We start from the raw sequence: 72089 nt of genomic DNA, 5'->3' as shown, positions 1-72089 counted from the left end.
TAAGATGCTAATTCCTCCTAAAGAGGTATGTGATATATAGATGCGCACATCAATCAGGAGGCTGAGTTTTCTTCTGCCTCATCTCACTCCTGTCAGCTGGATTGATCCACTGGAAAACAGAGACTTTTCCTTTATAATAAAGCAAACCCCTAATTTGAATAAACACCACTGCCAAACTCTCACTTTAAGAGACGCGTTTGGTGGTTTATGGCTTTATCACTCCAATAATACTTCTCCTGGAACAGATACCAGATTCCTTTTCTTGTTAGGAGAGTGGTCAAGCTTTTTTGAACCAATTGTACCTTCTAGAACCACCCAGCCCTCGACTTCCAACACTTCTAAAAATTGTCTGAAGGCCAAGGGTGTCCTGAATTCCAACATAACAGTAGTACAGAAGCTGTCTCCTCTATCATGTTTATTAGTGATAAGATTCTATTCTAAGGCACAAAATGCATCCTGTAATTGCTCTCTTTACTTCATTACCTGCTTCAGCCAGGTAAATGGCATTCAGAGAAGTCTAATTGTGCCAACATGCTCACAAAAAGTTAAGCAGGACCTTCGTATTAAAACCCTGTATTATGAAGTTGGCCTACAGTGCTGGGGCAGGGGCCGGGGGACTTGAGATGACTCTGCCTTATTTTCCATCGAATTACCTTTAGTTCCCCAGATACGGTGCCAGGCGTATAAAGCTGCTCGGTCAATGTTTGCTGAAATGAGAACAACAGTTACTACCAGAAGAATTATTTCTCAGCCTCCATGGATTTGTATTTGCAGCCCCTCAGTCAAGTAGTCTTACAGGAAGGTCTCAATAAGCAATTCTCCACAACTCAGACAAGCAAAAAGTGTGTATGTGAGTGTGTATGTGTTCAGTAGTTGAAGGTTGGGGAGGGGAGGCAGCTATACTCTTGTGGACACAGGTAAATCTATTGTATAATTTCTACAATAGAGTACCATGCAGTAACCACTGCAGTTAGTAATAATAATAATATCTGCTGATTATATGATGGTTTACAGTTCATAAAGTGCTTTTACCTCTGCTGTCCCATTGGGTCTCTGTAACAACGGAAGGGAGATTCTTATTCCCATTTTACTTGCGGGGAGACAGAACTCCAGAGTTAGCTGTGATTAATTTACAAGAACAGAACTGGCTATGTTGACACCTGTCCTGTTACACTTCCTATCACCTATTCTCATCTCCCTGCACTGCACTTCCTTAAGGGCTTGATCAGAGATCATGAGCTGCTCCTATGTTTCAGAAGTTGATATATTCCATTATTATTCATTTGACAAGCTATCCCACGATTATTTAGATGCTAAGCACAGTGACAGTTTCTAGGGGAGGATAAAAAGCCAAGTAAGATAAAGATCACTGCTTTTGAGGGGCTCAAAATCTAACTGGGAAAGTCAAAATTTAAATATTTATGTAAATAAATATTTTTTGTGGAATGTGATAGATTCCTACAAAGTGTTGAATAAACAAGGAAGATGGAGGAACTAACTTCTGAAGGAGGAAGACAGAGAAACTTCAGAGTCAATCTTTGGCAAGACTTTGGAGGCTGAATAGGAGAGTTTTTGTTGTGGTGGTTTTCTTCCAGTTTTATTGAGGTGTAATTGACATACCATATTTTATAAGTTTAAGGTGTATAACATAATGATTTGATATATGTATATGTCACAAAATGATCACCACAAGGAGTTTAGTTAACATCAACACAGTCACATTTTCTTGTAATGAGAACTTTTAAGATCTACTCTTTTAGCAGATTGCAAATATACAATACAGTATTGTTAACTATAGTCACCCTACTGTACATTACATCCCCAGAACTTGTTTGTCTTATAACTGGAAATCTGTAGACTATGAGATTTTTGGGGAGGGGGAAGAAGGAAGAGAGGGCAGCTCAGGAAGGGAAATGAGCCAAAGCATAGAGCCGTGGACTGTGAAAGCCTGCTTGTGAACAGGGGAGACTCTCAGTATAGGATACTTGTGAACAGTGATCATAGATGAAACTGGAAGGTGAAATCAGGCCAGATGACCTCAACTGAGCAGTCTAGCATTTAACCCTGTGTATGATGTATATGTTCAGAATGTAATTGTTTAAAAGGCAACAAGGTTTGTAAATAATAAACTTTAAAATACCTTCTCTGGAGAAAGGCCAAGATTGTCCCAGATCAGGTATGGATAAGATATGGGCCTTAGAGTCAATGGTGGGGATTGTCTGGGTACCATGCCTTTTCCTTGGTGGCTGCATGAAGGAAAGGGACAGCTCCTACAGACCCAGAGGAGGAATTCATGCCTTAAAAGCCAAAACAAAACAAAGAGAAAAAGAAAACCAACTTTGGGTTTATTTTATCATAATCTTGTTTAAATGTTGGTGAAGGCAGATAGGAGAAAAGCTCCAAAGGAGAGATGCATCCCAGGAGCGTGGAGTTTTACTAGTCATCTAGTCATCCTGTCTCCCCCTTCCACCTGATGATTCTCCTTGCACTGATCATGGGGGATGTTTCCCTGAGTGTAGTGTTTCACTTTCTCCGTGTGTGTGTGTGTGTGTGTGTGTGTGTGTGTGTGTGTTTAAAAATGAAGCATTTCTTTACAAAGGATTTTTTGATACTTGGTAAATCTTTGATGAATTTGTCTGAAAATGTATTTTGCAAAAACACAAAACGCAAAGCTACAGAGCCGTAGCAGACCAAGTTTCTGGTGTAGTTCCCCCTTCCATCCAGTGGAGATCTTTGCATTTACTAAAATTCCAGCTTTGTTCCTTGACAGCCCAGCCCAGCATGTCCCTGTTTCCCTGGCCTTGGTCATATGCTCAGGCGCACTGACTTCTTTTCTTCAAACATGCCAAGTCCTTCCTGCCTCGGGCCTTTGCACATGCTGCCCTCCCCTTTCCTCCACCACTTTGCATGGCTGGCTCCTTCCTAACATCCGGGCTCAGCCCAGATGCCATCTACTCATAAAGGACCTACATGATCACCCTGTATAGATAACTGCCCCCCTCTAGCCCACACCAGTCATTACCATATCATCTGCTTTCATCTTCTTCTTACTACTTACCCCTGTCTGGAAAATGTCTTATTTAGGTCTTTGTTTATTTCTTTATTGTCCATATCCCCTATTAGAATGTGAGTATCATCATCACTCCTGGATCCCCATGTCTGTCACAGAGCCTGGCACGTATTAACCCTTAAAATCTCATTAAATAAACAAGTGGATGAAAAAGCAAAGGCAGCTTTAGGTGACTTAAATTCTGCCCTACATTGGCATTAGTATTTAAAATACCCCAATTTCTATTTGGCTTTGCTAAGAATGGAGGGAAACAGCCGTCTTTTATTACACTTGCGTCACATTATTTTGATGTCCTCCATCCAGGATATGTGTAACTTATGAATCAGTTTTACTCTATTATCCTCAACCTCTTACCCTTCTCTCTACCATATCCCATTCTCCACCACGTATCTCCACTTTCCCAGTTTATTCTATTTCTGTGCACAATAGGAAAGTAATTTACACTTATCTTATTATCTGGGCTAGCGCCCTAGCAAAACAGGCACTGTGCTAAGCATTTTAGATGCATTATCTCAATGCAATTTGCTTTAAATACCTTCCAAATATTGTCAGGTCCTACAGATTTGCATTATAACTCCTTTTGAGGTTATATCCAAAAAAGTTATTGCCCAAACCAATGTCAAGCCTTTTCCCTATGTTTTCTTCAAGTAGTTTTACAATTTCCGGTCTTACCTCTAAGTCTGTAATCCACTTTGAGTTGATTTTTGTACACACTGTGAGATAACGGTACAGTTTTATTTTGCTGCATGTGAATCTGCAGTTTCCCCAATATCATTAAAGAGACTATCCTTTCCAAATTGTGTGTTCTTGGTACCTTACCGAAGATCAGTTGACCATAAATGCATGGATTTATTTCGGGGGTCTCTATTCTGTTGCATTGGTCAAGCGTCTGTTTTTATGCCAGTACCATACTGTTGATTCCTGTTGCTTTGCGATATATTTTGAAATCAGGAAGTGTAATGCCTACAGCTCTGTTTTGCTCGAGATTAGTTCGGCTCTTTAGGCTCTTTTGTGCTTCCATACGAATTTTAAGATTGCTTTTTCTATTTCTGTGATAAATTGCGATGGAATTTTGATATTAGTTACATTGAATCTGTAGATAACTTTGGGTAGATCATCTCATCTAAGATCCTGAAAAACCTTCTCCGTGGTTTTCTGTTTATAAAGGATTAGAGATTGAATGGAAGAAGAACCTGCTTCTTATTTATGAATTCAGGGCCTACTGAGCCAGGGAAATCTGAGCTGTCCTTTCCTCATCCAGATTCATACAAGGTGCTGAACTCTGTGAGAAAGTGGAAACCAGAAAAGGAGGCCTCACCTTTCTGGGCTATTAATTACTCATAGAAGGTATTGCTCTCATGAAACGTCAACACAGAGCACTCATATGTTTCTGGTTGTGGCTTCTGCCATGTCAGAGACACATTTGGAGTGGAGAACGGGACAGTAAAAGAAATTCTTGTTGATAGATCCCATGTAGAGGCCAAAGAAAATCCCCTATTCATCTCTGTAAAAAAAAAAAAAATAGGGGAGGGGATGGAAAAGAAACAGGGTATTGGTCTATGAAGTTCCTGCTGAATCCCATTTGAAGAATTCGGTTCAACTTCAAAGAAGACCCCAAGGTCACATCTGAAGCTGATTCCATTGTACAGGTTAACTCACCATGGTTTACAATATCTTCAGTGCAGCTGGCGCCCTTTCTTCTTCTGTAGTACCCCAAAACATTCCTAGACTCGACAGGTCTAGGGAAATAGCATGTGACGGTGCCATTGGACTGTGTACATCAGCCACGTGGTTTTAATGGCTGCAAATAGGACAATTATGTTTTCAGCAAATGGGTACCCCTTTGAAGAAAGGAAATATAGGGCAATTATATTGATACCTTATCTCCTGGGTCTTGCTTGACATACCTGAAAAGGGTGCAATTCAGTTTGACATCTCTCATCACTTCCTGGCCTTTATGGTTGAAGAAGCACAAGTGTGTTTGATTTTTTACAACTGTCAAGGGCTACCATAGCCTCTGACCACCATCCTCTTCCCCCACTGGGGCTTCATAGCAATGACCAGGACGATTTCAGAAGTGCCTCTGCTTCTTAGGTCACCTTTGATCTCTCTTAGACTAATCTGCTCCTCAAATGGGTTCTTCCCTCCAATAAAAGACTGAGAGTGGATGTGTGTATTCTCAATACAGTCCTGATTGGTGTCATGAGAAACATTTTCTGTCATGATTTTAGTGATCAAAAGATGATGACTTAACCCAAATTCTCTTTTTCTCATTTTGTTTTAAACATATATTAACACTTTAAAATAGAATTTAAACAGATGCCCAGTAACAGAATGACAAACATGAAGTGTGAAATCTGAGTTAGGAAAGTGAACCACATATGGTCACCATTTTTTTCTTAACATCCGCCTGCGCTGGACTATTAAGTGGTTTCATCACTTTCAGGCCAAGCAGGACTTGTAAAACTGCGGAGGTGGGTATTCAAAGACAACATTTGCTTGGTGCCTTTCATGATTTCTGTAATTAGTCGTTTAAGCAGTTTGCCCTGTGATCCCAAACAGGGAATACAAGGAGATGAGCTGAGAAAATCATTTCCTTAAGGTACTTGAAAGCTAATTGCAGAAAATGGGGTCTGTCTCTTTGCTGGGTTCTCTGGCTTCCGTTTCATTGGGTGGGGATGGCGCAGGAGAGCAGCATTCTCCAAGAATCTGTAAAAAGTCTATGCCCAGGAGCACTTTTTTTTGACACCAGAGTGCTAAAGGCCTTTGATGGCTGGCAAAATTTAACAGGTAAGTAAATGATCTGAATATGGCAATGACAATTTAGAGGCCAGCAGAAGGAAATGCTCCTGGTTAGAGCAAGTCTCAACTCCATGCGAGAAAGAGACACCAAGAAACCAAGGAAGTGATGGTTCATAGGAACAGGGTACAAGGTCTAGGGGGTCTGTGACTCTGCCTTCATTGAACTGGACAGTGAGACTTTGCTAACAAACGCACTTTGAGTGACTCATTCAGCTTTTACTTCAAAGATAAAAGTAGAAGTTTTCAAAGCATGTCAGAAAGGGGCTTAACTATTTTAATGAATCCAGGACTCCCTTACCAGGTAACACTCTCTCAGACAAGGCTTCATCTCAGCAAGCCTCAGTCGCTCCCTGTGAGAGAAAGCCCTGTTTAATTCTCACCAATAATGTGGCCATTCTCTCGTGGGAGTGTGTTGATGACTTGAAACCTTTTCAAAGTTGGCATGATATAGGAGATACGGGGATATATGCATAGCTGATTCACTTTGTTATGAAACAGAAACTAACACACCACTGTAAAGCAATTATACTCCAATAAAGATGTTAAAAAAAAATCTCTGTGCACACATGCATGCATACTCATTTTGTACATAACAATAAATAACAGTTAAGATTTACTGAGTGCTAACTACCTGCTATGCACAAATGCAACTTCCTTAAGTGTCCTCATTTATTAAATTCTCATGCCTCTGAATAGGGAAGTTTTGCTGATCAGAAACAGGGACAGAGTATTTAAGTAACTAGCTTGAGGTCACAGAGCTAAAAAGGGAAGAACTAGGATTCAAACTCAGGCAGTTGACAGAACTGCTGTTCAAAGGATAAGCATTCTTTCCTTCATGTCCTTCAACATTCCCATTTTCCATCTCTAACCAAACATATGGAACCCATAAATTTCTTTTATGGGCCCTAACATCACCATAGAGTCCTAGATAAATCTTGACCGGGTACTGGATGACAGTGAAGCATATTAAGGATGGAGGGGGGCGGCAGTACCATTGGCCTGATTTTAGTATTCTGCTGAATAAAGCAGGTTGCTTTGAAAGTCATGAAAGATCATTAATGTTTCAATAGCCAGAGAGAGTACAATGCCACGAAGTAAAGAATTCACTATTCTAGTAACTTCAATGGCCTGGAGTTCTGACCATGCCAAGGAGGGGGAAAAGGGAGCAACAGACCTTCAGCAGTGATGTCTGGCACATGAAGTCCTTTGGTGGTAGCTGCTCTTTCATCTCAAATCCTTAAAATCCCCATTGCAGATTGTCTTGACTTTAACACAAAAACATCTACCATCCAGAGTTTTCAATCTAGTCAACTAAAGAAGTAGAATTTCAGGGGAACAGTAGAAATGGCTTGGAGCCACGGGCCATTCCTTTGGTTGACGTACAAGTCCATCTCCCTTATGATTACCTGGCATTCAATGTGTTTCTGACATAAAATCGAAGATTAACACAATTTCAAAAAAAAGCAGAGCAGACAATCCCACTAGAACTGTGTGTTTGCCAGGTCATCTGTCCTTTAGAACTCTGTCCTGTACAAAATACAGAAAAGCGAAACCATTCAGCGGCCCTTCACACAGGAGACGTGAGTTGGCATGAACCATCCCTTCTGTTCCGAGAACCAGCTGAGGCAGGAGCCACTAGGAACCTGAGTGCCCCTCATTCTGGTTGCCTAAGGTGCTTCCTGAGGTGTGGGACATGTCTGTTTGTCTCCGCTGAGGAGGGCGAGCCGTCAGCAGAATGCCAAGTAGCTCTTTCAGCGGTGCTGATTGATTTGCAGAGATGGCACAGATGTGACCTCCTCAGTCAAAGTCAATGTTTCCTTGGCCCTCAAAGTTTCAGAAAAATACAAATGTAAATGAAAAATAATGACAAGGCCCACATATAGCCCCAGAGTCATTGCCTCAGCACTTATTAACGCCTGCTGGGTTTCCAGCACCTTGCTAGACGCTGACAATGACATAAAAATCATCAAAGGCAGAACTCCTGTTCTCCTCAATAATGACAAAGTAGCAAAAATTACATCGTTTTAAACATCACAGAGTTGATCCTTTTCTTTGCCACATATATTCTGCTTTTCAAATTAAAAACCAGCAGAGAAACACAAGCATGACTTACACATAGTCCTCCCTTGGTCTCAAATGCCCTTTTATTCATCTGCCTGGAGGACCTCCATATATAATTCAAAGTCTAGCATGGCTGTCAGCTCAATGGCATGAAGTCTCAATGGCCACGTCCACACTGCAGTCCCCACCACTCTGTGCTCCCTTCGTACCCCATCCACATGGCTGTAACTTGAGAAATTATTGTAGGTATCTGGGTATGTGTCTGAATCCCCCACTTAGTGACCTCCTTTGGCTGAGGTTCTTCTAGACTCTAGCTGTTCTTTAGAATCATCTCCGGGTATGTTAAAAACTACAGAAGTTCCGGTTCCAAACCAGACCCACTGAGGCCTGCACACCTTTATTTTACTCTCCACAGGTGAGAACCACACAAAGAATGATAGAAGAATACAAATCAAAATAGCGCGTCCTTAATATCTGAGGCAAGATCCAATAACCCAGTGAAATGCTTCCACATTCAGAACCCAGTGCTCCAGCTGGAGGCTGCAGTGAGCCTTCCATTTCCTTCCTACTCCTTAAATCGAAATCTTGAGACCAGCACATTCAATTCCCCCTGTGCAAAGATGGGGTGGGAAGGAAAGATGGATGGCCAGATCTGCACAAAAGGCCTTGGCCTAACTTACCCACTCAGCTCTCTGCTCAGGGGAGTTGGAAAAGAAGAGAAGAGAAGCATGCCTGGCCTGGACCAAGGAGACATACTGTGCCTGGGTTTATTTACCATGAGGCAAGGAGAGGAAAAATGAGATCATGGGTCCCTGGCTCTAAGACACAGTAACCCTGTCTAGGAGAAAACCACAGTCCAAAGAACGTCCTAGTCTCAGACGAATCATGTAATATTCCTGTCCCCTTGTTGGAGGATCTGGAAAGTGAACAGAAGTGGACCTGGAATGTAAAGAGCAGCCTCAAATTACTTCCTCTTGTCCCATTGGCTTCTTGTCAAAAGGCAGCCATCCTGAGGGCCAAGACTTCCATGCCCCGCTCAACTGCTGTATTTTCCCTTTTAGTCTGTAAGTGTGTGTGTGTGTGTGTGTGTGTGTGTGTATGTGTGGTGTGTGTGTTGGAGAGTGCTAGTAGTAGCTAGTGGGTAGAGCCCAGGGATGCTGCTACACATCCTGTGATGCACAGAAACAACTTTTTGCTGTTGTTGGAACAGTTCGTCCACAACAAAGAGTTGATCCAGCCCCAAATATCAATAATGCCAAGGTTGAGAAACCCTGGATTGGAAAGAATATCTATGGGGCACTCACTTTTTACCACACAAAGAACCGTGTTCTTGTTTTTAATATTTATTTATTTATTTGGCTGCGCTGGGTCTTAGTTGCAGCACATGGGATCTTCGTTGGCACATGTGGGATCTTTTAGTTGCGGCACGCGGGCTTCTTAGTTGTGGCATGCGGGATCTAGTTCCCTGACCAGGGATTGAACCCAGGCCCCCTGCATTGGGAGCTCGGAGTCTTAACCGCTGGACCACCAGGGGAGTCCCAGGAACGTTGTTTTTTACATTATCCCATGTAATTCTAACAGAAATGATCCCATGTAATTCTAACAGAAACCCGTTGATGAAAGTATAATCCCCGTCTTCAGATGAAGAATCTAAAGCTCAGAGAAAGGGAGAGCCCCTGAAGGTCACGGATCTGGAGGCAGCAGAAAGGGACTCACACCAGGGTTTCTAATTCCCTCTCACGTTCATTCCTCCACCACAGAGTCCCCTGTTTCCACCATGTCACTCCTCTCTCCCTTTCATGTCCCCATTGTCACTGGTATAATTCAGGGTCTCTGGGGGCAAGGTCTTTTGGTAGGTCAGCCTACAACCACTTCCATTAGTTTAGGTTTCCTCTTTCTTTCGCCAGAGTTTTGTGTAGACAAGATACAAATTTAGTGCTACCTACGACAGGATACATTACAGAAGCACTGTCATGCCTTTACTTTTAAACTCAGCAATTTATTCACCCCATTCTCGGAGGAAAGTAGGCTTGTCTTTAGCAGGCATTTCTGAAACAATGGTTGATTGTCAATGCAGATTACTTGGTCAAAAAGAAACAGCCAAAAAAAAAAAAAAAAAAGTGTTCAAAGAGAAAGTGTAGATGGGATGTTGGCCAAGTTAGATCTGGTTTCAGCTACTTTCTAACTTGGACTTGCTTATTCCTCCGGCTCTGGTCCTTCATATGCTTTAACTCATCCTTCACTTAGTACCCTCCAGCCACAGGGACCTTCCTCAATTCCTCAAATGCACCCAGTTCTTTCTTCAGGGTGTCCACTCATTGTCTGGCTTCTTCTAGAATGTGCTTCCCTCTACAATGCATTTGGCTATCGCCTGTCTTTTCGTTCAAGTCTCAGCTTGGACGCCATTTCTTCAGAGAGGCCCTCCATTGACCTCCCCCAATCTCAATCAGCCTCTTGTTTCGTATCACTTGCTGCCATTTGTAGTACATTCCTGGTGGTGTTTATTAGTACAATGCCCGGCTCCCCACACAGGGGAAACAGTTCTATGAGGGCAAAGGCCATGTCAGCTTGGTTTAACCAATGCTCAGCCCATAGCCTGCGTCGAAAAGTATTTTTAAATGAATGAATAAATGACGTTGGTTACTTTACCTAACGTTTACACCCATATCTATACAACGATGGTATTAATTTGAACTTTTTAAAGGTATCATTAGAATGAAATAAGAGGACATATCTAAAGAGCCCAGTGTAAGATAAGAGCCAACTAGGACAATAATTGGCGCTCCATAGATATTATTCAAGACCTGGGAGCTCTTCCATGTGACTCGGGGTAAATACTCTGCCTCCCTGTGCCTCCTCGTTTTCTTTTATTATCAGACCACACCATATGAAAACACTCAAAAAGCAGCAGTTGCCTCATTTTTCATTTGTACAGGTGCCTTTTATACAGGGAAGTAAAATAGAATTCAGCAGTTTCAGACATATCACAACATAGTGTGAAAGCAAGATAAAGAGACGGAATTCTGTCCCATGTCGTGAATAGTGACATTGATAAGGAGTAGAAAGGTAATGCCCCCAGTTATATTGCAGCTTAGGGGGCAAGTCAAGCTCTAAGGGAGGACTAGACCTCCACATTCTCTTTTACCACTGACTTGGCTCCTGTCCGTTTTGCTTTTCATGTTTCGGAAAAAATCTGTGACTCCTTCCTTGACGCTGATTCTTGATAGGACTTTCGTGAGTTCAGCTTTACCCACTCAGCCTCGGGATGCGTTATTGAAAGGAGGTGAACTTTTTATCACCTGTGGTTACAAACAGCTGTTATTTCAGCACCCCCCCCCAGTCAGGAATAATCTATACACACATTCCTGGAATTGAACACAGCTACAGATGGGTTGATAATCCAATGGACTGATGAATCTAAACGCATTTTCATTCATGGAGGATGGAGCTAAATGGAGAAGGATAAAACGTGCCTTGAACTGTATCATGAATTTCTCAAACTTCTTCCTTTGGTTTGTTAGGAACTGCGGAGCAGCATGTAGTGGCCCGTCGAGCTTGGGGAGCTGGCAGTGCGACTGAGCTAGTCCAGGGGATCTTCACAGAAACGGCAGTCGGGGTCTTGGTCGGCTAGAGGTTCCATCTGAATGGTGAGTGAGTGCACAGGAAAGCTCTTGTTGAGGGCTTTCGCGATTTCTCTCCGAACCACCTGGCTGTCCCGGCCGGCTGCTGTTGATAAAGAACCACAGTGAGATCGGCACTGATTTATACACACAGGGGCGACGCCTCATCTCCAGCTTTTGTCTTTGACCTGGTGGGGTGGGGCACAGGCAGTGCGCTCAGAAGGAGCCACGATGGCTCTGACAATCAGCTACATTCACACAGTCAAGACAGGGGACATCCCAGTGCTGCAGAGCACCCCGTCACTCTGGGAACTCTTCTCACCCACAGCCTCTCTGGAGTCTGGCGCTCCTAGGAGCTGACTATGAAAGTGGAGATAAGCCGTGAAAAAGCCAAGTCAAAACTATTATTTCTTATACAGCCCTGCTCACCAGTTCCCTGGGTTCTCTGGGTTGCCACCCTTATGGCTAATCAGAATTTATATCAAGGATAGTGACAAGAGCCAGGAAGCCTTTAGAGCAGCAGACCTCACTGCCATCTTTTCTCTTGTCCCCAAAGGTATCAGGAGGCTGTAAAGTTCCCTCCGTAGTAACCTGATTGTTTCCTAGATTCTTCCATTTGCAGTGAAATAGTGGTGCAGTAGAGGCTGTAAATTCCCTGCAGCCCGATCCACGCTTCTCAGCAAAGCTGAGGATGTCTGAGAAGGCACAGTCCTCAGATGACTCTTCTGTTCTCTGCCTCTAAGTAACTTCATGAGTTATTTCTTAGCAGCCTAATATGTCATCCTTAGCCTGAGCTGTCTCCCGAGGCAGTGCCCATTTTCTCAGTCCTAGGATGTATCACGAACAAAATCACCTTCTACTTGAAAAAGTAGTTTTGGGGATAAACCCCAAATCCTAAGAGTTATCTCACATGGTTACAGAATTTCTAACCATTCAGTAAAGGAACCACCATTAATTCTGACTAGAATATCTTTTAACTTTTTAGAACCTTAAGGATGGGACCACCTTTCTCTCTTTGGTGATAGGCAAAGCATCTTACACACCAAAGATACTCAATGAAGATTTCTTCTTAAATTCTTCCTCTTATTTAACCGATAGGACATCAGGTCAAACAGAGTTTAAGGCCTTGAAGTTTGGGTGGCCTTTTAGCCTTTTGTTCTACTCTGTAACCCTCTGCAGTCGGCCTCCAGGGTTGTCATAAGTATCACTGTTGCCACGACGACACTGGCAAGGGGGACGATTTTCAAAGGCCCTTGGTCACACAGAACACTTCACAGTTGTTTTGGCAGGGGCAACAGACACCAAGGGCTCCTCTACCAAAAGGAGGGAAACTACAGACTTTGCAGGACAAGGACTGAATTTCGTCCAGGGTGTTTACAAAACTCACTGACCTGCAGTAACGTGAGCTGAGAGAATCACTTGGTTCATTGTTAGCGACCAGACGTGCAAGCTGTGTACAGACACCACCCCATCCACTGCTAAAATGAGCTCCTTCACACCATTGTAACTCAGGTTCTTTGGCACACCTGCCAAGAGGACAGAGTGGAAGGCTGTTGTTATCTCACTAAATACAGCTCAGTGCAATGGCCAATCGAGGACAGAAAGCCCTTAGTAAATTATTAACTTGCCCTCTCCATTTATGGTTTCTTATTTCAAATATTTACAAAGCAGATTCACCTGACTATTTCAGAGGTTTTACCGTCAATCACAGGTTCACAGAGAATATTTGCAGATTTTACTAGGCAATCATCAACAACAGTCATCACCCTTCATTTTCAGAGTGTATGGTTTACCCAGTTATCTTTGAAATTATCTGGAAAGCAAAAGGAAGTCACATGGGATTTGGTATCAGATTATCGTGGGTTGGCATTCTGACTACAGCTATTGTGAATCTACCCAACTCTTGGAACTTGTCTAAGCCTTAGAACATTTGTAGTAAAATAGGGATGATAATAACAATATGTAGTTAACAGAGTCCTTTGGGGACTCTGAAAATATCTCAGAAAATCTCTGTCCTTTGTAAACTCTACTGCTATACAAGTGTTAGTTATCCGACAGGTCACTTAGTGAACGGTGTTAATAGGGGATCCTAATGTTGTAATATCATCTCATTATTCAGTCTGTAGAATTTCTATTATTTTAGGTAACTTAGGGTTTAATATTAGGGCCAGAGAATATAGTAGTTTGACTTTCATCCTTGTTTCTAAAGGAACAGTGTGGGACACACCGGAAGGTGGGAAGTCTGGCAGCCAGTCGGCTCTTCTTTGGGGCTGAAGGAACTGGGGTGTCTCTAGCCTCGAGATGAGAAGACTAAGGGAAGTAGGATCACTGTTTTCAAACATGGCAAGGATTGTCACATAGAAGATGACAGGATATGAAAGTGTAAGGGCCTGAGTCAATGGTCGGTTAAAATCATAGAAGACATCGGTTTGATATAAGAATTAAAAAAAAAATCAACTCAACTAGTACAGACGTGGTAAAGCCATTTGATGCAATAGGTAAATCCTTGTCAACTAAAGTTGATCCAGAGAGGATGCTGTAGAAGAGATTTCTAAGGATAAACACTTTTTAGCTTCCACTTCAATTGTATACATACATCACAGACACCTGGTGTGTTTGTTAAAAATAAACATGCCTTGGCTCCATTAAAATGCTCCTGAAGAAAATTTCTACGGATGAGGCCCTGAAATCTATATGCTTTTATAGTGGTTCTTGACCTTCGATGCACATTAGTGTCACCCGGGATTTTAGAAATCCTGATGATTTCTAAAATGATCAGGAAATTTAGAAATTTCTGAAATGATTTGTTGGGTTACACCCAAGACCAATTAAGTCAGATTCTCTGGGGATAAGACCCAGCATCAGTATTTGCTTAGCTCATTTGGTGATTCTAACTGAGTCAAGGTGGAGGACCATTACACTAATATTTACCAGCTACTGGGCAGCTCTACCTTGCAGTGGTTCTCAAGCTTGGCTGCATGTTGAAAAACATCAAGGCCAGCCCCTGTTAAATCAGAATCTCTGGGTCTAGGGCCTGGGTATAAGTATTTTTTAAAAGCTTCCCAGATGACTGTAATGAGCAGCTAGTAGAGAACCACTTACTTAAAAGGAATGGGGAATCCTTAACTCTCCTTTTTCAGGATTTAAGAACCTTGCTCATGGGGATTTCCTCCTTGAGGCTAACTTAAAATTCACTACAGTTTGAGTTTAGTTTAGTCCCACTTCATATTTCATGGAACTTGTCAACATGGTTTTTTACTCTGTGAGCTGCACAAAGCTCAGGGTACTAGAAACAAAGAAGTTCTTGTGTCAGATTAGCCATAGCATGTGCATGGAGTCATGGGTGAAAATGTTACATCATCATAATAATAACACCTTTATTGAGAAGCTGCATGTCAAGGTTTGTATTGAGCACCTTATTTATAGTGATTATTTTATTTAATAGTCATAAGAACTTTAAGAGCTAGTTAATGAGTGTTACAACTCCTGTTTGACTGGAGAAGAAAGTGGGAATCAGAGAGGTTAAGAAGAATTGCTAAGGCCACATAGGTAAGTGGCATGTCAGATTCTAAGGTACGTGCTCTGGGTGTGGAGTGTCATGCAAATGCTAGACTCCATGTACTGTAACCCAAAGTTGACTATTATGCCCAACGTGTCATCTCTGGAGAGTTTCATCTGACCCTTTGAAGACCTGCTGTCATTCATCTAGGACCCTTGAGATGAAGTCATGATCCCACTACCTCTTTTTCTCTTGCCTCCTTTATCACTTGACCTTTATGGAGAATGCAAGTCCACTGTTACTTATTTTTCTCTATGAAATAATATTGACAAGCAAAAGGATATGTTCCCATTGGCCTCAATGTTTCATCACACCTTAGAAAGCTTTTTCTTTCTGGGGGAGAGCCTGCAAAAATATTAACATATCCAGGAAAATACCCAGATTCGTTTTCAAAAAAATAATTACCCAGGCTAATAAGTATATGAAAAATCACTCAGTATTCTTCGTAATTAAAGACTTGTGTATGGAATCAATAAGATAATATTCACCTATCAGATTAGAAGAGAATCAACAGTTTGACAATACCCAGTGATGGTGACGATGTGAGGAAATGAACACTCTCATATGCTGTTGGTAAGAAAGAAATTGATATGGTATCTTTGGTAGAAAGGGCAATATCTATCAAATTTGAAAATGCACATAACTTCTGAAACAGCAATATACTTCTAGGAATTATTAGATTATTATCTAGGAATATTATTATCTAGGAATAATTAGATATACAATTGCTAAAAATATAATTGCAGCATTGTTTGTAATGTCTGTCAATAAGCAGGTATTGCGATACGTGCTTACAGTAGAATAGAATACTTTGTATCCATGAAAAAGAATGAGGTGTATCTGTGTATGTACTAATATGGAAAGATCTCCAGTTGAAAAAAGTAAGGTGCAGAACAAAATATGTATGTAATCCTAGTTTGTGTAAAAAAGACACATGCACTATATATATGTACACACACACACATATACACACATGTATATATGTATATTGCATGTACATATATGTGTAAATGCATAGATATTTTTGGAAAGATATATGTCAACTTATTAGTAGGTGTTACTCCTGAATAATGGGCCTGAGAATTCAAAGGTAGAAAAATGAAGAGACTTCTTCTTATCATTTTATACCTTTCCATCTTTTCTTAAAAAATTTTACCAAGTACAAGTATTATTTTATGCTAACCTAATTTAAAAATTAAGCATCTTCCAGATAGGAGTTACCTGCCAGTTTCAATAATTAGTTACATTTTTGCTTAAATAAAAAAAAGATAATCATGAGGGAATGTCTGTACTGAGAGATAAAGTGGAATGTAGTCATCTCACATTGTACACACATTTGTCTTTTCTCCACCTTCAAGTCAGTAAGTTCTGTAACAGCAGTAACAGCTGCAGCTCAGTGCTTGGCCCTCAGAAAAGGAAATGGATGCATCTGTGACTTGACAAACCAAATATTGTCCCCTTCTGAGCGAGGACATTCACTTGTTACTCAGTGATGTTTGACTCCGTTTTCCGTTTCACTGTGGTCAATCAACATTATCACCTACCAACGATTATCAGGCCCTCCGAGAACAAAACCTTTGAACGTGTACTGGGCAGTGAATGCTAAGCTAGGGAAGGGTGAGCTGTCGTGAAGGCAGCTGTACTCTGAGACTGTGTCTACCTTCGGTCAAAATGTGCTGGACAGGAAGGAGAAGCTCAGCTGACGTATGGCTATCTTTGATCACCTGAATGTTTGATAAGATGCAAATCCCTGGTTGTGATTGAATTTTCTAAGCGCCACTCCCAGTGTCCTCATGGAAGAACCCTTTCAGGGGTATGAAGAGACTAGTCCAGTGGTTCTCAAAGTACGGGCCTCTGCCCAGCAGCGGCAACGTCTTGTTAAAATTCAGATTCTCAGGCCTCGCCCCAGGCCTACTGTCTCAGGAACTGTTGGATGGGCCCAGCAGTCTGTGTTTTATCAGACCCTCCGAGTGGTTCTGATGCCACTGTCTGAGAACTGCTGGCCTAGTCTAATGAGCATTTTAGGCAAGTCCTTCATAGTAGCTATAATGCTGCCTGAGGGATAGATTTATTCAGTATTTCTTAGGTATTTGCCACATAGTTAGGGATAAATTTATATTTTTGCTGTATCTCCCTCACTGAATCACTCATTCTGGTGTTTGTACGTATTGCTTTTATACTATGCCATATCATTTAACAGTTGCTGAAGAAAACAGAAGCCAATCCTTTTTATTTATGTATTCCCATTTGAATAAAAATCATATTTTTTTTCACAAAAATTTCTTGTAAGTTTACGCTTTCCCTATAATGCAAACTCACAGTAGGCATGCCTTGAGGCCATTCCCTTTTGTGATTATAAGGAAGAGAAAACACAAATGCTGGGAATAATAAGAAAATCATTCCTACCTTCCATGAGTAAGATGGAGAAGTCCTTTAAGATAGTGATGGTGCTGGCCAGAACCAGGATGGAAAAGACAAATGTGCAGATCGGGTCAGCCATTTTATAGTCTGGCTAGAAAATATGGGGATTTCAGTTAATTGAATCCAGGCCTCCCATGTGGAAAGTCTGATGGATAAAATAAGTAAACCCTCACGCTTCCTTCCCTCCCTTGTCACCCATTCACCCTTCTGACACTGAACTCCAACTCAGAGGCAAGACTTCCTGAAGACTCAGTCCTTCTTCTAAGCTTTCAACTCTCAGTGACTCAAGAAAGGGAGACCATAGGACATGCTCTCCCCACAATTTAAGAAGTAAAAAGAGAGGTATCCTTGAATGCGCTCTCAAAAGGCCTGATTGAACTTCTCTCAAATTCATAGAAGTACAGAGAATGTGATGAAAATATGCACACATTTGTACAACATTCAATGACTTTTCATCCTTAATTATGATGAAAAGAAAGGATATCATTTGTGCAGAGGTTGCATGTAACCCAAGGTATAGCCAGAGCTTGGTCTTGGCAGAGTGGGTCAGTTTACTTCTTTCCCTGTTAAATATGACATATACTCAAGGCAGGCATCTTTGATCCAGTCCAAAGAATATGTACTGAGGCCTCACTCTCGTGCTCTCTCACCGCTGGAGCCCTTGGCCTCAGGGTAAAACACCTGCTATTCTGCCCTTGATGAAGTTCTGTGCCACAGAAAAATTTGTGCCTCATTACTTCTAAGAAACCCGGCAAGAATAACCTTGGTAAGAGTACTCTCAAACTTCACTCACCCTACAATTTTGAACGATTTGGTCTTAAACTTAAAGCTTTTAGTGAGGATTTGCCCAATTGAATTCAGACATGTCTTTGTAATTTTTATTTACATGTTTTCATTTTCCACTAAAAATAATAGAGTCCTTGCTAACTGGGCAGTCGTGATGTGAACAGACAGAGCTATACACTCCTCTCCTCCATTACCCCCCTACCTCCGCGCTTACCCAACTCTGTTGGTTCTTGGTATTACCAAATAGAGATTTGTAGTGAATATTTGTTTGGGGTCAGAGGCCCACTCAGGATCTATTCCAAGTTTCAATTGACACCCTGACTTTTTGGAAATAAGTTACCTGTCTCCCATGGTGGGAGTCAGTCAGGTGCTCTACCCTCCCCAGCCAAACAGCAGATACAAGACCCAACCTATGTCAGTTGGGTTCCATTTCCCAGAAATATGAATCTTCAGCAGAGTGACAAGAACAGGAAAAATATTAGTTGAGTCACATTCATTTCATCATGGTGCCTAGGACAGAAGTTGGATAGTTTCTGAAATCTAGATACCAAAAGTTGCTCTTTATTCTACCTTGATTTCTGTAGAGGAGTACATCCAATAAATTTCAGCCAATGAGTCTACTTTTTGCTTAAGTGAGCTACAGATCTTTTCTGTTGATTACAACCCAAGAACCCTAAGTTATTCATGGTTCCATTGCAATCCATCTTAACCGCAGAACAGAAGGGACTACTTTCTTGAAAGACGGGCAGCCCTACAGTTAAAGACATAGCTCTTAGGAATTTGGAAAGTTTAAGGTTTCAAGCTTTGAAAGTTTCTTTGTTTAAACCTTGTAAAGTAGTTTGTGTAGGCAAACTGGCTGTCCACCCTCATTTAAGTTAATAATGGAGGGTCAGCTTCTGTACCACCTAATCTATAAAATCACTAAGACAGTGAGTAAACTCAAACATACTCACCTTAAAGTAGATAATAAGTGCACTGGTTAACACACTGATGCTCTGAAATAGATCTCCAAGGGCATGTACAAAAGCAGCTCTGACACTGGCATTAGCTTGCACTTCTTTGTGATTGTGGCCAGGGTGTCTCTGGTGCAAAATCACACTTAGTCTGGAAGAAAAAGCAATGTCCTTGGCCCACGAGACTAACCCTTAAAAATCTGTGCAGCACAATGGGGAGTTGACGACAGCATGTATTACCCAAAATGGCAAAGAGTTGAAACATTAATGCTTTATAGTGGACTATTTTGAACTAATTTTGAACACAAGGGTATCATGGAATTTAAAAAAGTTCACACAAGGATAGACAATGAAGATTCACCTCAGTTTTCTTTTCCATCTAATTAATGCTACTCTGTTTCATTTTAAAACTGGAAACCATCACCTCTTAGGTAAATGCCAAGTATTTGACAATGAGGAGGGGAAATATTTATTGAGGATCTCCTGAATGTCAGACACCGAGCTAGGCTTAAAGCTGAGCTTTGGTGGGAGCTTAATTAATGTGCTGGTTTCAAATGCAAAAAAGCAGCAGAAAACAATAAAACAAAATAAGGAGTGAATTTCTTCAAAGTTGGATTTTTTAATCTTTTATTTTACTTAATTTTGTTCATTTCCATGAGAATTGGAAATTTGAATAATTCCCTAATGGCCAATGATGAGAGTACTGTGCTTATATATGTAGCTATTTATCAAGAGACTGAAATATATTAATGTATTATAATGTATGTAAATGTTATATGTATATATAACATATTGCATAATTTAACAGCTCCAATCCAAGTCAAAGAGACTAATAGTGGGCCCTATAAATTATGTACGTGATTCTGTTTATCCACAACTTTAGGAGTAATCTCTCTTTTTTTTTTTTTTTTAATATATTTATTTATTTTTGGCTGTGTTGGGTCTTCGTTGCTGTGCACGGGCTTTCTTCATTGTGGTGCGCAGGCTCCTCGTTGTGGTGGCTTCTCTTGTTGCAGAGCACAGGCTCTAGGCACACGGGCTTCAGTAGTTGCAGCACGCAGGCTCAGTAGTTGTGTCTCATGGGCTCTAGAGCGCAGGCTCCGTAGTTGTGGCACGCGGGCTTAGTTGCTCCACGGCATGTGGGATCTTCCCGGATCAGGGCTCGAACCCGTGTCCCCTGCATTGGCAGGCGGATTCTTAACCACTGCGCCACCAGGGAAGTCCAGGAGTAATATCTCTTATGTTTTGCCTAGAAACACTTTCTGTACATTTTGGAACAAAGGTTTAAAAAAATAATTTTTCAGTACCATGTATCCCAGTCTATTTGCAGGTAGGTGTCTGTTAAATCTCAGGCCATCATCACAAAGCGGAGAGACTGCTATCCACCAAGATGTGAACATTACCTAATTTACAGTTTTTAGATTGTCAGTGTTTGGGCAGAAATTCACCCTCAATTAGGAGTTACCATTTAAAGTTCTTCAGACAACCTAACATGCCTAACATGCCTAGCATACACGGCAGACCTAGAAAGAAGTTAATAGACTTTGTTTCTAGGTCTGCCATGTATGCTCGTCACATTGTTATCCATTCTTTTACTCATTTTGTATTTAAAAAGAAAACTTACTTAGGGATTCTTATATGCCAGGCACTATTAAATGCTTGGGGCGTAAAGGTGAAAATAGACGTAGTCCCTCCCTCATTGTAGCTTTAAGTATGATGGAGATGGTAGAGATTTTAGAAAGACACACATAAATGGAAAATTCTAATTATACTAAGTCTATTAAGAACTGGTGCTACAGATGGTACAACAGGGGACTCTGATTTAGTTAGACAGACAAGGCAATTGAGTTGGATTTGAAAGGTTATTACTAGAGTTAAATAGGCTAGGAAATGTTGCAGGCAGAGAAAAACTTAGCCTTAAGGCGCTGTCCGTAATCTTCATCCGAGAATCCCTTAGCAACTTCTGTTAGAACTTTCTACCTTGATTTTGGGCTCCCAAGCAATAGATTTATTCCCAAATTATGGTTCTGATATCTCTGCGGTCAGACAATACAGCATCTAGCAGAACTTGAAACCTGTAATCCCAGTTCTGGGAGTAAACATTTGAGTCACTCAGTATCCTTATCCATAAATAACTTCCTGCTTGCACAGGGAAGTCAATGCTTTTCAATTCCCTGGTCTTTGTAAGCATGAAAAGCACATGCAGTATTAGGGTCGAAGTTCGAAAGCGGTTGTAGTAAAAAGAAAATTTGGATGGTATCTATTTAGAAAGTCACACTCGATCTTCAAGGTGCCAGATTTATGTGGTAGTTAACTGGGTGCATTCTTCATCTTTATGCAGCATACACACAACCTATGTGACATATGACTCGGGAAATTATTAACATTTTTATTGTTCCTGCTGCCCTGGGGACATATAGTTCTTCTTATGCAAAGATGATGGTATTGACTCCCAGTCAGCAGGACATGTGGTCTGGCCTATTTGTCTCCTAGTAGTGATAGATTTGCATTGATCTTCCCATACTTTTTCTCCCAGGGCCAATATGAAACATATTTTCAAGTTAACTGGGTAGAAATAGTGATCTAGTCAGTGACAGCAGATCAGATACCACTCTTCTAATTGTTTAGCTTAGAGATTTTGAGCAATGGGTCCCAAACTAAGGGATGAGGACCCAAGACAGGTACAAGCTAAGGACATGAAAGTGCCTGGAGGAACTTATTCACAGTACACACGCTCAGACTACCCTCTAATTCCAGGGATTCCTTTGTGCCCGCTCTCAGAAAACAAAAACAAACAACGCTGTTTAAAATGCCATTCTTCGTCACTGTCTTCTTCCATTCCTGAACCTACCTCATTGAATGTATCATGTTACATTGCAAGATAGACAGGTGATACATGGATGGTTTTCTATTGCTGCTATAACAAATTACCACAAAGCCTTTGTGGCTTAGAACAACATAATTTATTGTCTTACAGTTCTGGAAGTCAGAAGTCTAAAATGAGTGTGCAGGACTGCGTTCCTTCTGGAGACTCTAGGGGAGAATTCATTTTCTTACCTTTTCCAGCTTCTAGAGGTCACGTACATCTTCAAAGCCGGCAATGCAGCATCTTCTCTCCCCTCTGACCTCATACTTCCCTCTTATAAGGACTTTTGTGGTTACATTGGGCCTATCTGGATAATTCAGGATAGTCTCCCCTTCTCAAGGTCCATCCTTAACCACATTTGCAAAGTTCCTCTGACCATGTAAGTTGACATATTCAGAGGTTCCAAGGATTAGAACGTGGAAATCTTTGAGGGGCCATTATTGTGACTACCACAGATGATAGGTAGGTAGGTAGATGGATGGATGGATGGATGGATAGATAGATAGATAGAGTTTAAAGTAACGTTGCCCAAAATCAGACTATCAAATAGGAAAGATCAAATCAACCAAAAAGGATCAAAGCCCTGGCTTCAGCTCCACATTGTCATGAGCAATCAGATAGTTCATTTGGGAAGACCAGACCAGTATGGCAATAATCACATGTCCCGCAGGGCATGATCACATTTCCTCTAAGAATGATTTAAGACTGCCTGGATGAGAGAATGGACCAAGAGATGGAAACTAAAGAGAGAGTTTAGCTAGCACAGCTTAAGAGTTTTCATGCAATCATAATGATGCAAAGATAAGATAGACTGCTTTTGAGAGAAATAAATTCCCTATCATTCTGTTAAAATATATGAAACTAATGACCACTTTATGGGGCTATTGCAAAAGAGAATTCAAAAGTAGAAAGGGGGCTGAAGTAAATAAAATTTATGATCTCTTCCAACCCAGGTCTCTGGGAACTCATAATGTGTTCATGTAACAAAAAGAATAGGAGTAAGTCACATCCCACATAGAACCATCAATTTGTGTGAGAGAGCAGAGTGGCTAGAAGCTCAATTCTGGGTTTGGTGGGTCTGTTTTCAAATCCGCTCTGCACTGCCTCATTGGCAGTTTATTTAACCTCACTGAGCTTCAATTTCCTAATCTGTATGGTATGAGTGTTGTGAACATTGAGCTTGATAATGTAAATAGATCAAAAGATCTCAGCGCATTCTCTGACACGTAGGAAGCATTCAAAATGGTAGCTATTAGAAGCCAATATTAAAACACACTGTAACTTAAACTAGCACAACCAGCCCTATTTTCAGTCTTAGAGCCATTTGAACACTCTGTCATGTCTCTACCATCCTCACAAGTGGAGGAATTAAAAACAAACAATAGCAACAACAACAAACCCACAAATCTATGTCCAGACAAGCTTCACAGGCAGTGTGCGGGGTGACTTACATAATGTTCGCTGCCACCGCACAGCTCGAAGCAATGATCATCACGGTCGCCTGGATCTGGTAATTGGAGTACAGCAGGCGTTCACACGCTAGGTACACCAACACACCCGTCACCACCCAGACACATAGGATGGACAGCAGGGCACCGAGGATCTCTAGGGATTCAAAATGCACACAGACACACATACACAAAGAATTTGTGAATCACCTTAACCTCCCCAAGAGTCATAAGATATTAACGCTCCATTCCCCCACCAAAAAAGAGAGGCTTCACACTAGCTCACTCGGTGATTCGCAAAGCAAAAGTGTGGATGGATTTTAGCACTAAGATGAGACACTTTAATGTTGTATTCATAAAACACCAGTGTCTGAGTTCATTATGCTCCATATTACTAAGTAATTTTCAGCAAATTTTTAAAGCATATTAATGGCTGCCTACCCTTGCTGTTTTCCTGAGGGATTTTAATTTAAACAGGTGCTAAAATGATTGAAACTTATTAGGAGATGAAATAATGGGACACAGAGTAAAACGTGTTTAGAAACTCTTAATTTTGCCATAAAACACTTACAACTTGCCAGCACTGTAAAATAGTAAAAAGGGAATCCTTCAGAGACTTAATGAAAATGAGCTTCATATGCCAACCCAACATATTATAAACACAGAGGCAAACTCCAAGGTATATCAACACTCTAACTGCATTTTACAAGCAAGAGTAAGGAAAAGAAGTGTCAGAATGGAGACATTTACATGAACATTTAAAGATAAGATAGTGTTCAGGCTTCCCTCTAAGTGAAGTATGTTTGCTCACTTAGAAGTTCCTTACGCCTCACCTTGATCTTTCACTCAACCTTGTATATAGCTTCTAAAAGCCTACAAGGCTCTAGAAATATTCTGTGAGTCAGTGGTCGGGCACATTTCATAATTCCGACCTTCCCCCTTTTAAAGCAGAGCAATGTAACATATTATTTCCCAGACTTCAGTCATTTACATACACTTCCATGATTTTTACCATATTCACGTGACCCCTGTCTCATTGGCCACTTAACACTCTATTTTTTTTTTCTATTGAGGTGTGGTTGATGTGCAATGTTATGTAAATTTCAGGTGTATGAGATAGTGATTCAAACTTTTTAAAGGTTATATTCCATTTATAGTTATTATAAAATATTGGCTAGGTTCCCTGTGTTGTACAATATATCCTTGTAGCTTATTTATTTTATATATAATAGCTTGTAGCTCTTAATTCCCTACCCCTATCATGCCCCTCCCCACTTCCCTCTCCCCACTGGTAACCACTAGTTTGTTCTCTACATCTGTGAGTCTGCTTCTGTTTTGTTATATTTACTAGTTTGTTGTAATTTTTAGATTCCACATATAAGTGATATCACAGAGTATTTGTCTTTCTCTGTCTGACTTATTTCACTTAGCATAATGCCCTCCAAGTCCATCCGTGTTGTTGCAAATGGCAAAATTTCATTCTTGTTATGGCTGCGTAGGATTCCATTGTATGTGTATGTATACGTATGTATATATGTGTATATATATACTACATCTTTATCCCCTCAGCTGTTGGTGGGAAGTTAGGTTTCTTCCCTATCTTGGAAATTGTAAATAATGTTGCTATGAACATTGGGGTGCGTGTATTACCATTATCTTTACATAAACTCACATTTTGTACTTAGCTTCTTCCTCAACAAAGTTATCCATGAAGTTACATGCTTGATGTAAACAAACTGTGCTAGTTGATTTGCGCTAGTTGATTTTCACCTATATGTCTATGGAGGTGCTGCCTGATATGGTAGCCATCGATCACATATGGCTATTTAAATTTAAAATAGGTAAAATTAAAAATCCAGTTCTTCAGTAGAACTAGCCACATCTAAAGTGCTCCATGGCCACATTGTATTATCTATTATACAATATTTCCCTTGAAGCAGAAAGCCCTATTGAACAGCCCTGGTCTTCTACAGTGTCAGTGCTCACGGACTTCCATCACCAGGATGAGAAAGTTCAAGCAGCAATCTAAACTCTGAGTCTTCCCTGTGTTTACAAAGCAGCTTTGACCAATGGTATCATAAAGGGTAAAATACATGTAAAAATTTATGCAGATAAATGGTGGGTACTCAGCCAAAGGTACATGTTTTCCAAGTGTAGCCCTATTCAGGGACTGAAAAGAATCTGAAATCACATTGCCACCAAGTCTTTTTTTTGATGTTTATTGCCTCCCCCCTCCCTCCCTCCCTCCCCCTCCCCCCCCTCAGTGTTAAAGGAAAGGCAATCCAAAACACCTGTGTTGATAAGTTGTTTGACATGAAGTTAGAACTTCCTATCATTCTAAACTTGAAAAACCGCAATCCACAATTGTCAGCCTACAAGCTGTGGTCTCTGTCTATTGGCACCTTTCGGTGAAGGCTGGCCGTGTTATCATGTCGCCCACAGCTCTGCCCTCAGATCTCCTCCACATTGATTTTCTCAACTGGTGTGAAAATGTGGAATTGTAACTCTTTGTACACGTGATTTGTACATTCAGCCAGTAGCTCCTCCAGCTGACATAAGGAATAATACAGAGGAGAAGTGGAGTGACAGTATGTGTTGGAGAGCCGGGTGGATTGTAAAAATGAGCCAAAGTAAGAGCTTCCCGGGTAGTAAACCCTCATCATACCCGGGCCCATTCCTAGACAAGAGCAAGCTATCACTCGCCAAAGAACCAGATCTAAGAAAGAGGAAAAATAAACTTTCATTTCCTCTTCTTCCTCCTCCTTCTCCTCTTCTTATTGTTGATGGCTGATTGAACAAGATATCCAGCTGAGCCATTCACTGAATGGCTAAATGCTGTGTGAGCAGGAAAGTCCATATTCTATCCCCAACCCCCCTACAAGAAGTTCTTCAATCTCTCCACCTCTCTTGGGCTCTCTTTGCTTTACTTTGCAAAATGGTAGACGCTTCACCCCACCCTCCCTCCCAGATGCCGAGTCATTTAATGAATAGTATCATGGCTGTTACCGCACACTGAGATTCTTGGACTGGGGTGGTTGCTAAAGTGATGTATGTGTTCCTGTTGTCCCATTGGAGTAGAGGTAGCGCCGTTAATCTGGCTGTTAGCGGAATTAGCATTGGGAACACACGTTACCACGTACACATCTGTTTCACTCTGTGAACCAGAGATGTGCCTCTAAGGGATTTTCAAACAAGGCTTTGCACTGTCCCTTCCGTTTTTATCCTCGGTTTGACTCTGCAGCATTACTCTGTGTCAGTGCTCAATTGATGAACTGTACCTGCTCGGTGCCACCCAAATGTTAGCCGCTTGGAGGGGGGTTTCGATGACAACCCCAAGGAGAAGAGACTGAGCAGGAAACTGGTCAGGTCAGTTAAGAGATGGGCAGCGTCTGTGATGACAGCAAGACTCCCAGCAATGTGTCCACCTGGGGGATGCAGAATAGGATATGGGGTTAGGGCCCCAGAGTGCAACTAGATCACATACGTACTAACCGTAGTTGGTGCAAATGCCACAGTCTCACAGAACTGAAGACGAGAAGGGGTCTTAACTGTGATTTAATCCACCTCTTTTCCCCAGTTTGACAAGTAAAGAAACCAAGATCCAGAGAGTGGGTAGGATTTGAACATGTAGAAGTGAATTGCACAAGAGAGGCCATTCCTGGGATAAAATGTGGGGAACATTTGAAGAACATCCCAGTTAGACTGGGGCATGAGGATTCAAAAGAAATATAAAAAGAGGAGGCAGGAGAGGTGCAGGCCAGATTGAAAGGGTCTCCAGACTGAGGACCTGGACTTTGGTCTGTAAACCAAATGACACAATCTGGCCCCCTGATGTGCTGTTATTTGACTTGTAATTTTACCACAGTCTTTACCACTTCCTTCTGCTCCGCTAATTTATGTTATCCACCTGGTTTTGAGACTGCTGTTCTGAATAGTGGGGAGGAGTAAGAAGAAAGGGCAGGTACCTTCCAATGAGATTGTTTTTTAAAAATCTCTATTTTATATTGGAGTAGAGTTGATTTACAATGTTGCATTAGCTTCAGGTGTACCGCTAAGTGATTTAATTGTACATATACATCTATCTATTCTTTTTCAGATTCTTTTTCCATATAGGTTATTGCAGAATACTGAGTAGCATTCCCTGTGTTATACAGTAGGCCCTGGTTAATTATCTATTTTATATATAGTAGTGTGTATATGTTATATATAGTAGTGTGTATATGTTAACCCCATACTCCTAATTTATCCCACCCCGTTTCCCTTTGGTAACCATAAATTTATTTTCTATGTCTGTGAGTCTGTTTCTGTTGAGTAAATAAGTTCATTTGTATCATTTTTTTAGATTCCACATATAAGCGATATCATATGATATTTGTCTTTCTCTGTCTGACTCACTTCACTTAGTATGATCATCTTGAATGCACCAACAGTCCGATACAGCACAGGAAGAGAACCCAAGCCATAGGACACCTGCCTTGTTTTTCTCTCCATTTGGTGTGTTCCCTGTATTTCTGTCTAGTTCTCCTTTGTGAAAAGACCGCCAGCCTCTAAAACAGAAGTCAAAAGGACCACCTTATCTTTTCCTTCTCGAACAGGGCAATAACCTTTATTGTTGTTACTACATCTTCCCAGCAAAGAGCTTCCGCTGACTGATGAGTCCTCCCAGAAGCTGTTTATTGCCTTGTGTGCAAACAAAGTGACAGAGACTGTCAGTCATCAGCCCCTCCATCATCAGACTCACCTCGTCTCAACTAATGATTTAAAAAAATTGCATATAAGGTTCATAATTGCAATAAGCCCCAGAGATCGCCAGCTCTAGCTATAGTTAATATCTGGTTTGTGAAAGTTTAATGGTCTGAAGCAAAGTAGTCCTCAGGCTTGTTACTGAGCTGTCAGGGCAAAAGTCAGAATGATTCATTAACCAAAAAGCAACATTTTGCTAACAAATCAGCTGTCCTTCCAATTATCCTCTCATATTGCTCTGTCTGCCAAACCTGGGCCTGATAATAAAGCGGTATTAATAATGCATTATTTCTTGCCCAGGGAATGACTGCACGCAGATAAGCAGCTTGCCACAATCTTAGCAATGAATGGTGGTGATGAATGCTGGTATGCTGGGCTAAAATTGTAGCTTAAGTCAAGGGAAGGAAGTCTTACAGGGGTTCTTCCACAGGCTCAGCTGAGTCAGGAGGGAACTGGGAAAGAAAAAGGGCTTGCTTTGGAAGCAGTGTGGTTATATGGAGACCCGGGAACTGAGAGGCATTCTGCAGCCATCCAAGCTGCTTATAAGAACATCCAAAAAACTGTGGGGAATCATGCTGACTCCTGTGGAGTAAACTGTTCGTACGAGGCAGTCTGTGACTGAATGTGCATTTGCTTCTGAAAGCATGGGGTATTATCGACAGTTAATTCAATCGTCCAGCCAGGATGTATCGAGACCTTACTGTGCACATCCCAGGGATAGGGTATACAAAAATAAACAAAGTTAAACGAAGCACAGTTCCTCTCTTCAGTGATCCCCTTGTCTAACACTCACTGTATAGAAAACAGGCATCATGGGCTAGGGGATCAGAAAGCCACTCTCACTGGGAGCCCTGAAGAACTTTCCACAGGAGGGAGGGGTAAGAATTAGCTAGAAAGGAAGAGTTTCTCAGAAAGAGATAAGAGCAAGAACAAAAACAGAGAGAAGGAAAAGAACGGGGCACCTTTGTGGAAAAGTAGGAGGTGCGGTGTGTTGGAGAAATAACGGGAAATGAGACTGGAAAGGTGGCTTGGGGACCCTTGTGTACGGTGTCACACGTAATGCTAAAGGCTTTGAATGTTATCCTGTGGGACAAAGGGATCTTTTTGTGATTTTGAGGCAAGATTGTGACATGTTCAGATCTGTATTTAGGCTTTTCCTTCTAAGAATACAGATTTCTTGTCCTGTTGCTGACCTAAGAACTCAAAATCTTTCCAGGTAAGGCCGATATGTACTAACTCCTGGACTGCATTCAAAAGCCCCTCCACCTGAAAGGCCCTTCTCATCTCCCTCTTAATCACCTCTTCATTCCTACTCATCCTTCAAGGCTTCGCTCAGATCCCATATCCTGCAGGAGGACCTCCCAGATTCCCAAAAGTCATCTGAGAATACTACCTGCTTTCTCTGACATGGTCAAAAACGGTTTTAGGAAGGGGGTGAGTTGTGGGTTGGGGTCTTGAATGATGGTTAGGGTTTTGATGACTATGGAGAATGAGAGAGTTTTCTATGTAAATCAAAAGGCGTAGCAAAAGTCACAGAGACCTTAAGGTGCAATGATTATTTTGCATAGAATGAATAAATGGCTGAAACAGAAGAAGGGCCATATAGGGAAGTAGTGAAAGAAAAAGATTGATAGTCAGTTTGGCAGGCAAATGGTGGGATAACTTGAAAGCCAAAGTAAGAATTTTTCATTTTGTGCAGGATGCCAGAGTTTTCCAATATATTGATCTCTCTTCACTTGGTGCAGCTGAGTAGGGTTTACCACAGAGAGGGCCCCTGAGCCAGCCTCTTTCTGCTACAAGAATACTTGTCAGTTTGCCACTGTACTCAGTAAAATTTCCTATGCTTGACGTGGTGGGGAAAAGGTTGTGAAGGACTGAGATGGCAAAGGTGAGCCACTGAAGAATTTTGAAAACAGAATTAACATGATGAGGGCAACGTTTTAGGAAAATTAGCTCAACATCAATACAGCTCAAATTCCAAGTGATTTTCTGTCAGTATCCACTTAATTCCTTTACTGACAACATCACTTTCTTCTGACCCTAAAGCCACATTTGAACTCATAGACTAATTATTAGGAACGAGAAGGAAAGGAGGAGATTGATTTGCTCACTCCAAGTGCATAGCTTCCCATGTCCCCTCTACAAATTTTAGAAACAAATTGACAGGGCGTACGGAAAGGTACAAGGAGAAAACTGAGTTTTGTGGATGGGAGGCCATCTCATTTCAGAATATTAATTAGATATCAGCTGGGGAGAATATGCATCTATTCTCGGCATCCACATGATTTCCGGGAAAAGCAAGAGAAGACAGTTGTGCAGAAAACAAGCCAGTTTATACATCCTGCTGAGCTGTGTTTGCATGGGGTTGTGCCAGTACTTTATTTGGAAGGCTGTGAATGTCCAGAACATCAGCTTTTCAAATCATGTTTCAAATGGATTATGTTTTGTAGATTTTCCATTTTGTTGATCTCTTACGTGAGCAATTGAAAATTGTCCATAGTCTCGTGACTTTCAATAATAAAAAAGAATGCTCCGGGCTTCCCTGGTGGCGCAGTGGTTGAGAGTCCGCCCGCCGATGCAGGGGACACGGGTTCGTGCCCCGGTCCGGGAAGATCCCACATGCCGCGGAGCGGCTGGGCCCGTGAGCCATGGCCGCTGAGCCTGCGCGTCCGGAGCCTGTGCTCCGCAACGGGAGAGGCCACAACAGTGAGAGGCCTGCGTACCGCAAAAAAAAAAAAAAAAAAAAAAGAAAGAATGCCCCTCTAATATACATATCAATGGATTTCCAGAGGGAGTTTTCCAGATTGGAGCTGCTAGAAGTAAATTCTTTGCAGCTCTATCAAGCTATTAAGTCATTCATTCAAAAGACTCACCCTGGCTCTAGAAATTGTGTGGTATCAATTTTTAAAAAAAATTTTAACTGGAAGGTTATTTACCAACTCTGGATTCATCTTGGACCGGATTGGGTCTAAGCTGTCTTCCAGTTTTCAAAAGCTATGAAAGTATACGTGTATAGGTCAGAAGACTCCATAACTTGAAGAAACTAATTCTAATTGCTTGCTATTATAGTGCTAAAAAAGAAAAAAAGCTTAACAGATTCTCCTCCACTCTCAGATTATTATTAATTTAGCACTCTTTGGGGGTAATAAAGAGAAAATGAAGCCAAAATATTGGTAACAGAGTGTAACAAGTTATAGTGGTAAGAGTGGTAGTAGCCTATGGTACTATATAGGTGGCTTATAGTGTTCTTGTTAATTTCTTGGTAAAAAGAATTATAAATAAGATACCACAGCATACCAAAACCTTTAGATTAAGTTTATAGCTGTACATAGCTTTATTATTAATAAAAAGAAAGGATACAAATATGTTAAATAAGGATATAACTTAAGATATTAAAATATGCAATAAGACTACAACTCTGAGAAAAGAAAGAGGAAGTAAAAATATTTTTAAAGCCAAAATTATGAATTAGAAAACAGAAGGAAAATTAAAATAATAATATATTCAATAAAAAATATATATATCAATAAAATAAAGTTTTATCAAGGAAAATAAGTAAAAATATACAAACAATATTAAAATGAGACAGGAGCTGGAATAAATAAGAGAATACCAATATAAGACTACCATGTTCCATTGTATGATAATAAATTTGACAATTTCAGTGAGATGAATGACTTGGGAGATTTATAAATAACCAAAACTTACTCAAGAAGTAGAAATTTTGAGTATGTCCATGAATGAGGAAGAAGCTAAAATATATGAAAAAATTATCTCCAAGAATGTCTCTGAAGTCAGACAATTTATCAGGGAGTTCTTAAAAAGAAAGAATAATTACAATGTCATATAAACTGTTTTAGCTTTTTTATAGAGTTGGCCAAAAAGTTCCTTCTGGATTTTCCTTAACATCTTACGGAAAAACCCGAATGAACTTTTTGGCCAACCCAGTATATAAAAAGGAAATTATTAAAACTAAACTTTTCACTTTAATATGCATAAGTCAGATTCAAAAACCGAGAAAAATAGCTCCAAAACAGAAAACTATAGTTAAATTTCAATGATCAAAAAAATTACAACGAGTTTTCAATGTAAAAATCCTAACAAAAATATTAGTGACTCAGATTGAGCCATGCCTTGAAAGAATGGTCCACCAAGGTCTAGTCACCATAGTGAGAGCCTAAGAACATGAGCTCTGGAATTCAGACTGCCTGCTCACTGATAGGATGTTGTTAAAGTCGAGTACTTTACTCTTTGTGCTTCAGGTTTATGGTCTATAAAGTGCAATTCGTAATAGGACCTACCTCTCAGGAATTTCATCAGGATTAAGTAAGGTGATACGTAGAAAGCACTCATCACAGTTCCCAGGACATAGTAAGCATTAAACAAAGATTAGCTGTTGTCATCCTAATACCAGAAATGCATCATGATCTCTTAATATAATACACATCAACAATGGGTAAAAAAGTTTTCAAACAGAATGAAGTTAAAAGATAAGGTTTTTGATAAAAGTCAACACTCATCCTTGATTATCCATTAACCATTAAAAAACCAAGACAAGGAGAATACTTCATTAACATAATAAAAATACTTAACCCCTCAGGAAACATTTCAACAGCTAAATAGTTGAACATATGGTTTGATTTAGCATATTATTTAACATGATAAAAATATGAAACATACAGAAGAGACATAACTATTGAAAGCAAGGAGAAATATAATTTTTTTGAACAAGAGAGGATTATCTCCTAGGAGGAAAGGTGAGAGAGGAACAAGGAAAATTAACTTGAGATACATTTAGAATGACAGTAGTTCAAACACACTGTTGAGTACAAAATGAATATACGAAATGAAAACTTTCCAAAATCCAAAAAGTAACCATTTAGAAAGCAGGACATGAGAAAAGGAAGACCCCACTCACCTCTGGAAAGAATAAACCAAACACACAAACTAACTATAAATAACTCTAGCAAGAAGTAGGTTGTCCTTGTGTTAAAACAAGAAAGCTAAAAACATAAAACCTTAACTTGATGAGAGATATAGAATATCTGGATAAATGGAGAAACATACTGTATTCCTGGAGGGAAAAACTGAGTATTTTAAGAAGATTTGTGTTCCCAAATTAATTTATATACCAATAAAATCAAAATTAGATTTTGGAGGAAACTGAACAAAATTATTCTCATGTTTAATTAGAGTAATAAACAGGAATGAACAGCCTTTACCTTTTTTTCTGTTAAACAAAGGATAATGAGAAAAGAACAACAGATATTATAACATGTAAATCTACATTAAATATGTTACTACTGACAGATCAGCAGCATAGATAAAACACCTTAGAACCTAACTCTATTATTTATAAAAATTTGATAAATGATAAAAGTCATATGGAGAAAAATCAATGGAGGAAATAATTATTCCATAAATGATGTGTAAATCTTTGTTAGCTCTTTAGAAAGAGAATTTTCAATGCTAAAAGCATAGATAATTTCACATTGATTTAAAATTAATGCAAAAAATTGAACAACAAAATGATATTTATCTTCTCAGTAGATAGGAAAGGCTTACTAAGCACTAAAATAGTGAAAGAGTCATAAAAGAAATCAGCTCAAAATGAAATGTTTGATACAATTAGCTCTATAAAATTTGAAACTTCTCTAAGTCAAACCAAAAATTAAAAACTAAAAAGTAAACAACAAACTAGAATAGTACTTATAACAGACATACCAAAAGTTTAATAACTATATAAAGAGCTCCCACAGGGCTTCCCTGGTGGCACAGTGGTCGAGGGTCCGCCTGCCGTTGCAGGGGACACAGGTTCGTGCCCCGGTCCAGGAAGATCCCACATGCCGCGGAGCGGCTGGGCCCGTGAGCCATGGCCGCTGAGCCTGCGCGTCCGGAGCCTGTGCTCCGCAACAGGAGAGGCCACAACAGTGAGAGGCCCACATACCGCAAAAAAAAAAAAAAAAAAAGAGCTCCAGAGATCAATATAAAGGATTACAAATTATCTGAAAAAACAAGTGAGCCACAGATATTAAGAGGCAAATAGGAAATGCATTAACAAAAGGAAATACAGATCGTTAATAAACATGCAAATAATATTAATAGTAACAAAGGAATGCATATTAAAATAATGCATGTTCATCTGTACATTAGCAAAGATTTTTGAAAGATTAAAATAAGTTCTGGGAAAGATTTGGAGAGAGAATCATTCTCACGTAGAGCTGGCAGACATAGGAATTGTTTCAAGCTTTCTGTATAGCAGTTTGGCAATGTGCATAAAGAAGTAATAAAAATATTCATGTCCTTCAACTAGTTATTTCCACTTTTAGGAATCTCTTTGAAGGAATTATCCAGAAAAGCAAGCAGAGTTTTATTCCAGATTTTTCATTGCAGCATTGTCCATAAGCAGGAAAAAACTCCCTACGTTTCTAACAATAGAGAGATGGTTATGTAAATCATAGTACAGCATATTATAGAATATTGTTCAGGCATAGAAATGTTTTTGAAAGAGTATTTGATGGCATGGCCAAAAGCATTGTGTGCTCTCAGTTATGTTAAAAAAAATTGTGAGCTATGAATAGAAAATATACCGTAGAAAAATACTCCATAATGTTATTGAAGATTATCACTCAAAAGTAGGATTGTGATTAATTTTATTTTGTTTCCTTCTGCTTTCCAACTTATCTCAAATGAGCATATTGTTACTTTACATTTACATAAAATATTCAGTCTTTTTTTAAAAGAACTTAGGCAACTCTTCTGTAATGATGCAGGGTTTTGTTTGCTTGTTTAATCAGAGAAGTCTTGAGAAATACTCACCGATGACCTCTGCAATCATGAAAACTAAGCATGTTCCTGAAGCAGCACAGAGTTTCCACTTGGCATAGACTTGCTCCTTTGCCCTGTTCTCTGTGGCCTTGGAGTTGCTGTGGCAGTGATACATGGCTCCTGACTCTGGCTCCTCTGGCTTCTCTCCAGGATGTTGATCTTTATTCAAGGGTTTCTGCTGGAGTTCCATGCTGAGGATGAGTTTGACAGAAGCAAGAAGTGAACATGGTTGCAAATAAACCTCTCACTGACAGCCCAACCCATTATCAGAACTGCTATGAGGACATTTGCTGACTAGCTAGGAACTTATAATTCATGGCTCCTTCTACAAGAAATATCAAATGTAAGGAACCAAGCGAGAACTTTCCTTCTGAATTCTCAACTACAAAGAGTTTTGCTTTTATTTAGGCAAGCTCTTATTCAGTCTATACTACCAGTGATTAAAAGAAAGTAAAGGAAAAGGAGAAAGGAAGCAGATACATTTTGGTGCCTTTCCTTCACAGTCACTTCACTTTGAAAACATTTTGGGCACTGCTATAAATTTTAAAAGGGGCAGTAATGAGGTTATTACTATTAACGAGTAATGTGCATATGAGCCAGCCTGGTGATTCAGACACTCACTATTGCACGGCAACACTCTCCCTTTCTTCTGCACAGCAACATTGTTAATAGATCATAGCACTTTTTCCTGCTGATTCCATATGAACCCTCAGAAAGCTTCTTAACACAGCTTTGCAGAAATCTCTACCAATCTATCAAAGTTGTAATGAGAGTTAAACCTACTTATACTTCCCAAAGCAGGCAGTGCCTATCAGTTCTATTCAAATATAAAGCATTTATAGAAATATAGAGCCATTTATAGAAATACAGAATTTCACAAATGCAAAGATTGTAGATAACATTTAGTCCAACCCACAGTTTCTTACCTGAAGTAATTAAGATTCAGAGAGGTTAATTAATTGCCTGAGGTCAAACAGCCAGGAAATGGGAGAGCTGGGACTCCAAGCCTAGTGTTTTTTCCACTACGCCCACACTGCCTCTCTACCTGAACATCGGTACACCTAAAACCAATTTTTACTGATGCCATGATCTTGAACTAATTAGATTTGTATTTTTTAATAAACTTATTAGAAGACATTAATAAGATTCTTAGGAGTAAGAACTTTACATTCATGACTCTGAAAGGTATAAAAATGGAAATAAATTATTTTCCTCCACTTGAAGAGTTACTTTGTCTTATCACCATCCACAAAAAATCTGATGGTTTTGGCTTAAGTGATGATTAGTATTACAATTCTAATTATCCTTATATTTGGGGGGTTTCCTGAATAAAATAACATACATATTCATTATAGAAAACCTGGAATTACAGAAAGGCACAAAGCAGAGGGGAAAAATCAGTAATAAATTACCACCAAGAGACAACTATTATTGATAGTTTTTTGTTTAGCTTTGTAATAAATAAATACTGTTTTTACTTAGAGTCCATATTAATTCGGATGTTTTTGATAGCAAGTACAGAAAACAAAGCTCATGCTAGGTAAATTAACAAATGGGAATGATTGGTTCTGCACCTGAAAACATCTAGAAGTATTAGGCTTCAGCCTGATTTATCAAAGCTCCAGATCCATTACTCTGCAGTTCTCAACTACTCTTCAACCTCAGGCTGGTTTTCCTCATGTAGTGGAATAGTTGCCCAAGATAATCAGGACTGTGTACTTGTTTTTTCTTATACAGCAAGAAAGAGTGTTCATTCTCCCAACTGCAAAACAGGAGTCCTGAGTTGCATGCTGATTTGGCCAGCCTCTGTAGCCAGAGGACTATGGATGTGCTAATTGGCTTAGACCTTGTTACAGCCAGAGAAGATTGGCTAAACGCAACAACGCTGACTCCTGGAGCTGAGAGTGCGGTAAATGCTACCCAAATCACATGACTGCAACTCAGTGGGGATGGGCTGGAATAGACTGTGGATGAAATGACAGTGTCACAATAGGATTCCACCAAAGATACAACTTTGGAACCTAATTTTTAGCTGTATATATTGTTAACATTTTCTCAACTTATTAAATATTCTATATCATTAGTTTAACCTACAGAGAGCATTATATTTAGGATAGATATGTTACAACATAAGTAACTATTTTCTATTATTGGACAATTGACTCTTTTCCAATTATTTGGCACCACTGTGATTCATATCCTTATAGTTATCCTTTGCTAAGTATATTATTATCTCCTTAAAATGCAATCCTGGAAGGGGAATTACTTGGCTAAAGAGTATCTACATTTTGGGCTTCCCTGGTGGCACAGTGGTTAAGAATCCGCCTGCCAATGCAGGCGACATGGGCTCAAGCCCTGGTCCGGGAAGATCCCACGTGGCGCGGAGCAACTAAGCCCGTGTGCCACAACTACTGAGCCTACGCTCTGGAGCCCGTGAGCCACAACTACTGAGCCCGCGTGCCACAACTACTGAAGCCCAAGCACCTAGAGCCTGTGCTCCGCAACAAGAGAAGCCACTGCAGTGAGAAGCCCGCGCACAGCAACAAAGAGTAGTCCCTGCTCGCCATGACTAGAGAAAGGCCACGTGCAGCAACGAAGACCCAACTCAGCCAAAAATAAATTTATTTTTTTAAAAAGAGTATCTGCATTTTTAAGGATTTTGATGTATATTTGCCAAATTGGCTTCAGAATGTTTTTGCCGATGATGTTAATAGCAGTCAGGATTTTGAGCAATTCTAAGTAATCTTCATATTGGAATAAGAACTATTTGGCAAGAGGCACATAGAGTACTCATACCTATAAATTTTCACCTTTGTAATGTGATACATACCCTGATAATAAACAACCGTATAAGGTAGTGGTGTTAGTCACCAATGGTCATCGATGCAGAGGAGCCAGAGAACTAATAAGAAAACATGGTGCAGGTTTCCTTTTTCCTTGTGCTGAGAAGGCAGTATGAGCAGGACAGGGTCACCAAATATTCTGGCATTGTTCATATGACCACTCTGGCCATATGAAGCTTTACTTTATTTTCTATTTTTCGTGAATCTTGTGGGCAGAGAAAACCAGGTGGTGAATGACTGAGAGAGAACTTATCCTGGAACAGTTTAGAAGGCAGACCAAGGCAGGAATTCCACCAGGGGAACAGCCTGTGAGCAATGCCACAAGAGGAAAAGTGCAAGAAACCTGGCCAATTTTTACTTCTAAATGCTGCTACCTTGTCCTAGACCTAAGATTAGCCAAGTTGGATACATTTTGAGCTGAGATTGTTCCTTGAAGCACTAAGCCAGAAATCCGAAACAGGACTGAAATTGGATACAGTGTGTTCACGTGTGTGTATGTATGTGTTTTATGAGGGGAGATGGGAGTCCACCATCTTCGCTGGGCTCCCCAAAGGGTCTGTGATTCCAAAAGAAGTTAAAAAACTGAAGTTAAAATATATTCCTCATCATCTCATAAGAGCAAAGTGGTCTAAGTGTCTCTAGATGCAGTACAGGCTCTTGATCTGAAAAGTGATGCAAATTCTAAGAAGAATTTTAAAACGAAGGTTCTAAAAAGCAAATGCTAGAATGCATCAAAATATGAAATATGAATTTACTTTCAAAGAATAAATCACCAGAGGTCACCACACATTCAAATATGGCTGACGCTTTGAAGAGTAGGAACAATAGGCCGGAGCAAAGAAACTTACTGTAGCGTCAAAAAGAAAAAACGGGGAGAAACAGAGAAGAAAAATAGGGAAATATTACAAAAGTTTATGTCAATAGCCTAGAACTTAGAGTTCATCTCTTAAAATAAGAATTAGAAAATGGAGCTTTATTTTGTGATCTTGGAGAAGCATTTTTGTTTTTAATTTTGTATCTTATTTTTGTCTGTTGGTAGAAGTCAAACCCCTTTGGTTCTATATCTCTTAAGTGGAGCTGGTAATATTTTTCACACTCTTACTTCACATGTTGACTATATAAAATCACTTTGTTTTTGTACTTTCACATTACCTTTCCCAAGAGCCTTAAATCACTCCTCCTGTTGGGAGAGGAGATAAAATCTAAGGTCCCGCCATGCATTTCCAACACTTCATGTATTCATTCGTTCAGCAAATGTGTTGCATGCCTGCACCATCAGAGGTGCTAATGATACCATGCCTTTGAGACCAGCAAAGTTCTTGACCTAAGAAGCTTATATCCTAGCAGAGGGGAACACAGCAAACCAGCTGATAGTAACAGAGGCTGTGTAGTATCATGGGCAGTGACTGGGGAAGGAAAGGTGAGGCTACCTGAAATAGAGTGGTAGGGGAAGGCACCTCTGTAGATGATATCTGAGCAGGAACTTAAAAGGTAACCCGGAGCAGACCCACAGGAAGGAGGAACATCACAAGCAGAGGGCATTGCTGGTGCAAAAGCCGAAAGGCAAGAAAGAACTTGTCTTGTTCAGAAGCTTGTCTTGAACAGAAAGGAAACTGCATAGTGGCCACTGTAGCATCAAGAGAGAGTAAAATTGAATCAAGTCAAAGAAGTAGGCAGAAGTCAGATCATGCAGAACTCCGTGGGCCATTGTAAAGGGTTTCATTTTCTTCAAAATATGAAAGGAGGAAGTCGGAAGGTTTTGACTAGGGAGGTAACACTATGTGGTTCACATTTCTAAAATGATCATTTTGGGTGTTGCTTGGAAGCCTAGAGTATAGTGAGCAAAATATGGAGACCGTTTATTTGATTAAATGTTATGAGGGAGTGGGGAGTAGAAATGTTCACCTAACAGGTGTAATTTCTTGTCCCAGACCAGCTATCCAGTGTTCCACCCCCTTTTTAAACAGCTTTATTATAATATAATTCATATGCCACAAACCCATTTCATGTATACAATTAATGGGTTTTAGCATATATACAAAGTCATACAACCATCACCACAATCTAATTTAGAACATTTTCATCACCCCAAAAAGAAATTCCATACCCAGTAAATCCCCAGTCTCCTTACACACAATCCTACCTCAGGAAATCACTAACCTTATTTCTGTCTTTATAAATTTGCCTCTTCTGGACATTTTCTATAAATGGAATCGTACATTATGTAGATTTTGTGACCGGCTTCTTTCACTTAGTATAGTGTTTTCAAGGTTCATCCATGTTATAGCAAATATCAGTACGTCAGTACTTTATTGCTTTTTATTTCCAGGTAGTACTAAGTTGTATGGGTATACATCTGAGGGACATTTGGGTGGTTTACATTTTTTCAGCTATCATGAATAATGCTACTTTGCAAATTTGTGTACAAGGTTTTGTGGAAGTATGTTTTCATTTCTGTTGTTTTTCTATCTGGAATATTGAACTCATAGAATAAGTTGGAAAATGTTCACTCTTTTATTTTTTGGAAGAATTGATATTAATTCTCTTTTACATCTTTGGTAGAAGTCATCAGTGAGACATTTGGGCTTTCTTTGTGTGAAGCTACTACAGTCTCTCTACTTGTTATTGGTCCACTCAGATTTCTATTTCCTCTCGAGTTTGGTAGCTGATATCTTTCTATGAAGTTTTCCATTTCATCAAAGATTACAAGCATTTTATTTTATGTGATTTGTCTTTAAATCAATTAAGAGAAAAAAGGAGAGTAAATATTCTGTCTTGTATAATTAGCTACATAATTACCTTTACTGATGCTGTTTGATTTTTTGTGTGTTGACTCTAGTTAATGGCTGGTGTCATTTGTTTTAAGCCTGGAGAATTTCCTTTACTATTACTTGTAAAATGAATCTGCTAGCAAAAAGTTCTCTCAATTTTTATTCATTTGGGAATTTCTTTATTTCACCTTCATTTTACAAAGATAGTTCTGTTGGATAAAAGTTGATTGATTGGCAGGGTTTGTTTTCTCTTTCAGTACTTTAAATATGCCGTCCCACTGCCTTCCAGCCTCCTTTGTTTCCGATAGAAATCAGCTGTTAATCTTACTGAGAAACTCTTGTTCACGATGAGTCTTTTTTCCTCTTACTGCTTTCAAGATTTTTCTGTGTGTTTTGCTTTCAATATGTTAACTATGATGTGTGTGTCAGAGTATAGATCTGTTTGCCTTGATTCTTCTTAGAGTTTGTTGACTCTCATGGATGTATAAATTAATGTTTTCACCAAATATTGAAATTTGTTCCTTTGAATGTTTTTCTGCTCCTTTTCTGCCTCCTCTCTTTCTGGTATTCCCATTATGTATATGGTAGGATATTTAACTATGTACCACATTTCTCTGAGGCTCTGTTAATTTTTATTCATTCCTTTTTCTCTCTGTACTTTGTGTTGCATAACTATTGACCTGTCTTCACAGTCACTGATTCTTTCTTCTGCCAGCTCATATCTACTGCTGAGTCCCTTTGTTCCATTTATTGTACTTTTCAACTTCAGAATTTGGTTCTTTTTTATTATTTCTATCTATTATTACCGATATTCTCTATGTGATGAGACATTGTCATCATGCCTTTCTTTAATTCTTTAAACATGATTTTCTTGAATTCTTTGAACATATTTATAAGAGCTGCTTTAAATCTTCGAATGCTAAGTTCAACGTGGGGGCCCTTTCCAAGGCAGTTTCTTCTACCTGCTCTTTTTACTGTTTATAGGTTATTCTTTCCTGTTCCTTTGCATAGGTTGTCATATTTTTCTGGAAACTGGATGTGTTAGGTAATATACTGTAGCAATTCTGAATACTGATCCCCAGCGGGCTTGTTATTGTGGCTGCTTACTTGTTTGCTTTTTTATTTGTTTAGTGAATTGGCTTGTCTAGTTCAGTGGAGTATCTTCTTTGACCTTCCCTGCTGTGTAGCCTCTATTGCCAGTCCTCAGAGAGTGCAGCCTTGGACATGCGCACAGTCATCCTTCCCTCTCCCTACCCGCTTTCCCAGGGATGGTGATCATTTTAATCATGTTTTCTTTGACTGTCTTTTTCCATGCATCACTGTTAAGCTTCTGGCTCCTCTGCCTTTGTTGGTATCACACTCAGCTCTTGTCCTCCTTAATCACTTACTGATTGCTCTAATGTTTTCAACAGTATCCTGAGGCATACATTACAATATTATCCAATGGAAGTTGGGCCATGTATTAGTCTACTCTAGCTTCTATAGTAAAATACTGCAGACTGGGTAGCTTAAACAACAGAAATTTATTTTTTCATAGTTCTAGAGACTAGAAATCCATTATTAAGGTGCTGGAAAATTTGGTTTCTGGTTTTGGTGGCCCTGGCTTGTAGACGGCTGTCTTCTTGTTACGTTCTCACATGGTAGAAAGAGAGAGATCTCTGGTATCTCTTCCTCTTTTATAAAGATATCAGTTCTGCCCATCAGGACTTCACCCTAATGACCTCATTTAACCTTAATCATCTTAAAGGTCCTGTTTCCAATATAGTCACGTGGGAGCTAGGGTTTTAGTATATGAATTGTGGAATGACAAGAACATTCAGTCCATAAGAGCCTCCTCACAGGGACAGTATTTGAGGCTAATCTTTGTGGCTTGTGCCAACTCCAGGAGGGCTCTTTCTACCTGTCTTTCCCTAGCTGTTTCTGTTAAACTTCTAACTGGTCTACCATTTAGCTTGTTGCTCTGATGAAGCAACCAGCCTGCTCTTGATTGCCCAACAGCAAAATCCTCATTGTTTTTGACAGTGCCCTTATGCTTGAAATATCCCATGTTCTGTTCCAAATAAACTTTCAGCTGATGTATCATCAGTCCTCTAAGGGAAAGATGCATAGCTCTCTGTTCTTATAGCCTGATTCTCCCATGGGCAGAACCTCTGCATCACTGCCCCAAAACTGAGAGAGGGAACAGTGACCCACTTATCCTGGAGTGCCACCTCTGCTCCATAAGTGGGTGGTGAAGAACCTCACCCTATGTGTGAGCCAGGGCAGGGGTGTTCAGGGGCTTGCGGCTCCTGGACTATGAGTAGGGATTGGGTGAAGGAAGGGGCCCCCAGTCCTCTTGGCCATGTCTGCATTGAATACAGGTTCTATAATATGGAGCTGGGGCAATTAGAGATTCCAGCAGCCCTTTGCTCTAGTGGTGAACTGTAGCCCCAGTTGGAAGCTGCGAGGAGAGAGATCCCTGTCTTTTGGCCACATCCAACCAGAGTAGAACTTCCATCACAACAAGCTTGGAGGGGAAAGAGGTTAGTGGGGCAGATCATGGCTCAAATGCCACAGACTCTTGCTTTTTACTGAGATTTAGTAGATTTTCTTGAATAAATCTCAGTTTGCTGTATGCCCTTAAGACAATTTCCAGAGACTAAACTGTTGGAGTTTTTTTAGTATTATTTTTACCAGTAAAATGGTAAAAATGTTTCACTGGGGAAGGAGGTCCACTGAGCTGCTTACACCACCGTTCCAGAAGTCCTGCCACCACCCCCCCACCACCACACACACACACTTTAAGGCTTCACGTTGAAACGAGTCCAGTACTTTGTCCCTACCATCTGGACCTGCCCTCACATTCCCTGCACTTCTTTCATATACAACTTGGGAAAAAGAAAAGCTCGTTTCCAGTACCAAGAAAACCATATTGAGTACGAAGGTCAACTTTATACAACTATCTCTTTGCTACCATGAGCCCAAGCGTAGGGAATCACATCACTGGAAAGGGAATTGGAGGGATTGGTAGGGGAGAGATTATACAATAGTACCTACAGGGCCTAATATTACTACTTCCTGTGGTAGAATGTCTCTAAAATTATGTCCAACAATTCCTGTCATCTTATATGCACATGCCAGCAAGAGATGGAATCCACTGTGTCACCCCTCGAATCTCAGACTTGGGACTTGCTTTAACCCATCAAATGTGGTAAAAGTGGTGCTGTGCCAGTTCTGGTCTTAAGCTGTCTGACACCTGTCAGATTCCACTGCTGCTCTGTTTCTCCCCTGAACTGCCATATAAAAAGGTCCAAGCTAATCTGATAAAATGAGACACCACACAGAGAGAGAAGCCATGGGAAGCAGAACGAAGACCAGTCAAAGCCAACACAAAGACCCCAGACAAGTAAGTGAAGCCATCCTTGACCTTCTAGCACATCCCAGACACCAGCAGAATGCAGCCTCACAAGCAAACCTCGATAACTCCACATGGAGCGAGAACTGTGATAAATAAAATGATGGTTGTTTAAGCCACTACGTTTTGGGGGTAGTTTCTTGCACAACAATAGATAACTGAAGCACTTTTGTTGTGTAATTAGAGAATACAGATTCCTTCTAGATAAGTTTCTCAACAGATGATAACAACTTAAATAGAAAGCTGATGATAAGTAGAAAAAAAGAGAAGGAAGGAGAAAAGAGAAGGACCCTCAGGGGACAAAGTTACCTCTGAAATAGAGATAGAACAAAATATATGAGAAAGGAGATTGGGAGAGGTGAGGAAAAGTGAATTAGTGAGAGGATCAGGGTTCATATGAGCTCAGGAGGAAAGAGATTAAGGACCCAGGAGGCCACAAGGTGAAAGTGTGTGTGCAGGAGACGGGGAGGGGAACAAAATGCACAAACAGGAGGCGTGGTCCACATCCCAACTCTGCCGTAATTAGACACCCAGCCTTTAAAATGGCGTTTATTCGCTCTGGAATCCACTTTCCTAACTGGTGAAATGAGGGATCAGGATAAATCATCTCATCTAGGTTCAATTGTTTTTATTTGGAAAAAAATAAAAATTAGTTTGACAGTTTTTATCATCACTGTATCCTGAAGACCACACCAATGCATGAGGCGAATGAGACCCTGTAACCATCAACAGTTGGCTTTATTTGCATAACGGAGTGCTAATGGTCTAGTTTCATGAGAAGGGAAATACTCCTATTTTAATAATGTAGAGATGCTGTATTAATAGTGTCCACAGTGTTAACAATTTGTTGTTCAAAATTTCTGCCTGACCTAGTGTGAGGCTTTGTCGTTTATGATCTCAATAAATCACATCTAACATTATTTTCTTAGAAAAATAATTCTTACAGTGTGAGATAATAGATGTGCTAGACTCTTTGCCATATATATATTTTTAAGCAAAGTTATAAATATCCTGAGAAAAAGTCCCTTTGCAGTTGCTTAAACATTCGATGCTATCAAACGCAATGCCGCTACTCTTTGGAATATTAGTTTGTTTTCATGAAACACACAAAAACATTACACATATTATTAATGGGTAAGAAGTATTCTCTTAAATTCTGCTTCTAACATGAATTTATTTCAGATTCTCATTCATTTATCTATGTATTCTGAGTGTGTTTCTCTTTGCTCCCCACTTGGATTGAATTCCCCAAATGCACCGAAGTCTCATTCTTATTTGTCTCTGTCTTTACCAGGAAATTATCTCAGTCAGGAAAACTTTCCTAACCCTACTTCCTATGTAGGGTTTCCCTAACCCTACTCTAGCTCCTTTTTATTTTTTCAGTTCTCAGCCTATCACTTCTGAAAAGCTTTCTCTGACTCCCAAATTCCAGCAAAGACCTAGGTTCCCTTGAGGTATTCTTACTGTATACCCCCAGAATAACACACATGCTATTTTGTAATTACCTGTTTCTTATATGCATTCCACATTAGACTCAGGCTTTCAAGAGGACAGAGATACAGGTCTAGGAATATTTTAGTCTCCGGTATATATACACATGTTCAATCAATTATTGTTAAATAAGGGAAATGAATGAATATATTGCACATGGGACTGTGGGAGATAGTAAAAAGAACTAGAGCTATGTAGAACATTAAGCTCAGCTATATTTATTATAGGTGTGTATATGTGATAATGATATTATATAATTAAGAAAATAGAGATTAACTTAAGATCAGTGTGACCACACTTTGCCATATAGTTGAAAAGCCTTAATTCTTTCTAAATATAATTTAATAAAATTTACTATCTTAAAAGTGTGAAGAATTGAGGAAAAGAAAGGGAAACACATCAGATTGTGTATGTCTGTTTTTTAGAAGAAAATCTACAGATGAAAAATATACTAATAAAATATGTCCTTTGTACACTCAGGATATTTAAGGAAGCAAATCAACTACACAGAGTATTGCCTTTTTCAGGATAAGAATTATATAACTTGGCCAACAAGTTTATACACTTTTACAAAACGCCCCCAAGTTGCAACAGCAAAACTTTCCAATTCTGAAGCAGTAGGATCTAGGGACTTAGTGAATACTCAAGACACAGCGAATTGTGAAGCAGTATCTGATGTCTGTTACCTGTCTAGCGTGAAGGCGTACATCTTGGTGGCTTTGTCATTCACAAGATAAGTTCTTTCAAGAAACTCCATGGTGGCCAGGATAAAAGATTTTGGTGGTGGTGGTGGTGGTGGTGGTGTTGGTGGTGCTGTTATTGTGGCGACGGCTGCTGCTCTTCAACTCACTGTCCAGTTTTAGAAGCAAAACAACATTACGACTATTCACACACTTTGCAAAGAAAAAATGAAAAGGCTTCTGGGATTACAATAACAAGCCTCCCGTGTCAGTGTTCTTGATAGATCTGCTAAAACTACAGTCTGTTTGGAATGTTACCTGGCTTCATTCTCTCACCCACAGAAACTACCTTCCTGCAGGTAGGATCACATGACGTGTGTGTGTACGCGCGCGCACTTCCCACACCATCTGATTCCACTGTGCTGTCTAGGAGGTAGAGGAGATCAAGGGTTACCCGCTAATTGCTGCTGTAGGGGTTTGGTCTTCAGAGCACACCTGGGTGAGCTCAAACAGCTGCCTTTCTGTACACTAATATCTTTTCCCTCCTCTTCAACTTTCTTTTTTTTTTTTTTTTTCTTTTTCTTGGCGGTGAGTGGGAAGGTCTGTCTCTGAACCTAAAAGCACTTCTCCTAGTATTTAGTTCTAAAATGCCCTCTAGGGCTTCCCTGGTGGCACAGTGGTTGAGAGTCCGCCTGCCGATGCAGGGGACACAGGTTCGTGCCCCGGTCCGGGAAGATCCCACATGCTGCGGAGCGGCTGGGCCCGTGAGCCATGGCCGCTGAGCCTGCGCGTCCAGAGCCTGTGCCCCACAACGGGAGAGGCCACAACAGTGAGAGGCCCGCGTACCGCAAAAAAAAAAATAAAAATAAAAAAATAAAATGCCCTCTAAGCAGCTGTCAAGATTTACTTCTCTTCTCCTAGGACCGTTTGGGGATTTCACTACTGAAGAGGACATAGATCATTAGTCACTGAATTCTCTAATCTGAAACAGTTCCTAGTGCGGCAGCTTTGAAACCCTTTTGACAGACAGGAGAAGGGCAGTGTCAGCTTCTAAATAAATAACAGCCCTCAAGCACAAAAGAACCAGAATGAGCTGTGTTCTCCCTGGCCAGGGTACCCTCTGCTGAGGATAAAAGACCAGCCCAAGGAACCCCTGCCAGGCAAACCCATCACAACTCTTAGAAATGGGCTCTTCTGAGTTGACCCCAAGAGACCTTCAACCCCCAAACTCCTGTGAATTTTATTTCATTACAAAGAACTCTCCTTTCCAAATAAGAGAAAGGACTGTAGCCCAAGGACAGCAGCCTCGTCACACGGCAGGCATTTACATGTGGGCCAAAGAGCATCCAAGACCTATAGAGATGCAGGCAGGGGCAGGCGAGTGCAGAGAGGAGAAGAGGGCGTAGACCCTCCACCTCTAAGTCCTCGTTTCCTTCTTCATCTGTTGACACTAACTCCCTAGGGAGAGCACTCAGAGTGGTGTAGTCCAGTGGCTCAGCACCTCGGGAATCTGCCCATACAGCTGAGCAGAGATCGCCCACAATGACCTAGTAGAATAAATATTGTCTCCTGGAAGGAAAGTGGGATTCAATGGCAATGGCTGTAGGCAGTGAGGGGAGAAGTCACCTTTGGCCGAGTGTGAGAACGCCAGGTCTTCTATCACATCCGTCGTGAAGCTGTACCTCTTGTCGATTTTAAGATTTCAAACACTCTCCTCTGGAACATAAATTCTAAGGTCTTTTCATATGGCCCCATTGCCTACCTGGTCATTAACTTTGCTCTGACAGATGGAAACTGTAGAAATGGCTCTGAGAGGCCATTTTTCTTTGCAGGAGAAATTCTGGGTCTAGTAAAGTATTTCCTTCTCTTATAATCTTACTCAACTTTGCAAAAGAATAGGCTATTCTGCGGAGGCAAAAGTAAGAAACCAGAAAAGAATTATTAATCTATCGTGTGACGTGTTGCCGTACTTTACAGCTTGAATCAATTGTGAGTAGTTTCTAGCACATAGCAAGAGAAAAAGAATTCGAGTGAATGAGTGTCAAAAAGTGAAGAAGCTACGTAAAACCAGGCTGAAATCCATTAAAGATGAGTGCGAAGCAGAGGAGATAAGTATTATTTCAATGCAGGAAAGAGAATATTTGGCTATAGATTTCAACAGGGGAAAAGCAATCTGGAAGTTTGAGGTTCCACACCACAAGTTTGGTCGCTAGCCCATATATAGCTGCACATATGTTTATGATTCTATGACTATGAAGATATATATTATTGGTAGTTTGTTAATGTGAATTGTTTGTGAGGCGAGGATAGAGTGAGGATATATGAGAAGGGCAGGGTAGGGCTGATATAGACAGGGTAAGGTGGAGATGGGAAAAGAGGAAATGGGAACCCAAGCAAAAAAGGACAAGAAAAAAAAAGTATTCTATGATCTCTCCTGTTTATAAGTTGAAGTATATATATATATGTAATTGCCATTTTTGTAGACCCAGTATAGTCTGAAGTCAGCAATTTCATATGATTCTACTTAAATATATATGCACACATGTATACATACTTATAAAATGTATATGTGTACATGTGTGATACATTTAAAAATTAAGTGTTCATGCTTTAAAACTATAGGGAGGGCTTCCCTGGTGGCGCAGCGGTTGAGAGTCCGCCTGCCGATGCAGGGGATACGGGTTCGTGCCCCGGTCCGGGAGGATCTCACATGCTGCGGAGTGGCTGGGCCCGTGAGCCATGGCCGCTGAGCCTGCACGTCCGGAGCCTGTGCTCCGCAACGGGAGAGGCCACAGCAGTGAGAGGCCCGCGTACCGCAAAAAAAAAAAAAAAAAAAAAAAACTATAGGGAAATTAGGTACTATTTTCCTCAAAGTTTTGTGAATTTCCAGGTGCTACCCTTGGAGGTAACTACTTTACTATAAATCAAAGCTTCCGGTATAAGAGCAGGGAACAGTGGATTACAACAAATAAAACTTTTATGTTAAAGAAAAGTAAGTTTTGCTACTACAAATTTAGATGTAAAGTTATGATAAGAATTGTAAGCCTGTTATGTTATGTAAAATATTCATCTGTTGATTAGCTTATCTTATAAACCCCTTTTTCACTGCACCATCATGCCCTTTCCCCCCAGTATTTTGTCAGCACAATGTTTATGAAAAATTTCCCATCCTCCCTGACTAACCTTTGGCCCACTTTGGCATATACAGCCCACCAAGGACTAATGGCCCAAATCAGACTCCACATGAGTCACAAAATATGTATTCAGAAAGCAATGCAGATCACAAAAGAAAATCCCCTATCTTGTTGACAAGTCAGTTTGGCGAGGCATTTGCTGCTCATCCCAGTTTCCTAGGCAACCAGCTTGCAAACCATCCTGAATTACAGGTTGTCCTCTCTGCCCAGTCTCCATCACAAGCTTGTAGCAACTGAAGGGGCAACATACAATTTATAACAGTTAACTCTGGGGATAAATATTCTGTCAGCCGCGAGAACATAACTGATACAACCAGAGATCTCATTCTGCTCCCCAGTGCTGGCTATTGTCGACAACAATTTCTTAATAGGATTTTACAAGTGGTAGCTAATACGTATGCAAAAATAATTTACACACGTCTTACACGTAGTTTGCTATTTCACTTGCGGAAAGGATGTGTGTATTTATGCAGAACCATTGTAATCATCCCCACACACTAAAGTACGGAGCTCTCACTGTTTGCATTCCCAAAATTTAAACTCGTATTTCAGGAATACTTCATCTTGTCATTGTTTGCATATGACTGTTCCTTAAAGAGACATTTGAACATGTGCTTGTTTTAAATAATGAATGTGGATTTTCATCCTGTTTGTATCTTTCTTGTTTATGTGTAGAGGCCATGGAGTGGAGTGGTTTAATGTATGGACTTTCAAATGTACAGACAGACTTAGTTTCAGTTTCTGGTTTGGCCATTTTCTTACATATGTGACCTTGAAAAAGTTGCCTGACCTCTGTTGTTTTCAATTTCTCATCTGTAAGATGGGGACATTAATAGAATCCATCTTACAGACTTTTGTGAAGAGTAGAAGAGATATTGTGTATAAAAGTTCTCAGCGTAGTATCTGCCATGCAACCAATTTCATCTAGATGTGAGTTGCTATGTACTTGGCCATGTCTAAGTATAATACCTTGGCTGTCCCTGAGAAACTGACCCCAGCCTTAGTAGAAGCTAAGAATTACTCAAGGAATGGAAGTAGAGGTTTCTGAAAACAAGACCTGGGAACTTGAACCCGCCATCAACTGTATGACTTTGAGTAGCTGCCTCAAATTCTCAGGGCTCAACTTTCTCAAATAATAGATTTGTGCCTGTCTTATGCTCCCCACTTGGTAGCAGAGTGCCATTCAGAATGTGTCCTCAATAAAGAGGACACAACAGGAGAGAAAATGCAGACTCAGTCAGTATAATCACCTACTAAAGATTCTGGACTTATGTGTTCCCACACAGACGATAAAGACATTATTTCTAAGTTGGGTTCTTAGCTAAGTTCTTAGCAGGTGGCTTTATGGTTATTACTACAGTATGAGCTTTTCAAAAGTTCCATCTAGGAACTTGTAAACAAAGACACTGGAAGTTTAATTGGATTGTATTTTAAAGAACATTATGAAAATTTCATTTTAATCTCAAGTGAACATGTATAAAACACAAACCATCTCCTGATATTTCATACTTTACTTGAAAATGGACTGAAAGCCATCTGAGTTTTATTTTCTTCTTGATAAATTGGCACTAACTCTTTCTTTTTGGCGGGGGGCAGGGATTTTTATTTTTAAAGAGATTGATCTATAGAAATGTTCCAGTGCAAATACAGCTTGTATTTGTTGAGAAAAGAAAGACTTGATAAAATATCGATACTAAAACAATGAAAGAAATATTTTATTAAGGCTGATAGATGCAAATAAATAATATAAAAATAAACAGTGTTTTGGTGGGGAGAGATATTGGGGCTAGGTGGTTAAAATGTTTACGAAGTGTATATTTTATCGATTAGTCTCCATGCCTCATACTTCCTTTTCCAAATATTCTGCAACTTAAACTAATTAATCCTTAAATGCACCTTCTGAGCTAGATATAGTTGACTGTGTCTTGCAAACTCCACAGCAGTTTTCTGCTGACTTCATATTCTCACCACAGTATGTGTCTCTCTTCTTTATTTTATTTACATTGGCAAACAAGAAAAGGTTCCAAGGACCTAAGCCATGATTTTAAGGCATTGGAATAAGAAAGGCAGACAAAAACACTCTTCCTAATATTCCAGCTCCTTGATCTATAAATGCACAGAGCATCACTGAAAACCAAAGCACTCAATTCCTGAATTTAAAAGAGAGAGAGAGAGAGCACCCTCTTGTCATTATCTGGAATGCCACCGTTTAATTTTCATGAGTACAGTTTACTTTCCTTTAGTGAAAGTCTTGAGGGGCTGATAATTCATCTTAGGCAAAGGATTTTCACAGCAAGTCCCCAGATGACTGCCAAGAGAGCAAAGGCATAGCTCATCTTCTCCTCCGAATCTCAAAGCCTGGATTTATTTGACTGGAAGCTGACAAGCCTGCCTCTCAGGAGACAGTCCAGGAGATAAGACAAAAGCTGCCTTGAAGCTTTTCCTCTGAAAGGCTGAGCCATCACTTTTTATGTCAAACCCAAAGTGCATCAGAGGACAGCAGCAGGGTTTTCTGCTTGGAAGCACAACCACAAGACATCACAGCTAACTCATCTCTTCTTTTGGTATCAGTGAATTTGCATCCAGTGAGTCCGCATTTTTAAATGCTGCTAATCCAACCAACTGTAGCAAATTTCACCACCACTGCCAGGGGATGAGTTCTTTGAATTTGCATCCAGTAAGACAAGTGAGGCATCATATTACCTTTTGCACCCCAAGACTCTCAGTCACCCAGATATTGGTCAGTGAGAAAAAGATGGGAATTTCTCAGCTAACTCTGAAAGAGAAGAAAAATATTTAATTATAACAAGCTAACACATAACACATCATTGAAAATATTCTATTTGGCAACAGATTTTTTTATGTGCCTAATATTCCCCTTTACCCTTCAGAATCTGAAACTAAGATTTTTCTGAGTCTTCACCAGAATTGTGATACTTCATCATTCACTGAATAAGCATTTCATTTTTTTTTTTTTTTTTTTTGTGGTATGCAGGCCTCTCACTGTTGTGGCCTCTCCCGTGGCGGAGCACAGGCTCCGGAGTGCAGGCTCAGCGGCCATGGCTCACGGCCCCATCCGCTCCGCGGCATGTGGGATCTTCCCGGACTGGGGCACAAACCTGTGTCCCCTGCATCGGCAGTCAGACTCCCAACCACTGCGCCACCAGGGAAGCCCAAGCATTTCATTTTAAACATTATAAACATTCAGATTAAACTGCTACAAAAATGATACCCAAGACACAGACACTGGCAATCAATGTCCTCCTATATTTTAAATATTATTTATGCAACAAAAATCAACATGACAAAACAGTATGAACAGTTTTTGATACAAGTTTGCTAGAATGGGATTTGTCATAACCTGCATTTCCTAGTCACAAGTTAGTTTCCAAGAAAGCCGGTAAATGGTAAACTCAGATGCCCCTTGGCCATTTTCAATTGAAGGAAACAGAAGGAGAAATCCATTCTATGATTAATGTCATGTCCCAATGAGTACTAATTCTCCATCACTTCCTAGAATCATTGTTATTATGGATGTTGCTGTCAGCAGATGGGGAATAGTTCTTTTTTAAATTTATTTTTCATTGACATAACATTGGTTTAAACATTATATAGTTTTATGTGTACAATATTATATTTTTATTTCTGTATACCCTATAGCATGCTTACCACCAAAAATTTAGTTTCCATTCAGCACCATATAGTTGATTCCCGTTTATCCCTTCCATCCTCCCTTTGCCCCCTTTTCCTTCTGGTAATCAATACTCTGTTCTCTGTGTTTACATGTTTGCTTTTGTTTGTTGATTTGTTTGTTTGTTTGCTTGTTTTTTATATGCCATATAAAGTGAAATCATATAATATTTTTCTTTCTCCGTCTGACTTATTTCCCTTATTTCTGTCCATGTTGTCACAAATGGCAGGATTTCATCTTTCTATGGCTTAGTATTCCATTGTGTACATGTACCACATCTTTTTTATCCATTCATCCACTGAGCACTTAGGTTGTTTCCATATCCTAGCTCTTGAAAACAATGCTACCGTAAGACCTGAAACCATAAAACTCCTAGAAGGAAGTACAGGCAGTATGCTCTTTGACATGTCTTAGCAATATCTTTCTAGCTATGTCTCCTCAGGCAAGGGAAACAAAAGCAAAAATAAACACACGGGACTCTATCAAACTAAAAAACTTTTGCACAGCCTAGGGAACCATCAACAAAACAAAAAGACAACCTACCACATGGAAGAAGATATTTGCAAATGATATATCCAGTAAGGGGTTACTCTCCAAAATATATCAGGAATAGTTCTTTTTAATCTGCTTTATAATACATAGTCATTTCTCCTTTTTAATAAAGACCAGGCCCCCGACTAAATTGAGGTAGACTGCTCAGACCTAATATTTGAACACACTGGATTCATTGTCTGCTCAAATATACCCTTTCCGCTATTGGCTGGCCAGATTACAGGCCTCAGGCATTCCACTCTAATCCACATGGTCATTTGCTACTAATTCAAACTCTTTGCTAGGAAGATGCAATTATTTAATTTCTGCCTAATGGCTTAGACAGCAGGGCATACGTCCCTGTGTTGGACTCTTGTCTGAGGATATTGCCCCTCAGGGCTAGCTTATCTGACACCTGCATCCAGCCCAGCCGCCCGTTTTTTAACTGCTGCTGCTGCTACACTGACCACGCTGTCATGCTGAATGCGCCCAGTTTGTGATTCGGCTGCTGCGAGTCCTAATTCTGTCCTTTTTACAAATGTTCAGTGTGTCAATGAATCCGTTTGCTTCTTTCTGCCCCAATTTCCTAACCAGCAAATGTTGAATGACAGTACTAAGCTACTTCAGAAGACTCTTCTGAGTAAAAATAATCCCCTTCCTCTTTCAGGTATAAAAAAGCACTTCCGAAGTATTTAATATTGTTAAATACACACATTAAATATTGAGAAGTCATTTACGTAAAAAAAACAAAGAAACATACCTTAAGGTAAATACCACCTACATAAAAAATTTAGCCTATTTTTAATTTAAAAAGTAACATATATCCACAGCAAAATATCTTTAAAATTTAAGAAGGTAGACATGGACGGGAAGTCCTCCTACGTAAGATCCTAGGCTAAGATACAGGGAATAAACCATTTTTAAGGGTATCCTGAATATCTTCATGGAATTCTTTGTGCATTTATGGGCAGACATACACGAACTGTTTTTTACAGTCCAACTTAATGTGTATTTTAGGAATGACTTATAAGCCTGTCAACAGTTAATTATTTACATGTCATTTCTTAATTATTAATAGACTTTCTTTTCTATAACAGTTTTAGGTTCACAGAGAAATTGAGTGGAAGGTACAGATTTCCCATATACCCCCTGCTCCCACATACCTGTAGCCTCCCCCATTATCAACATCCCCACCAGAGTGATACATCTGTAGTACACCCAAAGTCCATAGTTTCCATTAGGGCTCGCTCTTGGCGTTGTATCTTTCTTGTTGGACAGATGTATAATGACATGTGTCCACTCTTATAGTAACATACACAGTAGTTTCACTGACCTAAAAACTCTTTCACACACACCTTTATCCACCAAATTTGCCCGATTTTTATGAGGTTGCTCTCTGGTGAATCCTAAGGTAGCATCAAAATAAAGCTCTTTTCCTTCCTTCTGCTCTTGCTGGGAGGCTCCCAGGCCTGTCCTCCACCCACTGGACCAAGATGATTTGATGGTTGTGGCTCCTGTCCCACGACCTCCACAAGTCGGCAAGTCCAGGTCCAGGTCCCACCTCATGCCTTGTTTAACAGCAAATTGAACAGGCTAAAATTCCCAGCAGTTGCTTTTCGTTGGGAGGAAAGTTAAAGAAGAAAGCAAGAAGCCCTCGGAGATACCTCAGCTTTTTGTTCAACCCAACATTTGGCATCCATCTCATCCTCCCCTTCCTCCCAAGCCTTGATGCAATTCCTGATGCTAATAGCTAAGCTCCAGGCTTATCCTAAGCTCTAGTGAATTATACAGAAAAATTACTGCTCTCTGTGAATGTATAATCGAGGGTAGAACTGCCTTTGCAAAGCAATCCATTCGGTACAGTACTGGGTGACATACTATAGGTCATCACAAACCAGCAAACATGTCCCAGGACTGCCAACATATTTATACTTGAAGAATATATATAGCATTTGTTCACAAAACCTGAACAGAGTGAATATTAAAATGAATATCACCAGCCCCAGTCACTTTCCATGCCAACATTAAAAATTAGAGCTCCTATCTTAGCCCCTTGGATTATCAGACCTGGCTCTGTCAGTCAAAAACAGTATCACACATCATGCGTTATCTTACAGTTGCTCACGGCTTTAAAAGAAAGTCTCACTCTCTAGAGCCTGAAAACAGACACTGACGCTTATAACATTGTTCTGAAGAGTCAGACAACTTAAAATGAAATGTTTACTTTGTCATATGAGTCCACATATTTTCCTGTCTTTCAGGGAAATGTCACAAGAAGGTGAATCACGTCTGGCTTAGTCTTATTGAGGAAGTAATGGCAGTGCACAAGATACAGTATCTCTTTCAACACCCTAAGGGCCAAATTATCCTTGTCACTCTACATTGCACATCTCTTTTATGGAGAATTTCAGTTATTACTCTTCAGCATAGTGTTTACAAACACTCAGCAAATTATTATTCAGTAGATGAGAAGAAATGGGAAGAATACCAAAAAAAAGTAATTTAACTAAGACATTAAGTAATGTGAAAAGACTAATTAGAAGTGTGACTTGCCCATCATTTTCCCCAAGAACTTCCACATGAGACTCCTTTCTCCTAAGTTTCAAAAATAAATGTGGTACATACAATAGATAGACTAGAGAGTTATCTAAAATGAACACCTGAAGATGTAATACTGGCCTTAATGTAATCAACAGAAACCAAAGAACTAGTCCAGTGACCGCTCTTCTAGAAAGCAGCATGGTATGGTATTGATTGTGGGTCATTTCCACCGAACTACTTACCTGGGTTTTTAAATAGGCACTTAAAAGGGAAGCTTCCATTACCTGGAATTGGCCCTCTTAGACACCTCCCTGATACTGCATCCTCTTCTTGGGACACTCCTCCTTCTGGCCGTGAATGTGGATGCCACCTTCTCATCTTGAGGGTCTCAGCTCAGATATCCCCTCCTCAGAGAGTCCTCCTCAGATCTTTTTGTGAAAAGCCGTGGGGTCTCAGCCATATCCAGTTTCTCTCCTCCACAGTGCGCTCTTCATTCCCTTCAGAGCCCACTATCGTCACTATCTGTGTTACCTTCTTTGTTTTTTGTTTCTGGCCTCATCTATTCCTGTAAGAATGTAAGCTCTTGGGGGAAGGGGCTTTGCTGTTTCACACTGTTGTATCCCCAGTTCTTGGTACACAGTATCTGGTATATCATGGGTGAATAATACAATTTTTAGAAATTAATAAATGAAGGAATGATTGATTGGATGGATGGGTGGATAGAAGATACTAGTAAGAATTACATTCAGAGTAATGTACTTACTAGTGATTCAGAGTAAACCTTTTGCACTCATGTAGACTTGTGTATCTCTCTCCTTAGTAGCTGGGTTATCATAACATTTCTGAACCTGTTTTGTTATCTGTAAAATGGGGATAATTAGATTTTTCTCACAGAACCGTTATAAAGATTAAATGCAATAATTTATATAAAATGAATTTCACATATAAAGCTAATAGTAACTGCTTACTAAATAAAGGATATCCATATTAATACTTCATATATAAAACCAGCCTGTAGTCACGTAGGAAATTTTTGTCTTATCAAATATGAAAAAAAATCACAAAGTACTTTCTGATCTAGTTGTCAAGTTTCAACTAAGTCGGAGAAAAAGCTATAATAGACTGGACTTCTCTACCTTAAAGAAAAACATTGGAGCTGGCAGGGGTATTAAGCTTGAAACGGCACTGCTGCCTGGTTAAGTCTTAGATATATCGATGCTTCCTTTGGATGCGGGTGGAGACAGCAAGAGGGAAGAGAAGATCATGCAGGAACATATTATGGAAGCAAAAGAACACAACTCTGACATTTACTAAATTATTATACACCTAGATCCTGTTATTAAAAAAAAAAATGTCATGAAGAACCTAGGGGTAAGACAGGAAAAAAGACACAGACCTACTAGAGAATGGACTTGAGGATATGGGGAGGGGGAAGGGTAAGCTGTGACAAAGCGAGAGAGAGGCATGGACATATGTACGCTACCAAACGTAAAATAGATAGCTAGTGGGAAGCAGCCGCATAGCACAGGGAGAGAAGCTCGGTGCTTTGTGACGACCTAGAGGGGTGAGAAAGGAGGGTGGGAGGGAGGGAGACGCAAGAGGGAAGAGATATGGGAACATATGTATATGTATAACTGATTCACTTTGTGATAAAGCAGAAACTAACACACCATTGTAAAGCAATTTTACCCCAATAAAGATGTAAAAAAAAAAAAAAGAACAACAACAACAAAAAATCAAACAACATAAAAAAATAAAATAAAAAAATATATATATATAAAATTATTTTTCTTCTTAAAATTCAGAAACTTTATTGCTGATTTCTTTTAATAAAACGTGCAGAATATATTTTATCCCAGTGCTATTTAAATTTCTAAGTACATTTGGACAGTACATATGCATTTTAAAAACGTCTGTGGAAAGAGCCAATTTTATCATAAGACACGAGGAGTTCTGCGTTATTTCTCATTGGTGCAAAACTAATTGGCTTTTCCCATTCATTGCACAAATATTTGTTTTTCCATTTTATCATCCTTATAATTGCAGTTGAAATTAAAAGAGGGCACAACCACCTGGCAAAATCTGGAGCAGGAAGCTTTGCACTTCCCAGCATCCTAGCCACATTGGCTCCCCAAGCCTCAAGAACCACTGTGATAGAAGTCAGTGCTCTCCATAATGTCACCCCATTGATGGCAACAGTTTTCCATGTGCATCTCCAATTATACCAGCATTTGGGGAATTTGTTTTTGAGCTGAAGAGAAATTCCTAAAATATACATGTTATCTAAGACTCCGGAAGTAGAAATGAGTATTGGTGTCATAAACTCCTGATTCCTCCATTAGAGTCATGCAAATGTGGGCTGGTGTCTCTTCATGTGAAGTAGAGAAGGAATAATGAAAGTATAGGAGAATGGAAAAATTTAAAGGCAAGAACCAAAACCCATAAGACAAAGTTACATACCCAAATTTGGGGACTGGATTCAAGAATCTCAATAAATGCAACAAAGAACTTTCTTAAACGCCTACATTTCTTATCCTGACAAAATCCTGGGTATATACTGATATAACCAATTTGGGATCTCCTGGCTCCTTGAAAGATTTGGCTTTAACCCCAGTTCTATGGCCTGTGGGCATCCAAAGTCTCCCCTGTATTTTGGCAACTTTCTTGGGTATAAGGAGCAGGCGGGTGTCTACCTTCAGATTCTGTTTCTACGTAGCCATGCATTAAACCAGAAAAGAAACTTTCCTTCATTTTTTCACAGAAGAAATCTATGCACACAGTGCATCGATGAATGTAGCAGACTTATCGAAGATTGCAGGCTAAAATGAAGAAGGAAGTTAAATTGCAGCCATGTAAAAAATCTAAACTGGACCTGTAGTCATCATCGTTCTGAAAAGATGCATCAGTTATCTTACTAAAGGACTGAAGGTTTTCCATGATCTTTTACTCATCTTGTCTCAATCTCTACATCTTGCTGACGTCTATCTCTTTATTCTTTTTCTTTTCTTTTCTCTTCTTCCCCTTGGCATCACAGCAAATTCTTAAATTTATCACACTCAGAGTAATTCAGGGATAATCTTCTGTTGCCTGATTAGTCAGCTCTCAACCCTCACACTGATGTGCCTATCAAGATATTTTCCCAAATGAGAAGAGTTTTCTCACTGAATATAATTCTGATGCTAGAATTTTAGTATCACAACTCCCCCCTCCCCATTTCATTAAATAGTGCTCTATATGTGGCAGTCTTTACTGCCATTCCCTGATTTTTATTCTCTCTTTCTGGACACAGGGGAGGACTTCTCTGCTCTCTTGAGACTGGATGCTAATTCAGCCCAATGGGCTGAGAGTGGAAGTTACATGAATTACTTCCTGTTTGAGCTATTGAAAGGTCAGTGTGAGATCCCCCAGTATTGATTTTGCCCTGTGATGTTGACAACCACAGAAATCTGCGTAGGAGTTGAGTCTGCCTCATCCTGGGCACCTAAATGACAGTGAATCAGCAGAGCCTCCCTACTGACCTGCACTGGACTTGTAAAACAAAGAGAAACAAATTTTTGCTACTGTGAGCATCTAGGATCTGTGGCTTGTTTGTTTTTGCAGCATAACCTAGCCTCTTCTGACTTACACAGTGTTCTTATCACAAAGGCTTGACACAAACCTCACTCTCCTCTCCCTGCAGTAAAAGACTGCATCCCCTTAAACCAGATTTTACCCTCAGGGGAAGAGCACTTAAAACAGTTTCTACCTTTTGACAATGTTCTCTTTGAGTCTTAAGGCCTGAAAAGGCATCATTTTTGGCGAATCTGCTCACGGGGATTAGTGGATCTTTTTGCCCATCCACTCCCCGCCGGAGCTTTGCCTCTGCTTTGGACATTGCCAACCAAGAGCCTATCAAGTTGCAAGTAACCAAGCACTTGCTTCTCAACTGTGAACGGAAGGGAGGTTTCCCCACAGCAAGTCAATATACATTTTTACTGGCCAGTAATACCCAGTGCAGAGTCTTTGCTCATTTTCTTCATCAGTAGTTCCCAATGTCTTTGTGTCCTTTCCGTGCCACCATATCTCAAAGTGAATTGAGAAATCAAAGAAAGCAACTATCTTGTATGTGAGGTATATTAAGAATGACATGTTATGTTCTAAATTAGAAAGTGACGATATTGCATATCTATATAGAGGTACTAAAAAGCCTTGAAGTGACTACATAAAACAAGTGGTAAATCAAAGCTCAAAACATCTTAAAAATGACAAAGTGAAATATAAGATTTCTTTAAAAAAGTTATAATTTTAAAAACCAAATACTGCTTTATGTTATGAAACTTTCATATTACTTTACACACAAAAGATACCAGAAACTTTCATTTCAGTATTTCAAGAAGTATGCTCATATCCCCCAGGTATTAATGACTAGTAATGAAATTAGTTCAGGTTTCTAATTAATTTACATTTAAAGATTCCATCCGTCGTGTGTTATTTTAATATTGATGGCCTATTTATGTAAATGTCATCATTAGTCTAATTCCGATGTCTGTTTATTTGTTGCATAGAATCAGGGAGGTCACATTTTTAAAACATGAAGGCTTGCGGTCAGGGGAATAGACCTTTAGTCTCTGTGTCATCTGAGTAAAATGGGAAAGCTTAAAGGTTGGCACATTCTGTCTATTGTCATGTTTTAAAACTTAGGCCCAGGAGAGGGTGGTTAATTTCTCAGTGGCAAGAAGCAAATAGTGTAGGTAGAGGAGACAGAGCCGGGCCTGAAGCCTGCCGTCTAACTTGAGACAGCGGATGCGGAAGCTTCCCTTTCGTTCATTTGCAAATGTCTGTTGCATACCTACTTTATGCCAAGAAATGTGCTCATTGCTGCCTGCGATGATAACCAAGTCCGGCAGGTCTCTCCTGTGGAGTGTGCATACTAATGGTAAGGAGGAATGCCCAGGACAATGTCAAAAACCATGCAAACTTAGTCATGATTTAAGGAGCAATTGATTCAAGGAGTCCCATACAGAGGAGCAGAGCCCCGTGGAGGGGAAGGGAGACTGAGGTCCTCTGTGGAATAAAGGCAGAGTGTGATCCTCAACAAGAACACAAGGCTCTGTGGTCCTCACTTGTCAGAAGGGAGACTTAGACTTCAATGAGGGATCAGGCAGGGCTCAGGCAGCTCAGAGGTCTTCAGTGGAACACACAGAGATTGAGCGTGGTGTAGATCCTAATACCAAGTCCTACTAAAATGAGAGTGTGAGACTCTCTGAATTTTCCTGCCTCAACTGTAACTTCGTTTGGGGCCCTCAGTGGATGTCAGACCTCAGATGTCGTGTCCCTATAGATGGTGAGCCCAGCTGTTGGAGGCTGTGGTGAGTACAGACAAGGAGGGTCTGTATGGCAGTGGTGAAGGGTATGAGCCCAGGGAGCAGAAAACCTGGGTTGGAATCCCAGTTCTGCCACGCATGCGCTAGGTAACTTGGGCAAGTTGGCGTAATCAGTGTCTTTAGGTGTAAAATGTCAATGATTATAATAAAATCTAATTTATTGGATTGTTGTGATTATTAAATGAGATAATATATGAACAGTGCTTAGAATATTGCCTAACCCTCCACAAACTCTTAATATGTTGCCTGTTATTAAAGATGCCAGGGCCCAATCTTTGCAGCAGCAAACAGATCTCTTGATCTCACTTCCCCACATTAAGATCCTACTGTAAACCAGTTAGAGTGAGTCTACAGGCCAGACAAAAGCTAGTCTTGTCATTGCTTCCAAACCTTAGTTACTAATAAGTGATTAGCTTGAGTATAAATACCCAATGACTCACGTCAAATGTAAATAACTCTGATACCCTGCTTTCCATTTCAGTAAAAGTCCACATGCCATAGATGATGCTGTAAGAACACTTGACATTTTGTGTTCATATAGCACTGTGCCTTCCCAGTGCTATAGCTTCTACCACTTCTCAAGACACTAGGCCTCCTGAGAGCATCTTAAGGATGGGGGTGTAAGCCATGCAGAATGAAACTTAGGCTTAATGACCACACTTACGACCAGATGATGTGAAATAACACTGTGGGGCAGGGAAGGTTGCAGTACACAGGAAGGAAGAAGGTCTGAATGGGTGGTCAGGTTAAGAGAGTAGAATAATTCTTAAGAGAATGTATTCTTCTCATATTTCCCTTAGCTTCCTCTTTGACTAAAGTGAATGTTGCAAACGAAGAGGGTTACTTCAGCACCAGAACCCAGGCATTGGCCAGGAGTCTTCTTTCTTGTTTGCAAACTCTGTCTAAATTATGAACGTGGAAGAGAGGCAGCATGGACTGACTCCCAAAGAATTCTAGCTCAGAGCTGGTCTCAACTGTTTCCTTAACACAAAGTGAATGAACTAAGGGGGTGAGAGACAATAGCTAGTGCAGTGAAGTGCTTTGTGAATACGGTGGAACTCTGAGATTATTGTTTAGAAAACACTCTTAGCTGCTAATCTCACAGTTTATTATACATTCAAGTTTCTCTTAGCTTGTAACTAGAGCCTGCCTGGAGACTTTTCAGAACACTCTTACTGACAAAGGTGATCAAAACTTGGATCTGTCCTTTCCAAATTAAGGCTTCAGTATTGCTTGCCACGGAAGCCAAGAAAAGGGGGCTGCTATACTTGACTTCTACCAACTTTGACTCTCTGTGGGCGTTGGGCCTGTCTCAGAGGCTCAGAAATACTTGCCTGATTTCCAGACTTTGAGTGACTTTCAACTTTAACTGAATGGTTGCCACTATTTTCTCTCTATAAATTCAGCAAAATTTTACCTTCTCCTAATAGCACTGAGAAGAAGAATGACTCAAATTATTATTCAGGTAATAAAAGACCAGGCTGATGAGTACTTTCACACATCAAAAGGAAATGATGTCTTTCAAGTGAGGAGGTATGCTTAGAGAATGAACAGGAATGTTTAGAGACATTTGCACTTTGGATGGCTGATCTCTTTTAATATGTTGGTGCAAAAAATGTGTGGTAGGGTAGAGGAATTCCCTGGCGGTCCAGTGTTTAGGATTCTGCGTTTCCACTGCAGGGGACACGGGTTCAATCCCTGATTGGGGAACTAAGATGCCTCATGCTGCGCGGCACAGCCTAATAATAACAATAATAAAAGGGGGGACCTGCTGTAAAATATTACCCCAAATCTACGTTAGCTTTGGATTGCTGTAGGCTTTCAAGTTCTGAAAATGTGACTTACCCGGTCTGGTAATGCTTTGAGAATAGTCTGGTTTAAAAAAAACGATCTATTGATCTTAGAAGATTTTAATTTAGGTTAGTTCACTTAAAAGTGCAATAAACGGCAGGTTCATGTGTTGAATCAGTAAGACAGCGATTATTTTAAGAGTATCAGTCATCTGTGCTTTGAATTTAATCAAATCTCCTTATAGAGTTTTTAGACAGTATTTGAAATAACCACATAACCTGTCTGTGAAAAGATGTTTTGAGTTGTATGTCAAAAGTCGAAGAGAAATTAGAAAGACAACTTATAGTTTTAAAAGACCAATAATGACAGATGGGCAGTTGCTTTTATTTTACTTGTGAGCAACTGTTGTTTTGAAAGGCTTTTTTTCCTTTTTTTGAGAGAGAGAGAGAAAAAGGGAGAGGGGGTACAGTATCTGAACCCAGAAGGTTTCTGAGTTAACGTTTGTAAGAGTTAAAAGTCTTTACAGGGCTTCCCTGGTGGCGCAGTGGTTGAGAGTCCGCCTGCCGACACAGGGGACACGGGTTCGTGCCCCGGTCCGGGAGGATCCCACATGCCGCGGAGCGGCTGGGCCCCTGAGCCATGGCCGCTGAGCCTGCGCGTCCGGAGCCTGTGCTCCGCAACGGGAGAGGCCACAACAGTGAGAGGTCCGCGTACCGCAAAAAAACAAACAAACAAAAAAGTCTTTATAAAGGTAGTATAAAAGCAATTACACAATTTTGGTAACGTCTAGGAAATGAATTCTTGGTCATGTTCATAAGGAAAAGGCAAATATCATAAAAAGAGAAGAAATGAGACATACCTTGCTGTTAGCATTAACTTGCAATTTTACCTTAAAAGCCAAATATTTAGGTTGAAAGGCCTTGTACCTCTGACCTTTTCAGGTTTCAATGAAGATTTCGTCATCTTGGTTCTTGAGATGCTAGTGGCTCCCTGCTGAGATGAAGCCGGAGGGCCTTCACCGCTAAGCTGAGACCTGTAGCTCTCCCTTAGTCCTATAAAGTTCATTTAGAGCCATCTTTCCTGACTTCTGTACATAAAGCAATATAAAACATTACAATATAAACTACATCTGAGGGAGTCATCTGAAATTCTATTTCACTGGTTAATAATTAAAAGTCAAAAACCTCTCTGTAGCTTTATAGCACTCTCTATCGAGAATAAATTTTCGTGATAAGGCATCCTCCTCCCAAACAGTGGAAGCCGTTGGCATATTCTGCAGGAATGAGTTTAGTGATTAGTAAATCCTATCCTCCAGGATGTGACTCCATGGTTGGAGCTCTCATGGAGGTGACATTACATATTCAGAGTTCCCAAATTATCCACCCATTGACAAGTGTTGGCATTTAACATAAGTTTCTCTGTTTTTAAAACGGCGATGGGCAGTAGTACCCACTACACAGGGTTGTGCAAGGATTAAACAAGTCAATATGAATGAAGTGCTCAGAGTAGAGCCTGGCAAACAGAAAACACTACACATGTTGGCTGTTGTTATAACTGTTATGTTTTTGCGTTATTCAGCAGAAACTTTTTACTTCACATGAATGAGAAATTCTCCAAAGGAAAAGCCCTTGTAGGAGGACAAAAACGATGATAGCTAAAAAATTGTTTTTCATTACTTTATGAATCTTAAGCATTTCTAGAATGACACAACATTAATCTTCATGAGCCTAAAACCCACAAAGTAGTAGCGGGAAGGGGCAGTGTTCTAAAACGTTAGGATCGTAGGCAACACTGTATGGATGGAAAAGAGCTACAGGACGTAGTTTCAGGAGTTCTAGGAAGGACTCTTGCCCGAACATTGGTCTTCTACAATCCTGACTTATGTGTGAACTCACCCACGTCCAAACACTTTCTGCTAGTAAAACCGTTGTCCCTCCTCAAATGTGTATATTTGGAGAATGAACATCTTCAGTCACTATTTCCTAGGACACCTGAGTGCAAACTAAGCCATCAGAATTTTTCCAGTTTCACTGTAACAGCTACCTGAGAAGAAATTTTAATGGTGGCGAGAAGAAAGAGTGATCTAGAGGACAGCCAGACTACCTACCGGTTTGTGAGGCATGCTGGGAATAATGTATAATTAATAATTCTAATTTTTTTTTTTTTTTTTTTGGTGGTACGCGGGTCTCTAACTGTTGTGGCCTCACCCGTTGCGGAGCACAGGCTCCGGATGCGCAGGCTCAGCGGCCATGGCTCACGGGCCCAGCCACTCCACGGCATGTGGGATCCTCCCGGACCGGGGCACAAACCCGTGTCCCCTGCATTGGCAGGCGGACTCTCAACCACTGCGCTACCAGGGAAGCCCAATAATTCTAATTTTTTATGTAAAAAAATTAGAGGCAGACTTGAAAGTAATACCCATAATTATGCCACTCATGCATTCTGGTATTTTTTTGGAGCAGATCAGAAAAGAGCGGACTTTATAGCTTGGACACTTGGAATGGCCCATATTCTACCCTGTAGTATATCTAAGCCATAGCTCTTCCGAGCAGGAGTCACACATGTGTCCCTGGCAAGAGAGCTCTTCCCTGCTCATAAAAATCTCTATAAATCTTCCCCAAGCCACTCACAATAAAAGCCCACAATCAACACAATATAAGCAAAAAGAATGTGTTTACTCTGCAAATGCAGTTTCCAGTAAATCCTGAAACCCCCCTTCCTATCAGCCTACACCCAAGCACTTTCTGTATTAAAACCAGCCAATGGCTTTGCATCTGCCATTCCTCTGTCTGGAATGGTTTTCTCCAGGTCTCAGGACGACTGGCCCCTTCTCATCATTTACTTCTCAGCTCATCTCCCACAGCCTCAATGAGCATTTACCCAATGCTCTGGAAACTGGCTCCCAACCCGTACCCCATCTTCAGTCAGAAGAACTGTCTTTCTTCCACTTGTTGCTAATGAAATGAACTGATTCCATCTGTTGATTTATTTGGCATCTGCCTCCCTTGCCCAGAAAGAATCTCAGGGAGAGAAAGGACCTTGTGTTCTAACACTTATTCCCCTAGCAATCATTTCTAGCTGTAGACAGGCAGTATGATAGCACTTTTTTTGCAGAAACTTTATAAATCATAGGAAAGAAAAGAGCCCCTGTTTTTAAGTGATATGTGTTTGAATTCTCTAATTTAATGATGGCTAGGACAAGGTATCCATTCCCACCTGGAGCTGGGTCATCACTTTCTAGTGATCTAGTGATGCTTTTCTCCAGCACCTGTGGATGTCCTATGGCCCATCTGCCCTGAGAGCTTGCTAAAGAAGCAAGTGAGAAAAATATAGTCTCTAAAGTCTGTCATGTTCTGGTTTTACAAATCTCTTTGCTTTATTCATCTACTGGTGTCCTCACCTATTGTCTGAACCTCTCCCAGAGCAACTAAATTATTGTACCGTTAATTTTAATTATTTTGTATATTACATCACCATCCTAAAATAAACTTTCCGTGGGGTGGCGGGGGGGAGGGGGGACCAAGCCTGCCATACCCAACAGTTTTTCCCAGTAGTCAAGCCCATAATAAGTTTTACAAAAATGAGTTGAATACATAAAATGTCTACCATGGCAATCTTTGTATGTATTTGTTAAAAAGCACTAGAACCTGACAGCACGCTGGCGCCTTAACAAGCCCATTATTCACATCTCTGAATCCTAGAAATAGGAATGCTTTAACATAGAGTCATAATACAGGAAATTGTTAAATCAGAATCAAATCCCAGTTCCTGGCAATGCAGCCAGGCACGATACACAGAAATTTCTCCAAAGCTTCAATGTTATAGACAATAGCAACGCCTTGCTTTTGGATGGCACTAACACGTTTGCAACTATTTTCTCGTCTGATCTTCACAATAGCACCTGAGAGAGGAAGGGCAGATATTATTATCTCCATTTTGAAGATAATATGTTGAGTCATAACATAAGTGACTTGTTTCAGTTCCATAGCAAGCACCAGAGCAGAAAGTTGGCAACCGGTAGCACCCAGGCTTCTGGACTACTAGTCCATTCTTTTCCCGCTAAACTCCATTATGACATGTGCCTTCCTAATGCTGCACTTTTCATAATTTCACGTACGTACAGATTTCCTGAGGATCTCGTGAATACACGAATTCTGATTCAGGATGTCTGAGGTAGTACCCAAAATTCTACATTTCTGACAAACGCCTAGGGGATGTTGATGCCGCTGGTCTTCACATCTTCATTTCTCCATGGCTTGGCACATAGTACGTGCTCAATAGATATTTGTTGGCTTAATAATGAATGACCAACCTTGCTTGAGCTACTTTGGGTGTCTCTGGTGCTGCATACGTAGTAAAACACTCAGGAAATAAGTAGTGAATTAATGAATTAATGGAGCAGTCAATGAAACAAAGTGCTGACTATGTAGAACTCCACGTGATCATAATTGATAGAAAACTAAAGGACTTCTAGAGCAGGAGCATTCTTGGGACACACTGCAGTGTTCTCCCTGTGCTAGCCTTTGAGTCCATATTAACGCATTTTGCTTATGTGATTGCATCCATCAGAAGATCTTCTTGACCCCATAAGTAATGTGAAGTTTTTTTCCCCAAGTTCTTTTTGTGCTTGGAAGACATTGTCTCCCTAATACTTCCGGCCAAGGCTCAGTGAAGTAAACCAATTTCAGCATTCTCATTTTTGCTCTGGAAAAGAAGTCTGCGTTGCCCCAGTCTCTCAGGCAGTGCTGAAATTAGAGCCCGGGCTTTCTGCCTCTCAGCCCAGATCATGACACTCGGCTGGGTCTCAAGGAGTTTCTCATATACCCGCAATTCCTTTATCTGCACAATACGGCAGGGCGGTGAATGGGGGATTGCACTTCAAATGAAATACTTAATTGTCCTGAACTGAGTTATGAAATAAAGGGTTTTATTAAGAGTAAGGGATGCATTCAACAGAGCTTAATTAAAATGCTCTTACTAGTTGGTGAGATAAAACAATACAAACCACATTAAACCATTTTCCAGGAATCCCGTTTCTCAAGGTGTGGGGCACAAGACGCTCTCACACTTTGAATCTGTCTCAGGAAATCACGAAAGCGCTTGTCATTTATAAGTGAACCCAGGAACGGTGTTACTTTCACAAACTCTTAGTGGCAGATACAGTTTTTCAAGAAATGGGGCTGGCAGGGTCAGGGTGGGCAATAACTAGAAGAGAGGGGACGGAATGTCATCCCCCTCTTTACAGAGGGGCCCAGCATGGTTGCTCTTGCTGGTTGGCTAATCTCTGCCGCCTTCCTCTCACCCACCTGGCACGCAGATTAGCCTCATTATCTAGGACATTTCCGGATGATAAGCAAGAAAGACATTTTGGAACTGAGAATCAAAAACTCTCCAGTTATAAAGAGGGAACAAAAAGCCTCAACCAGGAGCAGAGCTGGTTTGCTGTCTAGCTGCCTCAAACCATGTAATCAGGACTCAGTTTCCCTACACCTGTCAGCTCCACATTTCTCCAGGTTGACATCACTATCAGGAAGGTGGCAAGGTGGCAAGGTGGCCTCCAGCCCCTCAGACCTAGGTTGTACTAGCTCAGCAGCCCCAGTGGGAGAGAAAGGGCCTCTTTTTCTAGTAGTTTGCACAGAAGTCCCAGGACTCACTCGAATTGGGTTAGCCTCGTCCACCTGCCCGGGGCTAAACCCATCACCAGAGCCAGAGAGCGTGGCTTCTATTTAGTTGGGCCTGGGGGAATGCCCCCTCCAGGGCTGGAGTGTCGAGCCCCACTGAAGCACAGCCGCTGAGAACTTGGAAGAAGTAGTACCCCAAAGGATACTTGGGGTGCTGTGACTAAAAGAAGAGGGAAGGGATGGCGCACAGGCAAGCAGGACAGGTCTACTACTAAGTCTGATCTTACATTTTGTCTGAATTCTGATAACTAGGTTTCTCCTAGGTTCCAAAACCTGGTACCTAACCTGAACACCATTTCTGGTAACTGACTACCTATCTTTCCTGTATCTGGATGCCATCTTGGCAACCTGCCTGCAAGCAACGGTAATAATAGCTATAGTCATGTTTGCCAAATGCTTGCTTTGTGCCACAACTTGTGCTAAGTGCATTATATATTATATGTAATTTTATCACCACGAACACCTGAAGATGTGTTTTTCATAACACCATGTTTAGTTGAGACAGCTGGGGCTCAGACTGAGGTCGCTTTCCTAAGCTAACATGACAATTATGGGAGGGCCAGGATATAAAGTTCTGTTTGATTTCAGAGTCTAAGTAGTTAATCACCATGCTGTGTTGCCTGGCTCTGTTTTCATGGACTTGTCTACAATTAATGCTGGCAAATCACTTAATGTCCTCAGACCTTAGCATCCTCACCTGTCAAATGAGAATGGTGGTACCTGCCCTGATCGGCCTATCTCATCTCTTAGGGCTACTGTGAGATCCAATAAGGTGATGTACCTGTAGCATTGTGATTATGATTATTCCTTATATAATCAAGCAAAATTACAGATATGGGTATAAATTTGAATATAGGAATATATACACCCCACCAGTTCCCATAGTCACTTACTTCTAGCTTTGCCAAGAGCACACACCCTTTTCAGGCAGTTCCCTGATCCTCTCAAATACTCTGGATCTCAGTGTACTTTATCCCTCCAAGAGGAGAAGCTTCACTGTATGCCACATGTGTCTCCTGGTGTCCCACCGCCTCCTGAATATCTCTCACTCTCAGCTTTTTATCCAATCCTGCTCTGCAAGTCTGATGTCCACCCCTGGGAGAACATCTTGCTGTTCTCTTGGGTCACCATTCTCTGCCCCCCAGTGCACCGGGACACACGGTCACCTTATGCCATTGTTCCTGCTTGTGTTATCTTTTTGGCATTTATACCCTTAGGACTGGAAAGAAGTCCTCAGTCTGTCACCCTGAATGAGCAAGTGACAGAATGCCCATAGTTAGACTACAATTTCCACCTATTTGATGGCTTTCCTTTAGGTGAACCTTGCTGAATTCCTATAAAATTCACAGGAGTAGACAGAATTTGGACAAGCTCAGCATGTCTCTCTGGAGCCCACCCGAAACATCAGTAGCAGCCAGGTCTTCTGTCATCTTCTCAAGGAGGGTTTTTAATCAACATATTTTTATTCTAATAACCTTACCAGGTATACCTATCTTACAAGCTATAATGGGGATATAAAAATTTTCAGAAACGCTTTAACTGAACAAAATGCTTTGCACTCCAGCTTAGTTTTTCAGAGCAGAGAGGGCTTGGAGAAGTCAATAAAGAAAGGGCAATTGTAAGCATCTTAATCACTATAAATGCTGAGCTGGCTCTTCTGTGAAGCTGTTTCCTGAGTGGTATCCAAGGTGGTAATTCTTCTTGGATCATCCCCTCAAAAGAATGTCTTCTTTGAATTCTCAGTATTTGACCTTAACAGCACTAAGCCTTTTTGTTAAAGACTTTTTACCTTGGTAGACAGAGTTGAAAGCATACAAGACTGTGGAGACAGCAATTTTTCAACTTAATAACAGCGTGTCTTCAGCAAACGTAAATACAGATGTTGGAGTTTAAATGAGTGTTTCAGCATTGTCAAATAAGTGGCCATTCACTAAACACAAGTGAACAAACAACTTTTCAGCCAAAATAAATTTGGGTATCAGGTATTTATAAAATCTGATTAGTTACTTCTCTTGTTTTTTCCTGTTTGCAGTAGATGGGTTTGAAATGTGAATAGAACACTTTTTCTTAACCTCAGTGATCAGTGATGTGATGGGTGCTCTGGGAAGATTTTCTCAAGAGCTAGAAGTTGAGGACTTTGTCTCTACTGATCATCACTGTTCCTTAGTCAAGCTACTTGAGGCCTCTGAGCCTCAGTTTTCTCATTTATAAAATGAAGACTGTTTTAACTTACCTCTAGAGGACAGTTACTGCCTGCCCATCATTATATCCTCCTTTTTCTGGTAATGATACCTTAATTTTCTTTGGAGAATCATTCCTTCCCCACGCTAATGAAATTTATATGGGGCTGTCCCCATACACCCTTCATTTAAGGATAGGTGTATGACACAGGCCTGACCAATCAGTGTTCCATCCCGCTGACCACTGTGATTGGTTCAGGTATGAGCATATGATGCAGATCAATCCAGTAACATTCAGCCTCAGGACTTCTACGGGAATCATCAGTCAAGACACACTCTCTTTCCCTGCGTTATCCAGTTTAGGAGAACGAAGGCTAGAGCCATGGGATGCCACCTCATGGAGAGGGCCTGCCAGAGAGTGACACTGGCACAGACGAAAGAAAATTATCAAATAAAATGGCGACACTGAAACCAGAAATGTAGATTTCAAATAGCCAACATCCCCTAGATAGGATTGTTCACCGTAGATACTCAATTTGTTAGTGGAGTCGATAAGGACATTTTAAATCTTGTGTTGCTCAACTCTTAGAAATTCTGCTCAGCATCCTGAGAATTGGTTTATCTTGTACAGTGGAGCCAACAGGACCAACAGCCGGAGGTCCGTGCTTATCCACCCAACTGCGAGGTTTCTCAGCGACTTTTGGAATCCTCTGTCTGTCACAAAGAAGCTGTATGAGTGAGGCAGACTACATACCTGCTCTTCACTTTGGCTTCGTCATCT

General features: G+C 40.4%; 1 protein-coding gene across 1 annotated transcript; it reads right to left on the bottom strand.

Moving 5' to 3' along the window:
- Nucleotides 1–11513: 11513 nt before the first annotated feature.
- On the bottom strand, nucleotides 11514–46413 carry SLC30A8 (solute carrier family 30 member 8; the record flags this gene model as incomplete). Its single annotated transcript, XM_082858635.1, has 8 exons — nucleotides 11514–11659; nucleotides 12945–13079; nucleotides 17519–17624; nucleotides 19273–19423; nucleotides 23590–23743; nucleotides 26865–27011; nucleotides 35149–35348; nucleotides 46343–46413. 8 exons carry the CDS (start codon nucleotides 46411–46413, stop codon nucleotides 11514–11516), a joined length of 1110 nt encoding a protein of 369 aa, XP_082714761.1.
- Between the last annotated feature and the right edge of the window lie 25676 nt (nucleotides 46414–72089).

Source organism: Leucopleurus acutus (genome assembly GCF_964270905.1).
Source record: "Leucopleurus acutus genome assembly, chromosome: 17".
Classification (NCBI taxonomy): Eukaryota; Metazoa; Chordata; class Mammalia; order Artiodactyla; family Delphinidae; genus Leucopleurus; species Leucopleurus acutus.
The sequence above is the reverse complement of the archived record's forward strand: the minus strand, read 5'-3'. Positions and strand labels throughout refer to the sequence as shown.